The sequence below is a fragment of the Monodelphis domestica genome, chromosome 8, assembly GCF_027887165.1.
Source record: "Monodelphis domestica isolate mMonDom1 chromosome 8, mMonDom1.pri, whole genome shotgun sequence".
Taxonomy (NCBI): domain Eukaryota; kingdom Metazoa; phylum Chordata; class Mammalia; order Didelphimorphia; family Didelphidae; genus Monodelphis; species Monodelphis domestica.
Genome location: NC_077234.1, coordinates 122,144,164 through 122,216,252, shown reverse-complemented (window position 1 = coordinate 122,216,252; position 72,089 = coordinate 122,144,164). Strand labels below are relative to the sequence as shown.

At 36.1% G+C, this 72,089-nt stretch overlaps 1 long non-coding RNA gene across 1 annotated transcript; it reads right to left on the bottom strand.

The window, feature by feature from the left end:
* Positions 1 to 29,393: 29,393 nt before the first annotated feature.
* On the bottom strand, positions 29,394 to 50,328 carry LOC103098823 (uncharacterized). Its single transcript, XR_471474.3, has 3 exons — positions 50,243 to 50,328; positions 35,086 to 35,152; positions 29,394 to 29,658 (listed from the first exon to the last, which is right to left on the bottom strand). It is a non-coding gene; the product is annotated as an uncharacterized LOC103098823 (long non-coding RNA).
* Positions 50,329 to 72,089: the final 21,761 nt, after the last annotated feature.

Below are 72,089 nucleotides of genomic sequence, written 5' to 3'. Positions count from 1 at the left end.
AGGATAGATATCAGAAATTTGCTATCCTTTATAAACTTATATTTTAAAAAAACACATGAAAAGTTGAAAATCCAAGATGTCATTAAGAATTCAACATTTAAGCTGAGGCATTATCACAGACAAGACTTTTTCTCACAATCATCCTGATACAGCATTGATGCATAAAATTTAAGAATGGCATTTTTAATTGATTTTATTGCACTATTATTCATAATCTCCAAACTATATGGAGTGAAAAGCTGTCAATATTCAGAAACATTAAAGGAGTAATCAAAAGCATTTGGGAACAAGAAGAAATACATATTATTACTATTGTCTTGTATTCTACCATAGTCATCCTGTATCAATCAACAAATACTTATTAAGTACCCACCACATGACAGGCACTGTGCACAAAGAATGAAATGATTCTCACTCTGAAGAATTTTAATATATAGACAACAAAATATGCAAAATATATATAGCCTAAAAACATATGTATTTATTCATTAATTTTCTTTTTAGGCTATATATATTTTGCATATTTTTGTTGTCTGGAAAAGTGAAGGATTGGGGCATAGTAGTATCAGATCTTAAACTATTAAGCAGATGTCATCAAAACAATATGATATTGGTGAAGAAACAGAAAGGTGGATCAATGGAGTAGACTTGGGATAAATTACCTCAGTAAGCTAGTGTTCAATAAACCCAAAGACCCCAGCTTTTGGTACAAGTCACTATTTGACAGAAACTGCTTGGAAAATTGGAAAACTGGAGAAAATTACGTTTAGATCAATATCTTACACCCTATACCAAGATAAATTCAAAATGGGTAAATGACTTAAATATAAAGAATGAAATCATAAATAAATTAGGTGAACACAGAATAGTATACCTGTCAGATCTTTGGGAAAAGAAGGAATTTAAGTCTAATGAATTTTTAGAGAATATTGAAAAATGTAAAATGAATGACTTTAGAAGGAAAGCAACAAACTGGGACCAAAGTTTTATAACAAAACTCTCTGAAAAGAGGTTTAATTTTCAAATAGATAAGAAACTAAGTCAAAATTACAAAAAAACAAACAAACTACAACCTCCCGGCCCGCGAGAGGTTTCAAGGAGAGAAGATAGAAACAGGATAGAAGTTTTGGATTCCGCGAAGGGCGTGAACGAGGTGGTTTTAGAGATGTAAATAATTGAGTCAGTAATCAATTGTTGATTTTCAGGAGCCACAGCCTGCTCCGACCACTGGTGGTTACTAATTCAGGCTATTCCCATCCAATGATCTCAATTTAACACTGCACTGGTCAGAGGATAATGCTAGCTCAGAAGAAAAGGAGATCAGAAACTAAAGGCGGTAGATAATGCTAGATATTAGCATTAGAAAAGAGAGAGAAAAAGGGAGGCATGGTCGAAGGGCCAGGCCTCAGGGAGAAAGATAGAGAGGAGAGGGAAAGGGGAGAAGTTGCTCCATTGCAAACCTGTCGGTGTCCCCCTAGTGGGCGGGCGGGCTGTGTCACGTCCCATTTATTCTCTTTGATATACAAATGAGCTCAATACATATTGATCAGTTACATGATACCTCAATACATATGGATGAGTTACCTGGGGTATTGCCATTGGATAATGCAACTTATGACAAGGTGAAGGTGGGGTTATTATCCTCGGGAGAGTGAGACAAAGGGAAGCAAGGTTTCGCCCCTAAACTTCAGCCATGCTGGGAATAGAGCTCATTGCCATGCGCAGGGTGGCCATGTGCTCACTCACAATCCTTGTCTCTCCATAATACCTATGGGCTGGACTGCTACACAAACAAACAAACAAAAAGTTATTCCCCAATCAACAAGTGGTCAAGGGATATGAATAGGCAGTTTTCACATAATGAAATCAAAACTATCAATGAGCACATGAAAAAATGTTCTAAATCCCTCCTAATAGAGAAATACAAAATAAAACAACTCTGAGTTACCACCTTACACCTAGCAGACTAATCAATATCGCAGCAAAAGAGAGTGATAAATGTTGGAGGGGATGTGACAAAATTGGGACACTAATGCACTGCTGTGGAGTTGTGAATTGGCCTAACCATTCTGGAGGGCAATTTGGAGCAATGCCCAAAGGGCTTTAACACAGTCTTTAACTTACCCTTTAACACAGTCATACCACTGCTGGATTTTTACCCAAAGAGATAATAAGGAGAAAGACTTGTACAAAAATATTTATAGATGTGCACTTTGTGGTGGCAAAAAAAATTGGAAAATGAGGGGGGTGTTCATTAATTAGGGAATGGCTGAACACATTGTGGTATCTGATGGCAATGGAATAATATTGTGCTCAAAGGAATAATGAACTGGAGGAATTCCATGGGAAAAAGAAGGACTTCTAGGAATTGATGCAGAGTGAAAGGAGCAGAACCAGAAGAACATTTGTACAGAGATTTTATGGCACAATCTATTTTAATAGACTTTTCTACTAGCAGCAATGCAATCATCCAGGACAGCCCAGAGGAAGTTATGAGAAAGAACACTATCCATATCACTATCCAAATGCAGGAAAAAAAAATATGATAGATCACCTAATTCAATAGCGATATGAAAAGGTTTTGGTGTTAAGATCACTCTACTGCAAATATGAGTAACATGAGTAAATTTTCTATAATTCCAATTCCAAAACTTGTCACATTTTTCTATATCCCTTCTCACATTTATCATTGTCCTTTTCTGTCATCTTAGCTAATCTTGTATGTATGAGATGGTATCTCAAGTTGTTTTAATTTGTATGTCTGTAATTAGTAAGTGGTTTAGAAAAAAAAAGGTTTTGTGTTTTTTTTTTCCCCATGTGACTTGATATCTATGATTTCTTCTTTGGGAAACTACTTATTTATATCCTTTGACCATTCAACAACTGGGGTTTTCATTTTTGTACATTTGACTGTGTTTCCTATTTCCGTTCTCTTTGAGGGAAAAATAGCAAACAAAGACTTCTCACAGACAAATGATCATTCTGGAAGAGACTCTAGGAAAAAATAAGTAAACTGTAAATGCTGATAGAAAAAAAGCTAAAGGAAGAAATGAAGTATTGACTACAGGAAACATCTAGGAACTGAGGTAGGAAAAACTATATAATGGAGTTTGACTATTTGTTTGACCTCATCATATGAGTGAGCAGGGACTTGATTTCCTCAACAGCAAAATGAATGGAATGGATTAAACAACCTCTAAGATCATTCCCAACTCTAAATCTTTGATTCTAGAACTCCTTCCCCCGAAATTTTTTACTTTAATTGGGAGAGGAGAAATAAGACTTCTACTAGTCTGGCACATAATCAAAATTGATAAAGATGATCAAGATCTAATAAAGGAATTAAAGGAGAAAGTGATAACAGTTGGAGTGACTAGGGAAGAGCTTTTTACTGAAAGTGACAGTTGGCTTGGGCCTTGATAGAAGAAAAGGATTTTAGTAGACTGAGACTTAGAGAGAACACAAATATAAGGGATTACTTTAACAGAGAATCATAAAAGATAGTGAAGACAAGAAAAGATGGAAAAAGTTTATTTTGGCTGGAATATAGAATTCATGAAAGGAAGCAGAATGAACTATGATTGGAAGCATAAATAGAATCAGATTTAAAATGTTTTGAGATAGCCAAAAGAGTTTCTCTACTTTTATTTCGCATAAGTTACACAATTCATTATGGAAGCAACAAGGTACAAGGCAACTCACAAGCCTGGCAGTAAATTCACTTTACCTGGAAAACATTCAAAATACCAAGTTTCGGGGGGCATCTGGGTAGCTAAGTGGATTGAGAGCCAGGCCTAGAGATGGGAGGTCCTAGATTCAAATCTGGCCTCAGACACTTCCCAGCTGTGTGACCCTGGGCAAGTCACTTGACCCCCATTGCCTAGCCCTTACCACTCTTCTGCCTTGGAGCCAATACATAGTATTGACTCCAAGACGGAAGGTAAGGGTTTAAAAAAAAAATACCAAATTTTGGAAAGATTTCATAAAAACAAACAAAGCATTACAATTCAATATTTATTTTCCACATGAAGTGAGGAGATTTAAGTCATTCATCAATATCCCTAAAGAGAAATAAAAAATCAGGAAAACATGTGGAATTAGGGGACATAGGCTTGAATTCTGGAACCACTACTCACCATTTATGAGATGTTCGATAAATCTCTGCACTTCTTTGTGTTATGGGCAGGAAGGATCCCTTTGGGGTTTGGGAAGGATGACTTTTGCAAGCATGCAATGACTCCAAAACTTAGCTTAAAAACAAAAAGAGAAATTTATTAATTTAGAAAGTAATGTTGAGAATGGCCAGGAGGATAGCAAGGTGGAACAGCAAGATGGGGAGCAGTTCAGGGGAGAACAGCATGAATGGAAAGGCTGTTCTTCCATGGGGACAGCATGGATGGAAAGGCTGTCCCCCAGACAACATCAGTTCTGGGGTTTATATACTCTTTAGATGCTATGTCTTGGTGTGGATGCGACCTAGAATATTAGTCCCTCAGGCATTTGGTGGGGTGAGGTGGTCATCTGACTGGGGTCTGCCTGGAGACATAAAGATCTATCTCTTTGTCCATCTTAAATCTAGAGAACAAAAGGGTCTCCGGACCCTAGGTGGGGTCATTGGGTGTTTCTAGGTTAAGAGCAGGAGGAGGCAAAACAAGGGAGTTTCCCTGAAAATAGTTCACCTGGGTTTCTGGGGTACAGTGCCCATGTCATCTCCCCCCTCTCCTAATATGTAAGGGAAAAGGGGCCAACAGTCTCAAGTATCCTGTAACTTCTTCACAGCTGAGAATAGGCATAGAGATGTCCCTGCCTATCTGTTAGGAGAGAGAGATATTGACTGTAGGCCATGTCCAGAGCATCAGGCTGGGATGTTTGCCGAGGCTATGGTGGCATCTGGCATCTGGGTGACTCCCATGAGTGCTTTTAACCTAGAAACAACTAGAGATGACAAGATTACAAATACAAGGTCCACATATCCCATGAGGGAGTAGCCAAAACTGGAGCAGTTGCTGATCTCCTTAAAGCCTCAGGTCTTGAATATACCTCAGAGGCACTGAGACATTGGGCTACAGGCCTGGGGTTCTCTCCACTTTGAGGGTGCTTCATACAGACCCAACAGTTAGAGGGACCCACTTTGGCTAATGCTTCCCCAAGCTTAATTAGAGAATTATATGTCCAGGTGGCTGGGTATGCATGATTTAAAACATACCAGACCCAAAATTTAAGGAAAAAAATAATTATGGTCAGGTAGTTAAGAGCTAAAGTAAAAGGGGTTCAGATAGGAGGGAAGGAAAGGCTGTGGGCACAGGGTCTAAGGGGCATGTCCTCAGTGAATGCCTGGGCCCTAGGTAGCTGGGAATCTGCTTGGAGATGTGAAGGATGTCCAGCAACTGCTTCCCCTGATGGGCAGACAGGTCACAAGGGGAGAGTCAGCCCCTAAGATAGAAATTTAGAACCCAGGACTAGGGTAAAAACTAGAACACCAGATAGAAACAGAATAATACAATACAGTACAATAGCAATTGGCGTTACACATTTGCATTTGGGTATCTTAGCCAACAGACTGCTTTAGAAATAATCTGACAGGAATAGATGCCTTTAGGAAATTGGATTCCTGAGCTGTTTGCAGAGTTAGTATGTGATATTTCTGTTGAATAATATCCTTTTGCAAAGTACACATTAACTATAACATCTATAAACACTTGAGTAACAATATTTTACAGATGAATTTCTTTACTCCAGATTCTGGGGAAAATTCAGGAGAGCTTTGAGCTATTCTAAGCTCAAGAACCAAACTTCAACTAAGGCTGCAAATACAAGCCATCAATTAATAAACTTCACCTACTTCTCAAAGTATGTTCCCTAACAGTTTGAGAATGCTCAATTATTAACCTAATAGGTTGTTTGGGGAAATGGAAATTTTAATTTTCCAATTTGTATTACGTACTGATTATGGGAATGTCACAAAGGAAGAAGGCCCAGAAAGGGAAAATATCTCCTCATGTCACAAAGGACACAATGAGTGGCTTCGTGTACCAAGCAAAGCTGTCAGTGCCATTATTATTTCACTCAAGGATTAGCAGCCTAGATGGCCAGGAAAATTCAGTCCAAAGTGAGCCTTGGGCTGCCTTCTCTATAACCATCCTAGGACTTTCTCTCTCCTTAGAGCACTTTGTCGCTTCTGGATCCCAGAAGCCTTCTTTTTTCCTTAAAGGACAAGTATCATCCATTACAGCTCAGAGAAGTTCTGCTTATCAGCAAACCAGAAACAAATTTCCATACCCTCAAACAAGCTTTTCTGACCATTTGCCCTCTCTAAGGATTCCTTAAAGCCTATGAGTCTACATTATAGCAATTATTCTTACATATTTTGGCAATAATTAATTTATCAAATTTAGTCATAAGACCTGAACAGGAATGTTGACTTCATAAGCTCTACAGTAAATACAAATCTGGGTTAGATCATATCCTGACTTTAGGCCATCTGGAGGAACTAAGACAAGACCAGTCAGGAATCTCTCTAAGGAATTTTCAGAGAAATTCCAGAATTATTTGTGATTTTCCAAAACTACCTACATCAATTCTAGATATTATCCCTAAGTTAAAAATCCAATTATGAGAGCAGAACATCTATCTGTTCTCTTTCACCTTTTCTCTCTCTCTCTCTCTTTTCCTTCAAAACCCTCTGCTTAAAAAGTAGAATACAACTTCCATTCTTCCCTCACAAACCTGCATACTCAAGCTTTATGGACTTTAGATCAAAGTCCCTCTTTTTTTCCTGAATTCAAACCCAATATGCCTTCTCTACTTTCTGACTTGCTTTTACCATCATAAGTCAAACAACCATTCCCTTGGTTTCACTTCAATTGCTAAATGTAACCCAAAAGAATTCTGATTTAAAGGATTACATCATTTAAATACTGTATCTTTAGCATAGTACTCATCAGTTATAAATTTGAGTTTATAGAACAAATTGGTAAACTGAGATAACCACTGAGTATTGAACAAAATCTATGATAGAGTAGGTTTACAATGAGCTTGTTTACATCCAAATAATACTTAAAATACATATTTCAATAGCAACTCACATAATACTTAAAAAATTTTCATAAAGCATTTAGTATTACAGGACCTATTTTAAATTTAGAGATTTGAAACCTTTTAAGTACCGTAAACCTTAAAGCAAGCCTTTAGACAAGCCGGCTGATTATCTATTTTCGAGACCAAGAAGTTAAATGTAATAATAAAGTTAGTCCAACTTTAATACACTGGAATGAAAACCATTAAGAAGAAAACCGTTTGATAATTTTAAACAAAAACCCATTTTTGGTAAGTTTAAACACTGATAAAACCTATTTTACAAAACCGATCTGTGGATTTTCTATACAAGCTGAAATTTCACTGTCTGACAAAATTAAAATTAGGATGTTATTTTTTAAACCCATATAAATACATGATCACACATTTGAAATAAAATACCAATAAATACTAGCAGACAGTGCCCATGTCATTTGGACTTTGATTTCCTCAACTTACTAATGGTTTCGTAGTAGATCACCTTGAAAGTCCCTCTCAGCTCAAAAATCACCAATCCTGTGGGGTTCATAAAAAGCATCTGACAAGATATATTGGGGTATACCAGCAGGAGCACAACTTTGGAAACCAGGAGGATCTGATGCCCCACTTCTAGCAGATAGTGACTGTGTAACCTTAGAAAAGTTTCTCAAATACTCAATGTTCTCTACAATTATAGGTTGTAGAAAATGTCAGACCTTCACTGAAAGAAGGGCATTATTCACCTTGTAGTTCTTTAAAGCAATGGAACCACAGGTCAAGTACCTATTACTCTATGTCAAGCACTGTGCAGTGTTTTCAGAATGTAAATACAAAAGTAAAGACTATCCTACAGTCTCAAAGAGCTCTCATCATAAGAGAGGGAGACAAAACACATATAGAGGAGTTGGACAATTTTGTCCTAAAAAACTATGTCTATTCTTTGTGGTTAATTAGCCATAGTGATAAAATTGAATAAAGTCAAAGTTACACAGATTTAATGGGACACTTAAGGCACTCACCAATCACAACAGTTTTGAGCCCTGTTTACATACCTGCCTCCCAGGTTTTTGAACTGCATATGTAATATGTCACCACAGATGAGGATGTTCCCCTAAGAAGTCCAACTTAATCATATTAAAAAGACTGGCAAAAGGCGCAGTTTAAACTTTAGGAAATCATTCAGGTATCCATCAAGTTATTATTATTGTAGGAAATTTCACACTTAGAATGGTAACAAGAAAAAAATCTGTTCCTGTATAGTTTGATAAGTTCCATTGAGTATCACAATTAAAATTCTTGAGAAGCAGTATTTCTTAATTTTAAATTAATGGATTATCTCAACACAATCTAAAATGGCCACTAGACTCTCTCCACAATGGAAGCAGGCACCAATGGGAGTGAGCAGGACAAGAGAGCAGCAACCTCCTATGCCCCTTGTGACCTTACTTATCACTCAGTTCCTGACTGAATATCTAAAGGCATCTCTAACTGGTAAATAGCCACTGACTAGGTAGACTTATAGATCCCAATTCCTCCTTCATTACTTTATCACTGTGAGAAGTGAGTCTGAGGATGATAACAACACATTCCTTCCTCCCCACAACATGAATGCATTCCAAAATGGCAGCTACAACTTGCAGATGTTATTACCTAAAAGAGTTCTTGTTTACACACAAATAAGGGGAAAATCTTCACTCTGTTCTCCAACAAAAAGCCGGGCTAGGGAGTTACCTGGGAATAAATTCACTTTACTTTGGAAACGGGCTAACATTCAAAATCCCAAGTTTCTAAAAGATTTCATAAAAACAAACAAAGCATTACAATTCAATATTTATTTTCCACAAGAAGTGAGATGATTTCAGCCATTCATTAATATCCCTAAAGAGAAGTCAAAATCAGGAAAATATGTGGCATGGGCATTGTACCCCCAAAACTATAGAAGTGTTTCAGGCAAACTATAAGCAGGGAAATTCCTCTACTCTCTTCTATCCTTGTGTCTCCTAATTCCTATAAGACCCTGAGAGGATTATCCTTCTTGGATTGTCCTTTAAATGGACAGAGAGATGAACCTCCAGGCTATGTCTTTGTCAATGTGGAATCTAGAAGCCCCCAAACTCTTAGTCTAGAAAGATTTAATGACTCCCAATTTACTTAGCTTAAAGCTAAAAGCCCCAGGTTTGACATTGTGAAGTGAGAGTTTCTCCCTGAGGGAAAGTCCAACTTCACTAGTCTCAGACTAACAATAGAGTTTAAAGAAGTTTAAGTGAGGATATCTAATCCCATCAGGTGTTGAGAATCTCTTTTGTCCCAATTGGTTTCTCCCCTTAGGCCAAAGTCTTTTACCTAGGTAGCCCAGCCCTTGGCTGGATCTTTCCCTTTTGGGTCCTTTGTAAAGCATCAGCCCCTCACTGTTATTCCTGTCTGGGATTCCTCATTTTCCTTTGTTACATTGGAAAGTCAATCAACTACCCCTCTCATCCTCATGTTCCCCAAGAAAGGTATTTAAGCTTCCCAACTTTAATGGTTCTTTGGAGTTGTCAATCTAGCATGGTTGACTCTCCCAGGGATGGGGGACCAAATCAAACAGAGTTTCAATCCTCAGAACTGTGTGGGTGTTAGAGGGCACCTCTGTGTGGAGACCTAATTTTGCACTGAACCCCTTTCCTTAATTAAAGATTAGTTTTTCTGACTATTTAAAAGTTCTATGTTTTTTTCCCCCCAAATCAATACCTTGATACCATTAGGTTGCATTTAAGACATCTACCTGTCATGTTGACATGGGCACTGTACCCCCAGAAACCCAGGAACTGTTATCAGGGAAACTCCCTTGCCCTTGCATCCTTGTGACTCTTAACCTAGAAACACCCAATGACCCCACCGAGGGTCCGGAGATGTTTACCCTCTTTTGTCCTCTAGATTTAAGGTAGACAAAGAAATGAATCTTTATGCCTCCAGGCAGACCCCAGTCAGATGACCACCCCACTCCACCAAATGCCTGAGGGACTAACACTCTCCAAGTCAAGCCTACACCAGTTCATAGCATCTAAAGAGTATAAAATCCCCAGAACTGATGTCATCTGGGGGACAGCCTCTCCATCTATGCTGTCCCCATGGGGGGAACAGCCTTTCCTTTCATGCTGTCCTCCCAAGGAACTGCTCCCCATCTTGCTGTTCCACCTTGCTATCCTCCTGGCCACTCTCAACATTACTTTCTAAATTAATAAATCTCTTTTTTTGTTTTTAAGCTAAGTTTTGGAGTCTTGCATTGTTGCAAAAGGTATCCTTCCCAAACCCCCAAAAGGTATCCTTCCATACCCATGACAACGTCCCTAAACTATGAGGGTCACCCCTTATGTCTTCAGGCAGACCCTGGTCAGATGATCACCCCTCCATCCCCCCACCCTCCACCTTGCCCCAGTGCACACCACTCTAGAATCACATCTTCACCTTGGCACTGTTAATATGGAATAATGGAAATAATATGGAATAATGGAAATAATAAATAATATGAAATAATGGAAATAAAACAGAACTATTAAATAGTCAGAAAAACCAATCTTTAATCAGGATAGGGATAAGTCCAATTTGGCCCTTTACTCAGAGTTGGCGCCACAACCTTTTCAAGGTGCAAACCCTGGACTCTGGGGATGTTATCCCTAGGGAGCGCCATGATGCTAGATGACAACACCAAGGAACAAAAGAACTTGGGGAACCTATATACCATTCTAGATGACCTAGGGGGTTTAGGATTAGAGGGACAGTTGATTGACTTTACAATGGTAAAATAGGAAAATGAGGAGTTCTAGACAGGAATAACAGTGAGGGGCTGATGCCCTACAGTGGACATAAAAGGGAAAGACTCAGCCTAGGTCTGGGCTACCTTGGTAGTGGACTTTAGCCTAGGGGGAGAAACCATTGGGACAAAAAGGATGCTTAATATTGGATGGGATTAGCTGTTCCCAACCAAACTACCAGGAAGTCCATTGTCTGGTGAAGAGGGACTTTCCCTCAGGAGGAAACCTCTCCTGTGACAAGGTCAAAACCTGGGGTTTCCACACTCAAACTAAATAAACTGGGGATCTCTATATTTCCATGTTGACAGCACAAGTCATGTCTTCACTGTGGTAAAGAGTATAAAGACCCCAGAAATCATGTCATCTGGGAGAACAGCTTTCCATCTATGCTCTTCCCCCTAGAAAGCAGTCTTCCTGGCCATATTTAGCATTGTCTTGTACATTAATAAATCTCTCTTTTATTTTTTTAAGAAAAGTTTCAGAGACTTGCATCCTTGCAAATGGTATTCTTCCCAAACCCTGGGGGTTCACCTCAAGCCCCCCACAACACATGTATCCAAGAGTGAGTCATTTTGCCAAAACTGAAGTGCTCAGCAATTCAGTTGAAGCAAGAGTCTGGTAGCTTATCTCTTTGTGTATCCCACACAATGCATGCAAAAAGAATTCAAATCTTCAAAATATGGTATTTTGGGATTTTTACTGAATTATCAATCAGAGAGTCAATAACTACTAATGATTCTTATTTCTCTATTGCTCAGAATTAGGGTTAACCTAACCTGTGGTATAAACAGTATATATGCTCTTATCACCATTTTTTTCCTAAGCAATTTGTATTTTAAAAAGAAACCATGAACATTCATTAGCCCTGTATTTTATAAAACAAAAGAGAATTTTGATGCTTTATCCAAGTTTATCTGGCTAGAGCTGGAAATCCAACCTAAGTCTTCTGGATTTTCAAATATAGCATGCCACTTTTTTCAGTGGAGATTTATTCTTCCTTATTTGCTGAGCTCTGTATTAGATATAGTCAGAGAATACAAATAAAAATTAACAATAATCCCTACTAGTCAAGAAACTTGCTGGAAATGTATAATTTACACACTAAGAAAACCTGTTTCAATTTTAACTATTTTTTAGGTAAAATATATACCACTCACTACATTTTACATTATGCTAACCCTTAACAAAACTGATTTACTATTTGTCTGGGGTGACTTACTACCATTATACATTATAAAAATTGCTCTGTGACAGTGACATACATGTTAATAGGACATTGGATATTTCAAATTTGATTCAAAATTAGAAGTGGATACTCAATGTAAAAAAATTCAGTGAGTCTCATATACAATGCTACATTTGAAATACTTGACTTAATAGCTAATAAAGTGAAAAAACTAATCAATACTGCAATAGGTAAAAGGCATAAAAAAAAGAAATGAAATCAATCTACCTAGAGCATCATGAAATTACAAAGGAGTGTTTTGTTTCTCGGTAGGGTGGTGGTTGAGCTATCTGAAGGAAAGAGATTTTCAGTGTTTGCATTTCTATTCAATATAAATTCAAGTTTACTACCAAGGTAGTAGTGCTCTATCTTTGCTGCGCCATCAACTGTATCTAGAAAGTTTACTTTAAAATAGGGTTAATGAGTTTTTATTTTAAGAACAGACAATTTAGTCCATTAATAAAAGCTATTTAAACTGTTAAAGAAGCAGAGAGGGAAAGAGAAGGACAAAGAGACAGAAAGAGACAGACAGAGATCCTATGGCAAGGACCACAAACTCCTGAAGAAAACTTAAGGACCCCAGAGGGATCCTTCTGACAACAAAAAGGACAAAAGTAATCTTTGGGAGTTGGGAAGAGAAGCACAAACATCTTACCGCAAGTGATATTACTGAATTGAAGAGATTATTTTTAAACAATCTGCTCACATTTGAAAAAAGATATTTAGGTATTTGGAAAACATTCATATTTTTTATTTTTTAATTTTATTTTAATTCAGTGTTTTAGTACTGTGTGGACACTCAAAATCTCAAATATATCTGATATCATTGATAAATATTCCGTGTAGATTTCAATTAATCCATGCCTATCTATGCTGTGTTTTTATAAGATCAGTCTCTACTAGTGGTTCCCCTTACTCAGATTTAGCTTTGGCTGTCTCTCTCTAAAAGCAAGGAATCTGTCTGCAGTACTTGATGAGCCTAGGGGAGGCTAAAACGAAATCTGCCAAGCTGTTGAAACAGCTTTCTGATGGTTCTAGATTTGGTTGTTTTGACTTCTTTGTCACCTAAAGCATGGAAGAACTACCTCCATCAAATCAGGGCTCCTCAGACACAACAAACACCCTGAGCCTTCCATTGCCTGACAGTTCACCCTCCTTCCTTGCTGAATTGACAAATCTCATCACAAAGACAAAGGAGCCTGTGTTTACCTGAGCTACCTGCTCTATTCCTGTTGAATATACTTTCAGTGCTATATTTAAGTAAACCGCCTTTTAACTGTTGAATGCCTTTAGTGTCTGTTCTGTTCCACAGCTAGGTCTCAGCCAGGTTCCAATGCTAATACTACATAACATAGACATGCTTTAAAAACGAGTTTTGCAGTTTGTCTTACATTATTTTTTTTAATTCCTTTTAATGACACGTTCTTTTAATAGTTCTTTTCATAAATAATTTTATTGCTCTTTTATCTTCATGCCATCTAGATTTCCATACTATAGAGTGCCATCTCTTATGACCCATAATTAAAAAAAAAAAGAGAAAAACCAACCCAAAAGCATTGCTTTAAGGATATAATGAAATAACGTATGTAAGCAATTTACTCTGTAAAATCATGTATCTATGTTTTACAGAAAGGACTCTAAGGTCCCATTAACCTATGAGATTCTGTGATTCTGGAAATATAATTTTTTGAGAAGGAAAAGGCATAGTATCAAATTGTGTTAGAACTATCTGGGGCAGGTTTCCTGGCTCACAGAGGGAAGCGTATCACTCATGCTTTTTTCTCATTTCTAACTTTGGATTCTATTTGAATAAGATTTCCATTCTTTATCTTTCCTAATTCCAATGTTCTGCTTTTAAAATTTCTTTTGTGATAGTGAAACCTGAGGTCAATTCATAGCAATTTTGTAGAAGAGCCTGATTTGAATTTCTAAGCCAAAGCTCCTATCTTTCAATGTTGGCCATCTGTGATCAGTGTAAGAAAATTCAAAAGGAATGAGACTTTTTTTGTTAAGCCTACTATCTATTTCCAAACTCTTAGGGAATTTGTTTTATGTTTGGAAAATAGGTAGATATCAGTGAGACTATTGCCTTTATTTGGAAAGCTTTCATTTTTCTAGACTGTCTTAAAAATATACAAGGATCTTAGGTCTATTCTATTTACGTTTCTAAGCATCATAAATATGCATAAATAATAATAATAATAATAATAATAATAATAATAATAATAATAATAACTAGCCTTTGTAGAGTACTTTAAGGCTTGCAAACATTTTGTATGTCAACTCATTTACATTTGAGGAAACTGAGGCAGATAGTGGTAAAGTGACCTGTTCAGATTAAGTTAACTAATAAGTGTCTAGGGCCATATTTGAATTCATGTCTTCCTGACCCCAAGTCCAGAACTCCTACCCACTGCACGACTCTGCTACATCTTCTCAAGGCTTTATAAGTGGAGCTCTGCATGGGCCAATGTTAACTTAAAATATCATACAAATATTAATACATTCCTAGTCTGTTCAACAAATAATTACCAAAACTCATAGTTGAAAGAGGCTATTGAGTTTAACCTACTCTTGAATTAGAAAGCCTTCTACAATATGCTGTTCTTATCCAACCTTCACTTAAAACTTTCCCATTAAAGGAAAACTCACTACTTCCCCATACAGTCCATTCCATTTTTTCCTAGAAAATTTCCCCTTAAACTGGCCTGAAATCTACCTCTGTACCTCTTCCCATTCACTAAGTTCCAGACTCTGGTGTCCAGTACTACAAGCCAAATACCTTTTTAATACAATAATTAGTCAATAATTAAAGATATGCATCAGCCTCCGCAACCCTGCCATTCTTTTTACTAGGATAAATATACCAAGTTTCTGCCATATATATCTTTTTCACCTCTTGCTCATGCTTCTCTTTTCTCTTTCCTTTATCAATATCATTCCCAGAATGCGAAAGCCAGAACTAATCACAGTATAGCTGAAATATTCATTAATTACTAATGGATACCATGTTTCTCCATGTAGCCCAAGGTGGCATTAACTTAATTTTTGCTGTTATGTCATAATATTGAATTGTACTGGCCTCAAAGCACACCCAAACTTCTAGATCTATTTGAGATGAACTATAATTTCCTCAATCTTGATCTTGTAAACCCATAACAGGACTTTATATTCATCCCTAATGAATTTCTTCATGTTTGATTTTGCCTAACATTGTAGCTTTTAGTAATATTTTAGAACATGGCTTGGTCATCAAAAAGGACAATATTATGGAGTATAAAGGGAAGAATAATCAAGAGACAGATTGTGTGACTCAGCACAATCTGTCTCCTCATTATCGTCCCTTTTTTTACTTCACATAATTTGTCCTTTTGTGTGACTATATCATGAACACATTACTTTTTAAACCTTTCTGTTGCTGATGATAGAAAGATCAAGCAAGTTTCTACTTTTAATACATCTAGAGGCTAAGAAAAGGGCAAAGATATTACTCTTAACAACTGATGGTGGAATGAAATCTGGAGTTAACATTATGAAATGAGACATTACATAAAGAATAGTTGATATTTTCTATATTACTGAACTTTGATTCTATAACAAATGGAAAAATTTAATTTTTTTTATCAAGGAGTTATACAAAATATCTTCACATGATAGTGGGCTTTATAAGGTTTCTGATATGAATTAAAATCTAATTCATTGATTCTAAATTTTCTTACAGAAGAATTGAAAGGTAACAAGCATCTTAGTTGCCTATAATTATTAAAATAATAAATTAATGAATATTTGTAACTTAAATTGAATTGTTGACCTATATAATACAAATATTGAGATAATAAGTTAACTTTTCTTCATCCTTCTTATTTTATCATAATAATAAAAAGTTTATTGGACAAAGCATCATAAAGCCTCACTTTAAGTTCCAAATATATTGATAGTTTTGTCATCTCAGACAAGTCAGTTTATCTTTTTGGTATCATTTCCTCATTTGTGAAACAATGGTTTGACCTACATCATCTATAATGTCTCTTTAATATATATGGATATGAATATGGATAGATACAGTCTATATGAGTGATGAATGTAATTTTTCAATTATTGTAGTTTTTATACGTCTTGTTTTCTTTTTGTCTTTGAATCCTAGAACAGTAGCTAGCATAAAAAAGGAATTTATTGATTGATTTCACATCTAAATGTTAGATAAACATATTTTATCTATATCTTATTGCCATTAGGCATATTTGGGACTAATGCCAGACCCCCCAACAAAAAGAAACAATCAACTTTTTAACAACTATAAGCTGAATGAGACAATAGGTTGCCTATCACTGAAGGACTTCCTTCCTTCCTAGTTATCCACTTATCATCAATATTGTAAAAACCATTCCTATAAAGGTAGAGATTGAATTAAATGATGCTTTAACACTTTCTCTAAAAGTCTGAGGATTGGCGTAATGGAGGAATCATCTGTTGCATGCGATATTATTGGAATGTCTTAAGTTTTATTCTATCTAAAAACCAAATAATGGGAAAGTCACCTTGCATCTCTGAATCTAAACTCCATTGCTATAAATTGCATTAAATTGGCTTATAAAGTTTCCAACATAACTTAATCTGTCAACCTATGATCATTGTCCTGTTAGAATCAAATATGGTGGTATGGAATGGTGACTGCATTTAGAATAAATTATTTATTTCAAATTATGGCTCTTTTACTTATTAACTGTATGCCTTTGACCAAGGCACCTGTCCTCTTCCTCATTTATCAAGTAAAGGAGTGGACCATTCTCAAGAAAGTCCTTTAGATCTTGATTTTTTAAATGTGAAGCATCTTTTTTTTTTCCCAGCTCTGATTATTTCATAGCAGTTCACGACTTATAACAGATTTTTGAATTGTGTTTGTAAGTGGTGTGCTCTATTTACCATTGTCCCAATTTAGCCTGCTATTCAGGCAATCCTTACTCAGGCTCACTTTTAGTTCTAACCATATCCTACTTAAATGTCCTACTACATACAAAAGAGTTATATTTCAATAGGAATCACTTAATGGCAGTCATTCTGGTTTGAAATTGAATAATATAATTTCTTACAGGTGATATAGATGAAGCTGTTCTAAATAATTGTAATTTTGTAAGTAAACTTTAGTCCAGAGTTGGATACGAATATTCTTTTTAAAATTTTATATGTGCCTGCACTATGATGAAATCTTTGATTAATATTCTCTTAATAAGCTTAATAATAATTAATCTCATAGTAAGACATGTTTGTATTCTTAAATTGATATCTGCATTTCCAGTAAGAATTGGCCTATTTGTATACTATCCAGATATAGAAATTATGAACACTATTACAAGTATGCCTTTAAGAAGAAGAAAAACTGAAGAAACGAAAATTGCTAATGACAAGAACTGGTAATGTGTAAGGGATTCACTGTTCCCATCCACGTGCCTTGCAATCTAAGTTCTTCCCTTTATGTTTCTTAAGGTACCTTGGATACAAACCTCTTAAAGAATTCTTACTGAGACTTTCATCAAAAAGTCATGATACCTGTTCTTAAATCCATTTTTTGTTTCTAGCCTCATTCTAATAGAACTTATGTAGCTCATGTACACATTTAAACACTATATATAAATAGTGTTTATTATGTTATATAATGTATGCATAATTTTACATATATATCTATATAATATTGACTATAACTAAATATTTCCTCTAGTCTTGGGCCACATGATTATTTATAAGTTAGTTTTTTTTCATAGCATGAGTAATAAACTCCTTATAGTAAATGACAACAAGAAAAGTAAATAATATTCCTTTTAATTATTTTTTTAAAATATGTGTAATAGTGTGTGAAAACAATAATTTTTTAAAGCTCAAATCTGTTGGAATTGAAACATAATCTAAAAAATAATTTAATTGGTAGAAAAAAACCACTGGAACTAAAGAGTAAATATTAGTCACAGAGTTATTAAAACTAATCCTTAAGTCAGCATGTTGGAAACAGAGACTCTATAGTCTCTATTAACTCTCTTAAAAATAGTATCTTAATGACATGGAATTTTCTTTTAGAGAAAAAAGCAAAAAAGCATTATTGTCAAGAAGTTTTTAAAATCACCATTTCATTTTGATGTTGAGTGGAGAGAGCAGATAGAGAACAATTTAATGTCTTAGAAGTGAGAAGAGAGATGCTGTGTTAAAAGGCTTAGCCAGAGGGTGGGAAAAACTCTATTCTGAAAAAATTTGTTCTGGGCATTTGCCAGAATGAGAAAATGTAACTCTACTGTAGTTGTTTCTTATTAGAAAAATTCATCTATAGTTTCTATTCTCTCCCTCTCCCTCTTCCTCTGTTTTCCTCTCCCCCTCCCTCTTTTATTCCCTCCCTCCCTCCCTTCTTCCCTCCCTCCCTTCCTCCTTCCCTCCCTCCTTTTCTCTTTCCCTCTCTTTCTCTCACCCCTCTCCCTCTCTCTCTGTTTCCCTCCCTCCCTCTCTCTCTGTTTAGAAATCAGCTAAGCCATATGAAAACATTTATTTTTATGTGTCTCTCTGAGGGAAAACCACATTTTTTAAAATTCAGGTATTGTTAACTCTCAGGTATAAACACAAATAGAGTAAATGATCAGGAAATATAATTTCAAAATCATTTATGGGATTTAAATGGTAGCAAAACATTGGAACTGAGAAGTTCATCATTCACTGTCTGGTAAGAGTTTTTGATCAAGTCATAATGCAAACTAGGGTCCTGATGAAATGAAAGCATCAGGGCTACCTAATATATATGTGAAATGATTTTGTCTGCCTTAGGAAGGTTCCCTAGATACAAAAATACCTTTCCCATCTGCTCACTGACGCTTTAAATCTCTTTAATAAAGGGGGGGAAATCATTGCACAATAAAAGATGGTTCACATTGCAAATTCCCCTGAGAAGGGAAACACAGTGACAAATTCTCACTCACATAAAAATTACTGACATTATCTGAAAGTAGATTTGGATCCAATCTATCCAATCCAATAAAATATATATTAACCTGTTTCCATAGGAAGGACACCATAAGTATTCAAAACACAAATAAAAATATGAGCATATTTGTAGCAGTCCAGCCCATAGGTATTATGGAGAGACAAGGATTGTGAGTGAGCACATGGCCACCCTGCGCATGGCAATGAGCTCTATTCCCAGCGTGGCTGAAGTTTAGGTGGGAAACCTTGCTTCCTCCTGTGTCACTCACCTGAGGATAATAACCCCACCTTCACCTTGTCATAAGTTGCAATTATCCAATGGCAATACACTAGGTAACTCATCCATATGTATTGAGACATCATGTAACTGATCAATATGTATTGAGCTCATTTGTATATCAAAGAGAATAAAGGGGACGTGACACAGCCAGCTCGGCCCACTTGGAGGATATCAACAGGTTTGCAATGGAGCAACTTCTCCCCTTTCTCTCTCCTCTCTATCTTTCTCCCTGAGGCCTGGCCTTTAGGTCAGGCCTTCCTCTCTCTCTCTCTCTTCTAATGCTAATACCTAGCATTATCTACCTCCTTTAGTTTCTGATCTCCTTTCCTTCTGAGCTAGCATTATCCTCTGACCAGTGCAGTGTTAAATTGAGATCATTGGATGGGAATAGCCTGAATAGTAACATCCAGTGGTCGGAGCAGGCTGTGGCTCCCGAAAATTAATAATTGATTGCTGACTCAATTATTTACATCTCTAAAGCTGGCTCGTTCATGCCCTTCGTGGGATCCAAAACTTCTATCCTGTTTCTATCTTCTCTCCTTGAAACCTCTCGCGGGCCGGGAGGTTTTAATATTATATAAAAACCAATGTTGTTGTTCAGTCAAGTTTGACTCTTCATGATCCCATTTAGAGTTTCCTTGTCAGAGATTTTGGAATACCTGGCTATTTCCTTCTCAGGTTCATTTTATAGATGAGAAACTGAGGCAAATTAGGTTAAATGACTTGCCTAAAATCTCTTAACTAGTAAATTTCTGAAGCCATATTTAAACTTAGGTTTTTCTGCCTCTACCACTGGGCCACCTAGCTGCCTAAAAACTAGTAAGTACATTACAATTTTATTTATGTGAACTAAACATATGCAAATTCAAGTATACATAGTAGTAGTAGTAGTAGTCTCTCGGTAACCAAGGATGACGATTGTCTTTGTGCACTTTCATCTGTGATGTAGATGAGTGTGCACAAAGACACTTGTGCGTGAAGGAGACTTAAGTGGAAAAGTCGATGCACAGAGACAGTCCCACTCTCTCAGCCTTGGAAGCCTGGGTCCAGTGGCACGAAGAGTCGTTACACCTGGAGACTTCCTCAGATGCATTGGATGGCTGTGTTGTCCTTTGTGCTCCAACACACCCTAAGCACTCCGCAGTGCTTTGCTGTGTTGCCCTCTCAGCCTTTGAACCTTCTTACTGGTTTCTTCCGTCTGTTCTGCCGAAGCAGTCTTCACATGCTGGGTGAGCAAAGCCCTAGTTCCCCAGGGGTTCACGAGGACCCAATGGCTACCCTCACAAGGTTTAACTGGCCTGTCAAAGCCATTGCCCGGGGTGTGGCCGTTGCCTCATGCTAGCAGCTACTGGGAGCCACAAGTGATAATTGATAATAAAAAATAAGAGCAGAAAAATATGCAAAATAAAAAATTTTAATCACTCGCTAAATTCACTCCCATTTTCTTGAACAGCACAAAATCTCATAACAATTTTCCAAATCCTGTTCATTCTTTTTAAAAATTTAATTTAATTTTCCCCAATTATATGTAATGTTTCCAACACCTTTCAAATAATTGTCTCAAATTCTCTAACTCTTTCCTCCCCACATTCAAACCCACCTTACTCCCCCTCAGAGTTGGTAAACAGTCTCATAGAGTTTTTCATATGCAATAATTAATAATCTATATTTATCCTTTTGTGGAAGAAAATTCAAACAAAATAAATTAATTAATTACTTTGAGAACTGCCTGTTCATAACTTTTGATCATTTATCAATTGGGGCATGACCTGTATCCTTCTGTATTGGAGAAATGAGGCTTTTATTAGAGACTTGTAATTCTTTTTATGTTTTTATGATTATTGAGTATTACCCTCCATACCCCCTGTTTAGTTTCTGATCATAACCTCCCCCAATTTACCGTCTTTCCTATTAGCCACAATTTACTTCTCTTATTCCTATCTCCTCCTACTTTCTTGTTGGGTGAAATAGGTTTCTATACTTAATTGATCATGTATGTTCTTCCTTAACTGAGCCGATTCTGAGCAAAGTATGATTCATGTGCTCAATTCTCCACCTCCTTCATATCTCACCCTCCTCCAATTATAAAAGTTCTTTTATGCCTCTTTCTTCAGCATAATTTCCCTCATTCTATTTTTCCCTTAGCCTTGCTCACAATGTATTCCTCTTAATCAAATTTGTTTTTTTAGATATCATCCCATCATATTCAATTCACATCCTCACCCTCTATGTATACTTCTTCTGACAGCCCTAATAATGATAAAGTTCTTAGGAGTTCCAAGGATTATCCTCCCATGGATGTATGTAAACAATTTAACCCTATTGATTATCTTTTGATTTCTCTTTCCTATTTCTCTTTTTATGCTTCTCTTGAGTCTTATATTTGAGAGTCAAATTTTCCATTCAACCCTGGTCTTTTCACCAGGAATATTTGCAAGTCCTCTATTTCACTGAATGCTAATTTTGCCTCGTGAAGGATTATTCTCATGTATGTGATTCTTGGTTAAGTCCTAGCTCCTTTATCTTCTGGAATATCATATCCTAGGCACTCATATCCTTTAATGTAGAAACAGCTAAATCTTGTGTAATACTGCCTGTTGCTTCAAAATATTTAAATTGTTTTTTTTTGAGTGCTTGTAATATTTTCTCTTTAAAAAGGGGGTTATCCTTTTAGGAACTCTTTCAGGAGATGTTTGGTGGATTCTTACAATTTTTATTTTGCCCTTTGGTTCTAGAATGTCACATCAAGATAATTTCCTTGATAATTTCTTAAAAGATGATGTCTAAGCTCTTTCTTGAATAATGACTTAAAGATAGTGCAATAATTCTTAGATTATCTTTTCTGGATTTATTTTCCAGGTCAGTTGTTTTTCAAATGAGATATTTCACATTTTCTCTTAATTTTTTCATTCTTTTGAAATTGTTTGAATTTTTCTTGATGTCTCATAAGGTAATTACTTTCGACTTGCCAGATTCTAATTTTTAAGGCATGATTTTCTTTAGTGAACCTTTCTTTCTTTAGTGAACCTTGTACCTTTTTTTCCATTTCACCAATTCTACTTTTTAAGAGGCTCTTTTATTCAGGGAATTTGTATACTTTTTTCCATGTGGACAATTCTGCTTTTTTAAAAGTTCTTCTCTTCATTGGATTTTTGTTCCTATTTTATCAATTGACCTATTCTTTTTTTTTTTTAAGATATTAATTTCTTTGGTATTTTTTGTGCCTCCCTTCTTAAGTTGTTGACTTTTTTCATGATTTTTATGTATCACTCTCATTTATTTTCCCAATTTTCCTCCTTCCTCTCATTTGATTTTTAAAATAATTTTTGAGCTCCTCCTTTAATTTTTTTGATCTTCAATGAGATACTTCATATTTTATTTTGTTATTTCATTTTGTTTTATTGCTTCTTGATGTCTCTTGAAATTATGAGTTTCTAGCTGCTCAATTCTGATTTTTAAAGCCTGATTTTCCTCTGTCAGCTTTTGGGTCTCTATTTTCATTTGGCCCATTTCTTCTTGCATTGCTTTTATTTCTCTTCCCCACTTTTCCTCTGTTTCTTTTAATTGGTATTTGAATTCTTTTTTGAGCTCTTAAAGAATCTGAGTCCAATATATGTTCTTCTTTTGGACTTTTGGACTTTGTACTATGTGTTTGCTTTGCTTTCACTGTCCTCTTCTGTGTCTGTAGCTTGCTCTTTGTCTCCATAAAGATCTTTTAAAAATTAGGTGCTTTTTTTGTTTGCTCATTTTTCCTACTTTTTTTTAATAGGTAGGCTCTGTTCTCTGGGGGTTTAGGATATCCTCTTAAACTTCAGTTCTTTCTTGATGCTGCCATTAGCTTTATTTCTGGATCTCTCCCAGTTTCAGTTCTTCCAAGATGGTATGAGGGACTGAGGGCTGGGAGTTCTGAGGGCCTTCTCCCACTGCTGACTCAATTAACCCAGATATGCTTATAGTTTAAATACTTGCCTCAGACTTGGGTATAAGATTTTGGTCTCACTGTGGCCTTGATCTTATCAAGCACACAGATGATTTCCCTTTCCTGGGGCTCTACTGTGAGCTTTTGGCAAAAAAAAAAAATCAAGACCCCCTTTGGGTCTACCAAGTACCCCAAACTTGGATCTCTGTCTTCTTCAGAGATCCAGACTTCAACTCCTGGCTTTGCTCTGGGCTCACACAGATCAGCTCACTTCAACACAGATTACCCTGGGCTAGGACTTCTGAATTTACCACAGGTTTACAATTTTAAGGGGTATGGTTTAGTTGAACCTTTATTTTGCCCAGGCAGGGTCACAGGATCTATATGTTGCCTTGAGCTTAGATTCTGAACCTGGAACAGCAGATGTGGGATGGGTGTATGTGGGTGGCTCTTGGCTTGCTATCCACTCCTTGCTGCAGCCTCCTGCTGACTGTGCTCCCCTCTCACCCCATGCCCCGGATGTTCTCTGCCTCCATTTTTGGTTTTTCTTTTTTTAAAAGTAGTTTAGCTCTATCTCCTTGTTGGTTATTTTTCAACCCGGTATTTGTATATCCTATATTATTTTAATATTGCTTGGAGAGGATTTTCAATGTGACTTTGACCTTTTCTGCTTTACACCACCATCTTGGCTCTGCCCCACTCTCTTTTTGATCTTGAGAGCATTTCTGTTATTTCTTGGTGATTTTAGATGCAGCAGTATTGACTCTGTTGTGTTATTTTGAGTTTGTGTTTTGGTCATCCCCATGGGCAAAATGACTTTGTTTGTTGAATTTCTTATTTTGTTGTTTGCTCATTTTCCAGCCTTTTTCTTTTCTTGAAGCTAAAAAAAAGTCTTTTAAATGATAATCTGCAACTTTGGTGAAGGGAACACAGTTTAAAGCTTTGGGTTATTTAAGCAGTTGCCTTCAGAACTGGTTCTGGGGATATATCTGCTTTAAGTTCAACCAGGGTGGTATGATGTAAAGAGTGGTATGTGAGTAACTTCAAGCATTCTTTTTCCCCTTGGGACTTTGACCAGGATCCCTTGCTCCTCTATGGTTGTGTGTTTGCTAGTACTCCTCTTCACTCTGACACTGTACCCTGGAATTCTACTTGGATCTGCTTATGGGCAATGAGATACTTTTACACCCAGAGTGACCAAAGGAATGCCTGTAATCTCCTTCTGAACAGTATCTGGCCCTCCTTATGATCTATGGCGGAGAACTCCAGAAGCCTTTGCTGATGATTCATCTGTCCCCAACACCTGTTGCCTTGGTGAGGTGGGCTCTGGGGAGGATAGGAGAAAGTGCTAACAATTTGGGGGGATAAAGAAATCTTTTCCAAGGAACATGAGACCTACCTTGAAGGAAATGAAATATTAAATTAAACAGATGTGAAGGGGAAATATATTTTAGCTATGAGAGATAGCCTATGCAAAGAAACAGAGTCAGGACCTGTACCATGAAATTCAGTGAAAAGCAAGTAGGGAAGTTTATTTGGAAGAGAGATTATGTGAGGCATGTATTATATGGTAAACAGTGAAAAGGAGTCAGGAGCCATATAAGGGAGGATTCTCATGGTTGAAATAACCTGTTTGTATTTTATTCCAAAGGCAATAGAGAGTCACTGAAGATTCTTGAGAAAGGAAAAACATGGCCAGGCTTGTGTTTCAGGAAAACCAAAATATTTTGGTTTTCCTTTGTGGCAGATGAATATTAAATGAGAGAAGCTGGAAATGAGGTTTCTAATTTTTAGGCTATTTTAGGCAATAAGAAGAAGTAATCTCTTTCATTTAAAAATTTAAAAAAATATTTTAAAAAATCCTACCTCAGATTTTTACAGATAGGAAGTTGTGAACCTCATTCCATTTATTTTTAAATGCCATATTATTTGGGGTCTGCCTCTCCTTTTCCCCAAGCCAATTTAGATGTGTTTCCCCTTATCAATTTTCCACATTTAGAAGTCATGCCTTTTGATGTAACCTTTAAAGAAAAGTTATTTTGCTTTGTTATATTGTTCTTCTCCTGTGATATTAGAGAAATTGTAATTTCATCATGGCTCCTTCAGTTATTCTAATCATAGAGGTATACTGTGAAGTGATACATGTTTTCAATTTTCCTGACTATATTGATGGTGATTATATACATGGAAGAAAGAGGGGAACTAAGCAATGTTGTGAAAGTAAAATCGGAAAGACTTTGCAACTGATTGTATAGAGTGAGAGTTCATGAAAAGATAATTCTCATATTGTAAACTTCAACAAATAGAAAAATCATAGATATAATAACAATAATAATAATAACAAATAACATTGATATATAGTGCTTACTATGTGCTATGAGCCTACACTGTGCTAAGAGCTTTACAATTATTATCTCATTATTGTCTTCTTAACAATCATGTGAGATAGGTGCACTTACTATCCTAATTTTACAGATGAGGAAACTAAGGAAAAATTAAGAGCTGGCAAAGGTCTTAGATAGGGATGTGCTAGAGCCAGCTTATACCAGCTTGTGAGAATAAGTATTTCAGTATGAGCATGTACTCTTCAGAAATTAGTAAATACTTAAAAGCAGCACTCATTACATATTTACAAGAATAACTGAATAACCCCCACCCTGAAATTTAAATAACAAAATGTCCCAGAGATCAACTGACTAGAAAGACAAAACTCTCTTACCTCCCAAATGTCTCTATGGGCTGAGTAACTAGATGTACTGCAGACTAATTGAAATTCCCTTTATATCAGAAGGGAGAAGTAACAAGAGTCAAAGAATTCTTTAAAGATCACATCAAAAGATAGAATACTTTAAATGCAGAAAATTGACAGGAAGAGAAAACTGACCAGTTTCTTTGTTTGAGGAGGGTTAGGCAGAAGCATATTTCATAATATCTTGGACAAGATTCACAGCTTTATTTATGGCTATGAGAATCAGTGGCTCCTATTTATTCATTCAAAAAGCCTCTTGCTTTTGCATGTATTCTAGCTACACTGTTGATCAGGCAGAGAATATGGGAAGCCTCTTCTGGCTGTAAGGGTACCACCAAAGCAGAAAATGATTGGCATATTGTGATGGAATCCACAAATTATTGTTTCCTTAGCCTATACTGGATAAGAGAGGTGTCTTGGGGTCCTGAAAAGTATAATGACCCTGGAATCAAGAGACCTGGGTTCAAATTTCAACTCTGAGACTACTCTTAAATAAGTCTCAACCTCTCTGGACTGTCAATTGTCTCCTTTGGGTGAAGGATAGAATCAGCTGTGCAGTACTTACCCCTGTTCTGAAGAAAGTAATTTGTAAACATTTAAGTGTGATAGAAAGGTGTACTATTATAATATATTAAGTATAGTAGTAGTCTCTCAGTAACTGAGGATGATGATTGTCTTTGTGTGCTTTCATCTGTGATGTAGATGAGTGTGCACAAAGACACTTGTGCGTGAAGGAGATATAAGTGGAAAAGTCGATGCACAGAGACAGTCCCACTCTCTCGGAGTTGGAAGCCTGGGTCCAGTGGCACAAAAAGTCGTTACACCTGGAGACTTCCTCAGCTGCATTGGATGGCCCTGTTGTCTTTTGTGCTCCAACACCCCTTAAGCACTCCACAGTGCTTTGCTGTGTCATCTTCTCAGTCGTTGAACCTTCTTATTGGTTTCTTCCATCTGTTTGGCTGAAGTAGTCTATATATTAAGTATATTGAGATATATATTATATGATTACATATGAGTTAATATCATGATTATTATAAGCATTCAAGGATGTTAAAAATGAAGGTTATTAATCCAAACTAAGGTTAGAATCAAGTACATTTTAGGAATTGATACCTATTTTTTCCTCAGTGGGTTTAGTAAAAAAGATCTAAAAAATCCACTATTTCTTTTTATTTATTTATGTAAATTAGAATATTTTTCTATGGTTACATGTTTCATTTCTTTCCCTCTCCTCCTCTCACCCTCCCCCTTAAGCCAATGAGCAATTCTACTGGGTTTTACATGTGTCATTGATCAAGACCTATTTCCATATTCTTAATATTTGCAATAGAGTAATCATTGAGAGTCTACATCCCCATAGACCCATGTGATCAAGCAATTGTTTTTCTTCTGCGTTTCTACTCCCACAGGTCTTTCTCTGGATGTGGGTAGCATTCTTTCTCATAAGTCCTGCAGAATTCTTCTGGATCATTTCATTGCGGGTAGTAGAGAAATCCATTACATTTAATTGTTCCACCTTGTATCAGTCTCAGTGTATAATGTTCTCTTGGTTCTGCTCTTCTCACTCTGCATCAATTCCTGGAGGTCAGTCCAGTACACATGGAATTCCTCCAGTTCTTTATTTCTTTGAGCACAATAGTATTCCATCACCAACAGATACCACAACTTGTTTAGCCATTCCCCAATCAAAGGGCAATCCTTCATTTTCCAATTTTTTGCCACCCCAAATATTGCAGCTATGAACATTTTTGTACAACTAAATTCACAAGGCAGGATAAGTCTATGTAGTTGGTTTAAATACTACCCCAGGGTGTTTGGGAGTTATTGTGCAGAAATTCCATCTATAATCTACCCACAGAGAAATGAAAAATTTTCTGGCTGTTAAGGCACAGAACTATCACAAAATTCATCTGTAAATTATACTGTATAGAAAGAGTACATCCACTCTGATGCCTCAGCTTACAGATTTGGTAAAGCAAAATGTACCTCTAATAGACTTTTCCAATATGAATCCCACTCATAAGTTAAAATCATTCAATATATATACATATATATGTATATATATATATATATATATATATATATATTTATTTATTTATTTATTTACCTATTCTCAGCAACACAATGATCCAAGACAATTCCGAAGGACTCATGATGAAAAATGCTATCTACAACCAGAGAAAGAACTGATGGGGTTTGAATGCAAATTGAAGCATACTATTTTTTTTTTGCTCTGTGTGTGTGTCTATGTTTTCTTTCGCATCATTACTAATATGGGAATATGTTTTACACAACTGTACATGTATAACCTATATTAAATTGCTTGCTTTACTAAGAAAGGAGAGAAGGAAGAAAGAAAATTTGGAAATCAACATTTTCTAAAACAAATGTTTAAATTATTTTATATGTAATTTGGAAAAAATGAAATATTGCTAAATAAAAAAAATAGGTCAAGGATCTGTGGATGAATCCTTTAATCTTTGTGAACCTCAATTTGTCACTCTATAATAAGAGAGTTGAACTATATAACTTCTGAGGTCCCTTCCTCCTCTCTGTCTATAATCCTATTATCTGCAATTTAAACCACCTGGTCCTCCTTCTATTTACAAATAACACTTAGATTATATATATATATATATATATATATATATATGTATATGTATAAAACTTAGATTATAATGAGTAGTTATAGCTAAATATACACATATACAAACATTTCCCCAGCCTTTGGTCAGAACTGGTTGAAGACTGTCTCTGAACCTTGGCAAGCTATAGGAGAATAAACACACAGTGAATCACTGGGAATATTTGATAGACTCAGTTTACTAGTGACCAGAAGTTTAATAAAATTTGATTTATTAATTTATTAAAATTTGATTAATTTTAATTTAAAATCATTTCTTTAAGAAAATATTATATATATATTTTTAAACTGAGCACTTAAAGAGAATGTTTTTAGTTATATGGAAAACATATCTTATCTGGAATATTTCATTCCATGTTGATCCAGATAAATATGGTATACCTTTATATACTTGTCCCTGAAACTGGGAATGGGCAACAATGTAATTCATATATGGAATCAGTCCAACTTGATAGCACTAAGACTTACAAATTTCTTCACCTCAGGAGCAGAATGTCATAGGTTGGTGGTAGTATTAAACTGAGATTTAGGTTAAGTCATTTTTCCCATGGACATATATTTAGTAAGTTTTTGAGCCTGGGCTTGAAGAAAATTAATTGGAAGTTTAACATACTTTTCAGTATATCCCACATCTGTTCACTTTGTGGAATTATTTTAAAATTGATAGAAATATTTTCCTTCTTTTCTTTTTTCTTTTTAAAAAATATACAATAGGCTATTTTGTTTTAGAAAAGAGCCTACACATATAAAGAACTTTAAAATAAGGCATCTCTGTGAGTTGAGGAGACTGAGAAATTCCTGAGATTATTGCACATGGAAGGAGTGCCCTCTATTGACTCTATTTATATATATGCTTTCCTCTAAACTCGTAGGTTTGTGATCATCCTTTCAGCATCCTCCGTGACACACAACAGTGGGACCTCAATGTCTTCGTCAGGGCTGTTCATCATGCATCTGAGAGTTGCACAGACACTATTACATCCTGCAATTGGTCAGGTTGCTTGCTTCAGGTCAAAGATCTTCCCCTAACAAACAGACTGGCAAACAAGGAAAGAACAAGTGAAATGATGTCTGCCTCTTCAGCACTGCACAGTTATATTATTTTCCTTCATGCAAATTAGAACTGATGAGGAAAATAGGATCAGATTAAGGCAAATATGTTCAATTTGGGGCATTTGGGGACATAAATAAGCTAGTGTGTAAACTGAGAAGAGCAGCTAGGAAGGGAAAAGAGGGGAAGTAAATAATTATTAAGCACCTACTATGTGCCAGACTAAGTACTTTAAAAATATTATTTCATTTGATCTCATAGCAACCTTGTGAAGTAGGTGCTAGCACCATTTTGCAAAGGAGGAAATAAGGCAGATAGAAGTTAGGTGACTTGCTTAGGGTCATACAACTAGGGATTTTCTAGAGCTAGATTTAAATTAGGGTCTTCCTGACTTCAGACCAAGAGACTATCTACCTAGTTGCCACCAAAGACCTTGAGTCCATGTTAAAAGAATATTTAAATAATTGGATGTGGATAGACTGGGGAAGGTTTGGTGGTGAAGTGTCATGGTAACAGGCAGCAAGGTTGATAGAGCACTTGCTTGAAATGAGAAAGACTCATCCTCATGAGTTCAAATTCAGCCTCAGATACTAGCTGTGTGATCCTAAGCAAGTCATCTGCTTTAATTTGCCTCAGTTTCTTCATCTGTAAAATGGCTTGGAGAAGGAAATTGCAAGCCACTCTAGTATCTTTGCCAAGACAACCTCAAATGCAATCAGAAAAGACTCAGACAGGATTGAAATGACTCAACTACAACAACCAGTGCTGTGAGATGAGATTGAATTTGTTCTGCTTGGACCCAGAAGCTAGAATTGGGAATAATGGGACAAATTTAAATGAATATCAGAATTTAAAAGCAAACCATCAACAAGGAGAATGGGCAGTAACCTAGGAAGGTGAAACTTTCCTTTTATTTTTGAGAGTAGTGGAAGTTGTATTATTGTTGAGTATGTTAAAGCAGAGGAAATCCTTAAAGTATCATTTGAAGTAATTAGTCACTGAGTTCAGCTTCAGAATCTGTTATTCTGTTTTGTGAATAAAATGAATAATAAGGCAAATACTACCATTTCTATGGCACTTTAAGATTTACAAAGCAGTTATCTTAACATAATTTTATGAAACATATAGTGAGCAAGTATCATTACCCTAGTCAGACAAATGAAGAAATTGAGGTTCAGAAACACAGCTAATAAATACTAAATAGCCTGGCCCTTAGTTTATTCCTCTTTTCAAAGTATCAACTTAATGGATATTCCTCCCTCCCTAATCTGCTTGATCCTAAATGAAATAATGAATTATTTTAAATAATATAGTATTATTTTTCAAACATTTTTTATAGTATTCAGTGTTTCTTTGGTGGGAATCCAATCTTGATCCACAAAGCTCAATCTTATGTGAAGAATTTACTAGTTCACTTAAGTTGTGGCTTATGAAATATATATATATATATATATATATATATATATACACATATATATTTAGGGAATTTATATATATATATTCACATATATATAGACTCTCCTTTATAAGTAATGTGTATGGAGTGATAGAATATGATCAAATTATATAAAGTTGTTTATTTTGTTCAATCATTTTAGTTGCAATTTGTCAGAGCTATAACCAGTCCTTCAAGGAGCTTTGAATGTTTAGGTGGAAGAAAAAAGTCCTGATTCTTCTCTTTGTTATTTAAAGCCTTTAACAGCCTGGCCCTTTTCTACCATTTAGTCTCCTTTACCTCTTATCAAATATTCTGAGATCTAACCACATTGGCTTATCTTTTATTCCTCAGATGAGACGCTCCTTTGCCCAAACTTGTGTTTTTGAACTGGCTGTCTTTTTTTCCTAGAAGGTCCCCTCCTCCTTACCTCTGACTCTGTTTCTCTGACTCCCCAAATCTCAGCTTAAATCTTCTCTCCTACCTCAGTCCTTTCCTTCTCTCTCCCCTACTAGTTTCTTCCCTCTGGAATTATTTTCTATTGTAAAACCACCAATATTTTTTATGCTCATAGTTATTTGCATGTTTGTTCCACTCATTCGAACATGGCTTCCTGATTTTGATTTTCTTTTGTATCTCCCACACTTAGCAAAGTGACTAGCACAGAGTACTGAAAAATACATTTGTATTGACTGACTTATTTGAGATAGGAAGGAATAATATATACCCATAAGAATTTGATGAGATGTCATTTGGGAAATTCATTTTTTTTCCTTGATCCTAGAATGTTGACCTAAATTAATGGGAGATATTTAAAGCAGCAAATTTAGTTTTCTAGTAAGGAAAAACTCTCTACTAATTATAATAACTGTCCAAAGTTAGAATTGACAGCTTATGAAATTAGGCCAGACACTTATTTCATTTGACCACAGAGGATTAAAAGAACAAACAAAGATTGAAAATGCTTCCTAGTAATGGGGGTTGTCTAAAGGAGGTAGAAAGGCAAACCTTAGTAGGTTGTGGGTTTGCTTTTCTCATAGGTGTTTGAACAAACATGTTGTTCAGATATAAGATGGGTTATTATATTCTGAAATCCTATTGTGAAGATTGGATTTAGCTCTTTTCTGATTGCAACAATGAAGGTACTTAGCTCTTCCTTTATTGTGAAGATTAAATTGTAATCCCCTGTCTATTTTTAGATTTTAATCCCCAAAGTGTAAACCCAGTACTTAAAGTAGATCTACCCATTTTAACCACTCACAGGTATGAACTAACTAGAAAAAGGTATGAACTAACCACAAAAGGTGTGAATACTCATTTCATATGTTGAGGGAGGTCATGTAAAAGAGTGGGAAGTTCTGGAGAGGAGTGTCTGCTGTGATTGTTAGACGTAAAAATTAGAGGAGGCAACACCAGAGGAAAAGGTCTTTAAATAGTGGAAACAGAGACATACAAAGATCAATCAGTCACTCAGGCTTGGAGTGAAGATCATTCAGTCACTCAGAGTTGGACTGGAGGAAAGTCACTCGGGTTTGGAGTAAAGAATAGTCACTCGGAGCTGAAGGGAAGACAGACACTTGAAGAGAGACTGGAAGCCAGACACTCAGACTTGGAGTGAAGCCACTGGCTGTGTAACTGAATCCCTGGAGGAGCTTGTGTAGGAGACCTCAGACTACTTTCCTTTTAGACAGTCACTGTGATGAGTGTAAAGGCTGACTTCTTTCCTTACCCTTTCTGGAGGTGTGAACCTCTGAAAAAGGCCCATCGTTGTGAGACTCCTTTTCCCCTCACTGGTGCCTTAGAATTTCTAACTAATTCAGAGAAAGCTGGAGCTTTCTCTCTCTCTCTCCCCTTTTCTCTCTTTTTTAATATCTTCCCTCTATTATAAAAATAAATCACTACTAAATTCCATTTACTTGAGTAATTCATTTTGGGATTTAGAAATTAAATCTCTGGCAATCATCCAATTAAATATTCAGTCAAACCAATAAAACTTAACACTATCTATCTAACTTCAATATTCTGTGATTTATAATTCTTCCCTATTAGAGAAATGCCCAATGCATAAAGAGTATAATTGTAAATGGTAGGATTTCTTGTTTATATCAATATCTTATAACTTAAAATCCCTAAAACCCTGGCCCCATCTCACCTCCTTTTCTTCACATGTAATCAGTTGCTGTAATTTTCCACTAAAGTGTTTTTTGTATGTTAATACATTCCATAAATCTACTTCATAAAACAGAAAACTAGTGGAAAGCTAAAAACCCCTAAAATAATAGTATGAAATTATTTCTATGTGTCTCCATGCCCTTAATTTGTAAAAGTCTGGTCATTATATCTCAGAAAACATTCAATAGCAGGAGTCAGTCTAGTAAAAAAGCAAGCAAACAAACAAACAAACAAAAGATTAGAGAAGATGCATTTCTGTGTTTTAGTTGGTGGATGAAGAAAGTGAGATGAATCCAAATAACAACAAAATAAAAAGCTTAGTTCTTTCCAGTCTGGAAAAATGAATACTGAAACAGAATATATTATAATCTATCAAATCTTGGAAGGCAAAAATGAGAATATAAAGACAGACTGAAAATAGAGGTCTCACTAGCAAATATACAGCATGACCCTACTGTAGAAAGTCAATTCATCAATCATTAAGCATTTATTAAATATCTGTTGTGTCAAGCACAAGATTAGATTCTGGGCACACAAATAAAAAGAAAAAATATTATTTTTTTCCCTCAAAGAGTTCTTATTCTACTGGGGAGAGCATATAAACAACTCTGTATTTAGAATACACACTCATGCTATATGCAAGATAATTTCAAGAGAAAGCACTAGCCCTAAGGATAGAGGTGAGGAAGAGGACTAGGAAGGGCTTCCTATAGAAAGCATGGTTTGAGGTGAATCTTGAAGGGAGCCAGAGAAGCCAGTAGGCTGAGGGAGAGCACCTTCTAGGTGTAGTGAATAACCTTTGAAGTAGCATAGAGTAGGAAGAACTGTCCTGGATGGGCAATAGCAAGATGGTGGGTATTATTGGATTGCAAAGGATATGGGTGGAATACAGTGCAAGAAGACTGGAAAGGGAGGGAAGAGTCAGATTATGAGGGATTTTAAATGATAAAGAAAAATGTTATGCTTGATCTTGTTGATAATATGGAACTACTGAAGTTTATTGAATATAGGGGGAAAGTGAATGGATATTTATAAAATACTACTATGTGCCAGGCACTGTGCTAAGTGTTTTACAAATATCTCATTTGATTCTAAAAACGACTTTTTAAGTAAGATTCTATTATTATCTCTACTTAACAGTTGAAGTTAACAGAAGTAAATGACAACTTCTTTATGGGTTGACATGTTCCACCTTTACTATAACAAATCACTTTGGCAGTTGAATGGGCTTGAAATGGGAAGACATTTGAGGCAAGAAGACTAATTGGAAAAAACTACTGAAATAATCTAGGTGTAAGGTCATGAAGGCAGCATCCAGCTCTGACAGAAGAAGATAGGGGTGATGAAGGGAAATGGGTCCCCAAGTAACTTAAAATTTAACAGGGTTAAATAATACACACATAAAAATGATGGACAAGGAAATGTGTTTTGGTCTGAGATACAGAAAATGATAAGGTATATGGTAAGAGAGATATAATAAATTGGACCAATAGATTGTCATAACCTTTTCAGAAATAACAGTACTAGTGATTTGATTATAGTTCTCAAAGCAAGAGTTAGGAAACTGATGTAGAAGGTGGTTTATATACATGGTGGCTGAGCAGAAAAAAAAAAAAAACTGGGGTAAAAATATATGGTTGAATTAACTAGAGAAAATGAGTTGTTGTCTGTAAAGAGAGGAGGGAATAGCAGTCATAGTAACAATGTTAAGGTAACATGGTGGAAAATGTGACGGTGAAGCATTGGGCATCTAAGATAATAGAGATATATAAGCAGATAACACTAGTGTAACACATCCACTCTTACCTAAAGGACATGGGAGATGGAGAGTCTTTTCCCTCTAATTGGTTGAAGAGGTATTTCAAGAGAGGACCTAAGGAGAATTGAGCCAGAAAGAGATGACATGAGAGCTCTTAAATAGTTGACCAGATCTGTCAAAGAGTAACGCATTTTTAGGAAACTAGTCTCATCATAATCCTTAAACTCTTGAATCTGCTGAGAGTGGACTCTGGTGAGACAGTTTTCTCTTAATTTAAGCCTAAATTTTATCTTGCTCCCAGTTTAAGAGCTTATTTATTATTTGACATGTCTAATCAGTAGAATTTCTCCAGTTTCTGTTTACTATTTTTCTTAGATAAATGAATTTAATCCCTTATTATCTTGCAGAATCATCATTTGTGGTAAAGGGGTTAAACTAGAAATTCTAAATTAAGGGCTACCTTTTCCCATGAGTAATCAGGGAAGGAGCTTTCTTTTTAGGTCCAAACTAGTAGTACCCTTACACTAGAGATAATTGAGTGGTATTACATAGATATAATTCTAATCCCACATCTTTGCTGGTGACTGAAGGAGAGATCATCTACCTTCAGCTATCCTCTACCTTGCCTGTTCCACCCCCAAATTTTTAGTGAAATTTATTTTACTTTCCTTGGATAATTCATGCCACCTAAGACCTTTATCTGTTTGTCTGTCGATAACATTAGGTCTGAAATCAAGGAACAACTGAGTTCAAATCCATCCTCAGCAATATACAAGCTGTGTGACCTGGTGCAAATCATTTAAGTTCCATTTCTGTTTCTTCAATTTTAAATTGAAGATAATATCACTTACCTCACAAGGTTATCAAATGAAATAATGTTTATGAAACATTTAGCACAGTGCCTGTTCCATTATAGACACTTAATAAGTGATTTCCCCCCTCCATTATCTATTTTCTGTCTATCACCTATCTGCCTTTCCATCAGGTTAAGTTTTTCTGTCTCTGTCTATTTATCTCTGTCTGTCTGTCTGCCTGTCTGTCTGTCTCTGTCTCTGCCTGTCTCTGAATCTTTCTCTCTAACTATTCTACAACAGTGTAAGTAGCTTCATTTTTAGATATTTGAATGATGAAATCAAACCAAAATCTTACTCTGTCTATTGGAAATGTAGTGATTGGATGATCACTATCAGAGCCTTTGAATTGATTCATAGGATTCATCAAACACAAAGCTATCAAACTGATGCATACCTCCACAAAGTTGCATTTGAAAGACAGGAAAGCTCCATGAGTTCATGAACTAAAGAGTTCCAAGAAGACGAGGAAGGTTAAAAAACATAAAATTTATTCCTAATTTTAACATAGGGCTGTCTACATTAAATTCTAAAATTGTGGATATTTGCTGACTTGGATTTGATGTTGAGTTGATTCCCAAAATAAAATTAAAGTGAAAAATAGGCATGCAAAAGGAAATGGCATTGCTTAAAGAAATAATTGTTTAACCAGTAACTTGTAAAATTTAAGTCATTAAGAAAGGAAATTATCAAATGTCTGAATGAATAGCAGTCTTACTACGGAAGGCAATTTTAACTGGATATTCCTTTAGGAAGCATTTGTATAGACAAAAGGTAATTTAACAGTTTTTAGGTTTTATAGATTTTGTTTTGTTATTTTAACTAGAATATTACATTTTCTATTAAATGACATGCTATAACATTTTCCCTTTAACTATTGCTAGCCATGCTTGTGTATGAAAATATTTGCAAGCCTATACTGACATCTGGTGGATATTTTGCATTTTATCCTAAACATTCCATCAAGCAAGTAAATAGTACCAAAATGAGAGAACTTCATTTTAAATGTATAAAAGAAGTTCACAAACTATTTAAATGTCATGATCCTGGAAACAGAAACATTAGGCTACATTCTGACTAATTACACCTTAGGACAACTAAATTATTAAGCTGATGATGTAGAGAGGTATTTTTAATAATCGAATGTAACTGTTTGGAGAAGCAGAATGAGGATATGATCAGAATCTAAAATTTTGAGGATCAAGGAGAAAGTACATTTGTTCATCAAATCTTAAAATTCTAAAACTGCAACACACCCCTAACCTAAAATGGGACTTGAAAAAGATAAGGGGAGGAGATACAAAAGAAAATCTTAACTCCTTTAAATAATGTTGTAGCAAAAAAAACACTCCACTGAAATTTAGAATATAATCCAGTCAAGGGCTTTATTCTGTACATTATTTCATGATTAAGAAGCCAAAACATAAGTTGACACATAGATGAATATATCTATGGGATAATGAACTTGTGGATTTGAGACATATCCCATGAATACATATAACATATCAAAGTTACATTAGAATCAGTCACTAGCTTTGGAAATAATTTATTATTTTGTTTCAGGCAAAGGAAGCCAGACATTGTTCAATTTGTTAGTCTATAGATAATAGTATAGTAATAGATAATAATAAGGGACTCTATTTGATGGGTAATTGATAACTAACAGATCAGGTAATTATCTTCTTTTGACTACCCTCCCTTCCTCCTGTTTCCTCCCTCTTCTTCAGCCTCTTCAGCTTCCCTCCCCCCTTCTTCTTTTTTCTAAATCACTCAGGGTGAGTTTGTGGTGTCTCAGATGAAAATATTTTTCCTCTTCTTTATCTTAAGTAAGGGGTTTATTTGGGGGAAGACAGGAAAAGATAGAGAATGGAGGTAAGAGGGTTGGGGATTTCCCTAACTTTGCAGTAAACCTTAGACTGAAGAATATTGGGATAGAGTTCAAATTGAGAGGGATGATTGATAGGTCTGGCAGTTCAGCCATTATCATAAATAGAGCAAGTCAAAGAGATATCTCTAGGCTATTGTCCTTCCTTCTTCAATCTCCTGACTTGAGTTTTCATTAAGGAATTACATAGCTGAATTCCTTGGCGACCTTAAATTAATATATATCAGTCTTTTAAAGTGATTTCCTTGTCACAATGATCAAGAGAGTCACCTCTCCTTTCTGTCTTTCAAGGTTAAAAGATATAATCCTTCAGTTGGTCAGTTCCTTCCTTCAACTGTTTCTCCAGGTAACCTTCCCAATGGAACCTTCATTTGATTGACAGGTCATCAGTCTCCACTTCTGCCTTTTGCATGCTTCCCAATTCCTCTCTTCCACACTGCATAGTGCTAATAGAGTACAAGGTCAAAGAGACCAACCAATTCCGATGGGATTGATGAAAATTTTGAGCCAAGACAAGAGAACTTAAACTTGTTTGGGGTTTGAGATTGAGACTGTTTAACATGTGTTAAAGGCAGGTCTTCCTTGTCCCACATTCTACCAAGTCTCTCAAATTTGGCTCCTACCTGATTCCTATAATCTAGTCCCTTTTTGGTCTTTCACGGTGTGGCGAACATTCTATAGTCCTGGCTACTGACTGGGTAAATGCATAATTGCTTAAATCATTTTAATTGGGTTCTGATTCAAGGACCTATTATAGGTTTATTTTCTTTTACTTAAAATTTTTACACAAAAGACTTTGATAGTCTATATTTCATCCAGAAATTATTTTTATTGGATTTTTAAATATGTTTTATTCATCTTGCTTATTGATTCATATACCTCATAACTCAGCCATGCATCCCTAAGTGATATCTGTTTTTTCAATCACCCTCTTCAGAGGGGTATGTATAATTATTATAATTTTAAATTGCAAAGTTTAAATTCCTTTTGAGAGTAATTTTAGGTTAAGAAACATGCTCCCTCTCTGAATCCAGAAAGTGAACTGTTTGGAGAAGACACCATTAAGATGCTTGCAATGACAACACCCTGCACCAGAAGATCCAGAGTAAACTCTGGGATGTGGTGATTTGAACTGTGTGTGATATAAATGCATTTGTTTTATATGTATACTCTTATGCTGAAGGGGACTTCCCCCTAACTGGATTTTTGTCAATGTGTCTAGCAATCATTGTGTTAAATTTATTTGTGGTTGGACTCTGAATATTCATATATGTTGTCATCAGGGATTTAATTTCTAAATCCCAAAATGAATTACTAAAGTAAATGAAATTTATGGTAATTTGTTTATAATAGAGGGAAGATATTAAGGAATGAGAAAGAGAGAGAGAGAAAACTCCATCTTCCTCTGAGTCAGGTAGAAATACTAAGGCCCTAAACAAGGAAAAGAGTCTCAAGATGATAGGCCTTTCTTAGACCTCTGAGAAAGGCAGGGTCACTAAGCCAGCCTTTCATTCACCAACGGTGACCTTCTAACTGGAAAAGCAGTTTGAGGTATCCTGCACAAGTTCCTCTAGGGGTCCAGTTCCTCCAGTCCAGCCCTGAGTCAGAGAATCCTGCATCCAAATCAAATCTCAAATTGAATATCTTCTTCTGGCCTCTAATTATCTTTTTAAAGATCTTTTTCTCTTGTGTCACCTCCCCTAAATTTCACATCCACCAATCACAGCAGACACTTTTCTCTAGGACTGTCCACTCTTTTGTTCACACCTTCTTTCGTTTAGATTATATCTTTTTGGGTTACTTAACACCTTTTTTAGTTAGTTCACCTTTTGTAGTTACTTTACACCTTTTTGCAGTTAAAATGGATTAGGTATACTCCAAATACTGTTACCACCTTTTTGGGAATAAAAATCTAAAACTAAGCTGTGGATTACAATTCAATCTTCACAATAAAGGAAGAGTGAAGTATTTTCATTGTTACAATCAGGAGAAAGCTAAATCCAGTCTTCACAATCCCCCGATGATCATTGGGAGACTAGTCTCCCCATTGATCATTTAACATAATCATCTTGTACTCCTAAAAGACTTCTAACTAAAGATGTATACAATACTTCACTTTCTAAGAGGAAATTACAATAGTTAGAGAGAAATAGAAAAGAGAGAAAGCAAAACCAATGTTTTGCTAGGTGCATTGAAAAAAAGTCAAATTAGGGGGAAGTCCCCTTTGTCATAAAAGGGTACATTTATAATAAATGTTCAATCCCCTTTTGTTCAATCCATTGCACCCAAAAGTTCATTCTCGATCTTCTTGATGCAGTATAGGTTTCTGCAAGCATCATTCTTCAATGAGTTCATTCTATGAGTTCAAGGAGTTAGCAAACTTCTTTTCCTAAAATTCATCTCAAGCAAAATTTTAAATATTGGATTTTATTGAAAATAAAAATACAATACAATCCCTCCCTGAAGAGGGTGTTTATCAACACCTGGATCAACTGAAAATGGTTGAGTTATGGGTGTATGTGTCAATTATCCAAAGAAAAAGTCAAAAACAAACAATGAATAAATAAATAAAAGAAAAATTATACTTTGAGAGAAAAAATTCAAAATTCAGAATCAAAATATTAAAAACTATGTATATAAAATTTCTGAATAAAAGGATAAATTCATAATAGGCTCTTGTATTAGGGTCCAGTTAAAGAAATTTTTATCCCACAAGTCTGTAGAGGAAAATTGCAGTGATATTGTATTCACCCATTATAAGTCAAGATTATAGGAAGTTGCCATAATATAAGAGAGAAAAAACAAGGACTATATTTTTGTGTAAAAAGGGAAGTGCCATTCCTTGATCTGATATTTCATCATTTTTCAGGGATAGGGAAGCCAGACTAGCCAATTGTTAAGTACTTTCATAGAAAGTATTTTATAAGGAGTGGAGTTCAAGGAGTCCTGCGTCTTAACATATGTTAAGCACTGCAACCTTGAATCTCACACTAGGTTAAAGTCATTTAATAGTGGCATAGAAGTTGATCAGTCACACATGGATTGGTTTCTTTTTTGACTTATGTGCCCTTTTGTCACTTTTCAGGTTAAATCTGTGCTCTGATGGGACTATATAGATAAAGTCTGTGCTCCTTATTTGATCTCATAGAATCAGACACAATCATAAATAATAGTCCTATAATATTTATAAATAAATGGCAGGTTTCCATAGTCCAAAGCTTTTTGTGTATGTATTTTTATGCTAAGCAAATGGATATCTTAGCTTATTGCAAAAATCAAAAATAGTTAAAAGAAAATCTTTTCAATGTGCTTCAAATGCAAAAATGAGATTAAGAACAGGAATAAAATCCTACATAGCATGGATAAAGTACAACAAAATAGTACAAGTGCATCAATAGAGAAGTCTTATCATAATCAATAGTTAAATATAATCAATATAGACAATTATTTATTATCAACAGAGGGTACTTGTTTACATGGCTTCAGTGAATCCATGAGTCCCTTTCCCCAATTTTAATAGCTGTCACTGTAGTTAATATGATTTGGAATGGTCCATCATAAGCAGGTTCAGTCGACCTAGTACATTTGAAATTCTTTATATATACGTTATTACTGTGGTTTAAATCATGAAGTGAGAAGTGTATGGGGGCTGCTTGAACAGCAGCTCCGGAATCATGAGGGTGGATGGGTGAAGCAGTGTGTATGGGAGGGGATGATTTTTGAACTAGATTAATTTCACTGTTTTTTATAAAAACCATGATCTTCCCCAAACTTTCCTCTATAAATTCAAGTTGAGCTTTTTCTTCCACATTTTGTTGAGTAGTAAAAGTAACAGTTGGTCAGTTTGACCAGAAAATGGGTTTTTCAAGAGGAGACTGACAATTCTCCTATCTGATTCTCTAGCTTATATATGGTATTTTCCAGTTTTCTCTTATAGGAAAATAGATACAATATTATAGCTCCAATAATTAAAATCCCAACTGGGATCAGCGTGGGGTATAGCCATTTCCATATATTCTCTGGGATTATTGAATAGACAAAGAACAATGTCCAATTTTGGTCATTTTGCTGAAAAGCCAGTTGTTAATTAAGTTCTGTGCTGGCTGTAACCACATTTTTATAGGTGTTTGGGTGTGGTCCTTTTTTAAGGTTCAATCCAATTAACTTCTAGGTGAAAGGTCAGAATGATTCAAGGCTAAAACTTAATACAAACACTCTCTCTAGCAGGGCTCCTTTCTCCAAGTTTTTCTCACAGCTACTTAAGAACATTCCAGTCAGTTAGTATTGTCAGTGAGGATTCGCTAATTGGATTTTTTGTTCCCTAAGGCAAGGGAGATTTAGAAACAGCTCTCCCAGCTGGGACCTTAGGGCCCTGTTGCTAAGATTAAAACAGTTGTGTTCTATCTAATTTAAGGAGAGAGGAAAAAAACACATTTGAACTTACCTCTATAACTCTTCAAAATAAGCTATTAAAAGGTGACTGAAGGATAGTCACAGTAAAGAAAAGTTTAGGAAATTTAAGAAGATTGAGGGTATTTTGTCACAACTGATGTGGTCAGCCAAATAATTTTAAAAATTTTTTGTGGTTGGACTCTGAATATTTATATATGTTGTCGCCAGGGATTTAATTTCTAAATCCCAAAATGAATTACTAAAGTAAATGGAATTTATGGTAGTTTATTTACAATAGAGGGAAGATATTAAGGAATGAGAGAGAGAGAGAGAGAGAGAGAGAACTCATGCTTCCTTTGAGCCAGGTAGAAATACTAAGGCCTTACTCAGGAAAAAGAGTCTCAAGATGATGGACCTTTCTTGGAGGATTACACCTCTGAGAAAGGTAGGGTCACTAAGTCAGCCTTTCGCTCACCAAAGGTGACCATCTAAATGAAATAGCAGTCTGAGGTCTCCTGCACAAATTCTTCCTGTTCAACTGTGAACTTTAAAAATTATCCTACCCTACTCAGACAGTACTTCAGGGGAATATAAAGTTGTAATCTCTTGTTTGAACAATGAAGATACTTAGTTCTCACCTTATAGTGAAGCTAGAATGTTAAGCTAAGTCTATTTTTAGGTCTTAATAAAAAAAAGGAGTTAAGTAACTATAAAGGTTAAATTAATCACAAAAAGGTCAAGTAACTAACGAAAGGTGAACTTAACAAAGAAGTGGTAATTAACTCAAAAATATAATCAAAGAAGATGAGAACTAAAGAATGGTCAGTCCTGGAGAAAAGTGTATGCTCTGATTGGTAGACATGAAAATTTAGGGGAGGTGACACAAGAGAAAATATCTTTTAAAAAGAGGTGGTAAAGGCCAGAAGGGGAGATTTGGACATATGGGCATTTAGAGATCCAGGAACTCAGCCTAGAGGAGCTCCCTCAGACAGCTTCCTTGAGACAGTCTCATGGTGACTTGGGTAAGACTGATTTCCTTTCCATTGGACTCAGGGATGCCACTCTGGCCAAGGCCTTTAATTCCTGCCTGGCTCAGCCTGAGCCAGAGCAGTTTAAATTAACTATTTCCTCTCTCTCTCTCTTCTCCTTAATTCCTTCTCTCTATATTGATTACAATCACCATAATTTCCAGCTGACATGGGTATTTTATTATTTGGGATTTTCCCCGGTGACCAATTAATTTAGAATTGTAAGTCATATTGCTAAAATTATCCTTTACACAACTCTGAGTCAGAGAATCCTCCATCCAACTTGAATCTCAAATCAAATATCTTCTTCTGGCCTCTGATCCTCTTTTTAAAGATCTTTTTCTATTGTGTCACCTCTCCTAAATTTCACATCTACCAGTCACAGCAGACACTTTTCTCCAGGACTGCTCACTCTTTAGTTCACACCTTCTTTGGTTAGATTATATCTTTTGGGGTTACTTAACACCTTTTTTAGTTAGTTCACCTTTTGTAGTTACTTAACTTTTTTGTAGTTAAAATGGATAGATATACTTCAAATACTGAGTCATCACATTTTGGGGATTAAAACCTAAAAATAGGTTGTGGATTATAATTCAATCTTCCCAATAAAGGAAAAGGTAAATACCTTCATTGTTACAACCAGGGGATTACAATTTAATCTTCACAATAAAGGAAGAGCTAAGTATCTTCATTGTTACAATCAGGAGATAGCTAAATCCAGTCTTCACAATTGGTTTTGTTCTCTTTTCCTCTTATCCTCAAAGTATTATAATTTCAAAGTTGGTATGTTTACAAGACCTACTGGAAAGACTAATCTTCCATGAGTCTGAGGGGGGAATGTATAAGTGGAGATTTGAACCTTTGACTTCATTCCACAGAAGTCTTTAGTAAATCCCCAAATTCCCTATAATCTCTCCTGCATCTTCAAGTTGGCGGGATCACATTATTGGTATTTAACTGGCGGTAACTCCACCCACATCCTCTTTCTTTGGAATGATGTAGCAAGTATGGTAGTAAACTAAGTGCAGGAATTTTAAATGGTCTAATCAGCCATGGGTATGTGGTTTTTATTTGTAACCTCTTTATTCCTTGATTTCTAAGGATCATTTAATAATCCTAATAAAATATAATTTTATTATTAGAGATATAATTTTAGATTTTACACACCTAAGTCTACTTTTCTGGCTTCAATCAATTCTCCTATAGAATGTATAATAGCCATTTTGGTCACATCTTTGTGGATATGCTTCAACATTTCAATGTCCATCCCAAAAATGACCATGTAGGAAGAAAGGGCAGTTAATCATTAAATGGGTTTTTGGCTATTGCCTTAAAATAATACTGTATAAGTGGTCCAACCTTGGAAGTATACAGACTGTCATTTTACTTATTCTGGACTGTTCATTCATTTCCATGACATATAGTTCACCTGAACCAATTTTTTCCCCCAGCCAATACAAAAAAGCCAGTTCCTGATCACCATTGATAATGGAAATTATGAAAAAACCCCAAAGAATCAATCTTATATAGTCTTAATAACAAATATCAATGTCTAAATGATGAATAACATATTTTTCAAATATAATATTTCATTGATTTAATGAATATTTTTAAAAGCTTATCAAAGATGAATGCTTCCTTGATTTTAAACAGGTGTTTTCCTTATTCACAGAATGGCCTTTCTTGAGCCATGAGCAAAAAGATAAGAAAAAGCAAAGGGATAGTAATTTTAATTTGCTTACTTGTAAGAAAACCTAACTCATATGGAACTTTAAACAGTTTTTTCTCCACAAGGCTTTCATACCAATGGTTGGTCAGATATCCTCTATCTTTATGAAATGATAATTTTTCTGTGTGAATTTTTTTCCATTTTTCCTTCAGCGCATACCACTGGTATGTGGTCAATTGTTTTTATTTATTCCTTTCTGCCCAGGGCATGCCAAAGCATAAAGAATTAGTTAGAGAAGTTTTGTAGGGATTATCACCAAAGAAAAGGGCCCAATTTTATCCCAGATGAGACCCCACATATAAAATGGTTGATCTAGCACCACTCTTTCAGGGCCAGGTTTTTAAGTTTTCTATTATTCTAGGTTAAACTCTTATTTAATGAGATGGTTTTGAAATTAGCCCAAATTCATAATAATCCTCCACTTGGAAGGATAGGTTTTAAATGACTCCTGAAGTTCCTTTTAGTTAGGGAGCAAGCTTTCCTAGCAATGGCTTGGAAATTCAGATTCTAGGACTGTATAGGAAAGACCACTCTCCTGTGTGTCTTCCTCTGACTCAGACAAAGGGACACCAGGTAATGGATGAACCACAGGTGTTTATTATAATTAATATCAAACCCAGTGGATATATTCCTTAACAATGGCTAAAAGCATATATAAAATTAAGTGAAAATAAGGCAGGGACAGGGTAAACCATTCATTCTTTTTCTCAGTTGTTTTGGTTTATTTTTTTATTCCTCAACATTCGAGGTACTATAGTGAGTACCATCAATAAAAATAGAGTCACACTCCTCTCCTTTTGTCTATTTAGACATCATCTCTTATGGTCTTGAAGAAGGAAATTAAAGATAGTGAAGGGCACAATCACGCTGCCATCTCTCCCTCTTTATTCTCCTTTGAGAGTACTTCAAAATCTATATTAAATGCGAAAGACGTTTGCCCTCCAGTTCTGATCTCATGTTAGCTTCTCTTTTCTCAAATTGGGAATAAGTATACATCTCACAACCTTCATGGCCCACTAAATCCTTGTCAAAGACACTTTCAGCATTCTAATTACAGATCTAGGAATCTCATTGGCTTGGGGTCATGGTTCACAAGTAAGCAAGCAAACAAAAAGAAACAGAAACATTCCCATCTTAGTTATCCCGTTAGAAATAATAAATATATATACAGGGTAGTCTAGGATGTTCCACAGGACTATTTATTCTTACAGGTCCTGAGATCCCTAAGAAGAGTGACCTTACAGCAAAATAAAATAAAGAAACTGAATAGAATGAATTTCACAAATAATTCCAAGGACCTGGGTCAGACATTCCTATTTCCTAGAAGAAGAAATCTCTGGAGAGATTTTAGCTACAACTCCAAATACCTGGTCTTCCCTGCCTAGAAGCAGAGCTTTCTGTTTAAGTGAAAGAAGACTACAGATAGGGAACTGGACTATATTACTTTTGAGGAGCAATGAACATGTGGTACCAAGACTGGACTAGAAAAATGAATACTTGTTTGTTTTTTTTAACTGGTAAAATAGGAGATGGAGGAATTAATGTGTCTTATAAGCTCTTGTCATTGTCATTCAGTTGTGTCTGACTCTTCATGACCCCAAGGACTATAGATATCTAGGAAGTTTTCTTGGAAAAGATATCAGAGTTGTTTGTTATTTCCTTTTCCAGAAAATCCAATGAATCCTTTTGTTAGGCAATCAGAGTTTAAGTGACTTGCCTAGGGTCACACAGCTAGAAGTGTCTGAGGCTAGATTTGATCCTGAGTCTTCCTGACTCCAGTCCCAATTCTCTGAGTCACAGTTACCTCTATAAGTGGCTATAAGTGGCTATAATTCTCAGAATTTAGAGGAAAAATGATCAAACTTCTGACTTAAATCCTGTAATAGGTTAGGACAAGTAGCATCTATTCCAAAAGTTTTAGAGTAGTTTTAAACTGATTGAGGAGAGGAAAATATAAGAGGCCTGGTTGAGCAAATGTAGGATCATTTTACATATAGCATCTCATCTGGGATAAATTGGGCCTTTCCCATTTGTGAGGCTTCTTGGAGAAATTCTCTAGCTAAGACTTCAAGCTGTTACCTGTGGCTCCAGGCTATAGCATGGGCAGCAGCCACATTCTGGCAAAATAGACTTGGCAGATAGGTTAATGAGGTTGAGGGTAACTAACATTCTTTTAACCCATCAGTGAGTTAGGGGTGATGTCTACCCCAAGCAAGTGAAAACTTCAGCTGAGGAAAGAGCTAGATGTTAACAATTTGTTCCAATGAGTTAGGAAGTCAGTAGAAATAGGCTCTACAGAGAGTTTAGAGTTTGGTTAGATATTAAAGATGCCAATGTTACACACTGCATCCTGGACCACACATTGTCTTCAATGTTGTCTTACCACTGGACCCTGATGAATCTAGAAGAGAGAGTGAGGCTGAGGACTTCACTTGATCCTGCCTCACTTAAATCTAGTTTACATGAGAGGCAAAACACATTCCCTGTACCATTTACAATTTTACATTTTACTAATTTACTCTTATTATTCATTCATTTATTATCATCATCATCATCATCATTATTATTATTTGGCTCCTACCTTGAAGTTCTGTAGTGGTGATTAGGTGATAACAAAGCAGGTAAGGATACCTGGGAGTTGTAGTCTGAATAAAAATGGCCAAGGATATTGGGCCATCTCATTGGACCCAAGCAAAAGTGGGATTCCTCAGGCTACTGGGATTCTGAGCAGCATTTTTTAAGGACTCTCCTGATCACTTCAATGGTTGAAGAAGGGGCTGGAAAATTTGTCATAAAAATTGTAAGCTTCATCTAATATAACCTGTTTACCAGAGAAGATGGGGATTCTACCCTGAAGTCAAAACATGCACAAACACAAAAATCTCAAAAACTTTTCTGAAGATGATTCCAGTCACATGAAATGTGCATGCACTTATGGACAACATGAAATCCAGTAAACTTGAAAAGCAAGCAACTTTTGTTATGAGAGAACTCAGCAGCTATTATATCCAGATGGTAGTCCTGAATGAAAAATGGTTAGCAAATAAAGGATTTGTCCATCTCTAAAAATTAAAAGGAAACAGGTTGTCCTGTGACAATCACAGAGAATGACTAAAAATTAGTCATTACTGGCAAGATTAAATTAAAAAAAATTAATTTCCCCTAAATTGTGTGATAGAGGTCTAATCTAGGGACTTGAATGACAATCTGAAAAGCTGCAGAGGCTTCTCATATACAACAAGATTAGAATCTTCAGGGAGGAAGCAATTCTAAGAGTGGACACAGTTGGTCTCTCTCTCTCTCTCTCTCTCTCTCTCTCTCTCTCTCTCTCTCTCTCTCTCTCTCTCTCTCTCTCTCTCTCTTGACAGCAAAGGGGAAAGTCTTGTCTGAGACTGGATCCTGAGCACTAGATTAAATCCCTCCTTGAACTTGACCACCCCCCCCCCCCAAAGATCCCAAGAAGTGTGGCAGAAATGTGAGAAGAGGAACACGATATCTCACAGCTCCTTGACACCTTGGGTCTGGACATTGCTCTGCTGGTTCACCAAACCAGAAACTCTCAGAGTCCAGGCTGATAAGTCTGGGTCTCTCAACTTTGGAGGGAGGGAAGGAAGATTTAGACAGATGGACTCCCTTTCTCCTCTTTCCTCTAGACCTTAACTCTTCAGACATCTTCATGTTTTACCCCTGACAATAATTGTTAGAATAAAGATTGTCATTTATCCTCAAATTACTTCATTGTGAGTGAAGGAAATAGTCTCAGTGGAAGAGGGAGAGAGCTGATTTCTCTCTCTCTCCCCAAGGGAAGAAGTTCATCTATAAGACCTGTTAATAGAGTGAGAGTAAAAGGCAGGTTTAGTAAGAAGACATATTTGGAGAGGACTGAAGGGGGGATTAACCCATCTCACCCTCTTTCTACCTTCTGGGTATAAATCACCAACTCTTTCTATCCCTTGTCCTAAACTTGAAAGGGGAAGACTCCATTCTTTCTCCCTTCATCCATAACACCCAAACCAACCTTCTAATATAGTTACATATAAAAAATGTTTAACATTCATTTTTTTTAAATTGTGTTCCAAATTCTCTCCCTCCTTTCTTTTTTCCTTCACTCACTCATTCCCATCCTTGCCCCATCCCTACCCTCTTCCTAAAACAGTAAACAGTCTTAGGTTACATGTGAAATGTAAATACAAAACATTTTTCCATATTAGTCATTTTGTAGAATAGATCTCAAACAACAAAAAAGATAAAGAAAGTGAAATATAATATATTCCTGTCTACATTCATATTCAAACAGTTCTTTCTCAGGTCCAGATGGTACTTTTCTTCATGAATCTTTGAAATTATCTTGGATTACTGCATTGCTTAATATACACAGTTATCCATCAAAAAATGTTTTGTCACTACATACAATGTTCTTCCGGTTCTATTCACTTCACTTTGTATCAGTTCATGTAAGTCTTTCTAGCTTTCTCATTTTTCCAAAATTATCCTGTTCATCATTTCTCATTGCTCAATAATTTTCCATCAGAATCACATACCAGAAATTGTTCTGCCAATCCCCAATTGATGAATAACATCTCAATTTCCAATTCTTTCCTACTACAAAAGGAGCTTCCTGGCAAGATTCTTGCCAGTGACCTCTATAATAGGCTGATCCTTCACTAGGAAGATGGTCATCTATTTGAGAACCAGTGGGACTTCAGAATGAGCCAAGGAATAGTCTCTATGGCGTTTGCTGCCAAATAGCATGAGTAAGATGTACATAAGCTTTCTAGATTTGACCAAGGCCTTTGATACTGTCCCTTGTGAGGTCTTGTGGAAGAGCATGACAAAATTTGCTTGCCCAGAGAAGTTTATCAGTATCATATGCCAAGTTATGGATAATGGATAATGCTCTCCAGCTTTTCTAATCACTAAAAGAGCAAGGCTGGGTTGTGTGCTTGCTTCCATGTTTTTTTTTGCTTGATGTTTCTGGCTATGTTGTCAAGATGCTTTTAACAAGGACTAAAACACCATGAAGGTCAGGTACAGACTGACTAAGTTATTTAACCTGAAAAGGTGACAAGCCAAGTCTAAAGTAGAGGGAGAGTTGGTGCATGACTTTTTGTTCCCAATTGATTTTACACTCAATGCAATCTCTGAGGCTGAAATGCCGAAGTATGGATCAATTCTCTGCTGTTTGTGCTAATTTGGATCTGATAATTAACATCAGGAAAATAGAAGTTCTCCACCAACCAGTACTGCATCATTCATATGTGAAACCATTTGGCGACTACAAATAGAGAAATTTAGAATATAATAAATAAGTTCACTTACCTTGGAAGATTACTTTCTAGGAATATATGCAGATGATTAGTTTGGTGCATACATTACCAAAACTGGCACAATGTTTCAGAGGTTCTGAAGGAAAATATGGAAGAGAAGAAATATTAGACTGCCTATCAAACTGAAGGTTGACAGAGTTGTCTTGCTGAACTCATTCTGAATGCTTGTGAAACCTGGAGAGTATTCTAGTACCATGCCACATATTTTTATTGTCATAGGTAGATTTTGAAGATCAGCTGTCAAGGTTAAGTATATCGAGGTCCTTTCTGGAGCTCAACTGTCAAACATTCAAACTGTACTTCAGTGTAGATGAACTGGCCACATTGTTTGGATGCAAAACATGCATTTACCTAAAAGACTATTTTATAGAGAACTCACACAAGCCAAGCCCTCATATGGAAGACAGAAGAAATCTTAGAAAGATACCTTCAAGGTCTCTCTGAAGAATTTTGCTATCTATTGGGAGACATGGGAGACACTGGCACAGGACCATCCTACATGGTGTGTCTACATCAAAAAAGTTGATGTGTTCTATGAGCAAAGCAGAATTTTAGTGGCTCAAAAGAAATGCGAGATGCACACATTTAGAGATACCTCCATTCCAAATGTTCTTATGGGTAATTTGTGTCCCACTTGTGGTAGAGCATTCTGAACCCCTACTAAGCTGACTAGCCTTGGTACATTGAGCCCAACATGATGATGTGATATTGGTCTTCAAAACAAAGGAGAAAAACCAACCAACAAATTGCAATATCTAAATTAGAAAATAAGCAGTTTTGATGTGCAAATTTAATTTAAATTGACTTGGGCATGCATAAAGTAATATGAATGTAAGTTTAAATAAATGAGTCCCCAAATTTGGCAATTCTTGTGAATAGTAAACTGAGAATTTGGAAGTTTGATTTTGTATTAGCCTCTCTATCCTATTTTAGATAAGCTGAGAGAAGTTTCTAAGTAATAAAGGTGAAATTCAGACAAATGTTATTTAAGAATTTCAGGCTATATCATATTTGCTTTAGTTTTGAACCTCTCCTTAATTGTGGGTCCTTCAGCATTTACCTAATATTTGGCTAATGACCAAATGTCAGAGAACAAAGAGAAGTCCAATTTAGCTGGGACATAAGGTTCATGAAGGGATATAATTCAAAGTCAGACTGGAAAGATTGAGAAAGACTTCAAAAGACAGGTAAGGAATATGTATTTTATTCCAGAAACAATAAAGAGCTGCTGAAGATTTTTGTGGGAGATAAGGAAGGGTTCTTACATTTTCCCTCTAGAATGTTTGTTTCATTCTTTGAGGTATCTACAGTATCTAGCACAATATCTGTCACATAGTAGGTCCTAAAAATAAATATTTGCTGATTAGTTTATTGATTATAAAACTCATGTCTTAGGGAATTTATTTGAAGAATGGATTAGAGAGAAAAAAGACAAGGCAGGAAAGCCATTTAAGAGCCTATTAGACTAGACCTCATTGTCAAGGACATGCATGGCACAGGTGTAGAGTCTATACTAGAGAGCTGTTCTGTTCCCCCCTCTTCCCAGGGTTGGAGGTGCATATTGCACCCTTCTGTCCAGACACCCAAAACAAGCACTTTCTTCCTCAACTCTCTCCAGCAATGTGAAGGTTCACAGACAGCTTGAATTTGCCCTCTGCACATTTTAACTAATTAAAGGTTCCCTAGTGTTGGGCCAGTGAAATGATGAGAAATTGAATTATGATGGTAGTAACATGAGTGGGGAATGGGGATAGGATGTGAAATGATAGCAGAACAAAGACTTGGCAATTGAATAAATTTGGAGAGAAAACATGTCAAAAATAACTCTGAAGCCAGAAGTAACATCAGTAGCAATAGCTAAATAAGGGCCAAGGGAAGTTTAGTGGGGAAATGATAAATTTACACTTGGGCACACTGCTTTTCAAGTGTTGATGTGGCATACAGGTGGAGATTCCAATAGGAATTTGAGGGTTCAGGGCTAGAACTCATGGATCTATATACAGCTTTGGAAATCATCTAAAGAGAAGTGATAACTGAACCCACTGGAAAGTACACAAACACAAAGGGTAGTGGTGGGAGAAAAGGGAAAAAGGAAAAAAGGGAAATGAAGATAATCTAGTTTAGAACTATGAGATATACTCATACTTGATACCCAGAAAGAGCATGAGCAATCAGTGAGATTGAAGAGGAGCAGTCAGATGGACCAGAGAAAATGAGAAAGATGTTGTCCTGGAAATCAGAGGAATTGAGGATTCTTGGGAAAAGGGAATAATAACAAAAATCAAGTGTTACTTGAAGGTCAAGAGGGATTAGGACTGAGGAAACATAATAAAATTAATCAATTAAGATGTCACAAGTGACCTTGTGAGAACAATCTCACTAGAATTGTGGGGTCAAACCCAGAGTGTGAGGAAATGAAGAGTGAATAGACAGTAAAAAAGTAAAATGTATTGCTTTTTTTTTTCTCCCTAAGATTATGGCAGTGAAAAATAGGAGAGATTTTACTTCTTCTCCAGCATAACTCTCAGAAACTCATGGAAATAATTTCAGAGATGTTTTTTCTAATTCAACTCATAAGATCAAGAATTACTTTTATAGGGGGCAGCTATGTGGCTAAGTGGATAGTCAGGCCAGGAGATGGGAGATCTTGGGTTCAAACCTGGCCCAAGACACTTCCTAGCTTTTGTAAAAATTAAATTAGTCTCTAGTAATAGAAATATTATATTTTATGAGGTTTATTAAGGATTATTAGAAAAATCAAGGAATAAAGAAAATACACCATGTGCCCATGGCTGATTAGCCAATTCAGCATGCCTGTGCTTAGCTTACTTACTACACCATTGCAATGGCTCTTTTGTTCCATTCTCTTGGAATCAGACACACTCATTTAACAAAGTACCATGACATTTATCAATAAATGGCAGGTTTCCATAGTCTAAAGCCTTTGGGTATTCAGTTACTAGGGATAATAGATATTGTAAACTCATACTGTAAGCTTTATCTTACAAGACAAACAACATTAATACTGATTTCATGTACTTTAAGTATCACCAAGAATAGGAAAAAAGAAAGAAAAAATCAAATATCCTATTATAAACATAAAGAGAAAAATAATTAAAAAATCATAATTTCACATTTCAAGTTCATCCCCTCCCCCTCCTGAGTACCTTGACCCATCCATCAACATTCCAGATATAACACAGTTGCACCAGGTTTTGTGTCCATGAATGTGCTATACTTCAATAAAAAGTGAGGGGGAGGGGACTTCCGGTTAAGATGGCGGCTTAGAGAAAGCTAAAGCTCAGATCTCCGGAAAACCCTTCCCGACCAATCTCAAACGATAAGCTCCTAAGGCGCCGAAATTCAAAACGATCAACAGCACAGACCCTGGGAACCCTCCTCCTGGACCTGGACCCGGTTCAAAAGGTACGGCTCCCCTTAAAAGCCAGAACCCGAGATCACTCGGACCTCAGGGGTAGGAGCGCAGAGTCCAAGGCTCCCGGAAGCCGCAGCCCGGCCGGCTCAGAGAGCAGGGTCCTCGGAAACAACAACCCTCAGGGCCTTCTACAGTCCCGGTGAAAGTTACTGCCTGGGGCCTCCGCTGCAGAGAGCTGGTCAAAACAACAGCAACCCTCAGGGCGGGCAAGACAGCCTCACGGGCTGGATCCTGCTATCCAAGTCTCAGTGAAAGTCTGTGCTCTCGGAGCTTGGGGAAGCGGCAGCCCATCCCCCCGCAAGCCTGCGAAACAGCCTCACGGCCAGCGATTCTGAAGGCAACTTCCGGAAAGCGAGCCGGGGGGGGGGGGGGGGGGGGGGGGGGGGGGGGGGGGGGGGGGGGAGTGTGGCCTCGTGGTCCGACCCTTCCATTCCAGTTCCAGTGAGGCATATTCAGTTTAACCCAGGGAAAGCCCATAGAACTATCTGCCCAGGACTGCCTCTGAACACCAGAAAGAGACAAGAAAAACTAATCCTCCACATTCAGAGATGACAAACTCCACAGAACCACAGAAGCCCCAAAATACCAAGAAAAATAAGAAGAAAGGGGCGACTTTGGACACATTCTATGGAGCCAAAATACAAAATACAGAGCAGACAGAAGATAATATAAAAGAAAATGCTCCAAAACCTTCCAAAGGAAATGGAAACTCTCCACAAACCTATGAAGAATTTGAATCAGAAATGACCAAAAAGATGGAAGCCTTCTGGGAGGAAAAGTTGGAAATAATGCAAAAGAAATTCACGCATCTACAAAACCAGTTTGACCAAACTGTAAAAGAAAACCAGGCTTTAAAGGCCAGAATCAGGCAGCTGGAAGACAACGATCGTGTAAAAGAGCAAGAATCAATAAAGCAAAGCCAAAATACCAAGAAATTAGAAGAGAACATAAAATATCTCACCGACAAGGTGATAGATCTGGAAAATAGGGGGAGAAGGGATAATTTAAGAATAATTGGACTCCCAGATAAGCCAGAAATAAACACCAAACTGGACATGGTGATACAAGATATAATCAAAGAAAATTGCCCAGAGATTCTAGAACAAGGGGGCAATACAGCCACTGACAGAGCTCACAGAACACCTTCTTCTACACTAAACCCCCAAAAGACAACTCCCAGGAATGTAATTGCCAAATTCCAAAGCTATCAAACAAAAGAAAAAATCCTACAGGAAGCCAGAAAAAGACAATTTAGATATAAAGGAATGCCAATCAGGGTCACCCAAGACCTTGCAAGTTCTACTCTGAATGATCGTAAGGCATGGAACATGATCTTCAGAAAGGCAAGAGAGCTGGGTCTCCAACCAAGAATCAGCTACCCAGCAAAACTGACTATATACTTCCAAGGGAAAGTATGGGCATTCAACAAAATAGAAGACTTCCAACTTTTTGCAAAGAAAAGACCAGAGCTCTGTGGAAAGTTTGATACCGAAAATCAAAGAGCAAGGAATACCTGAAAAGGTAAATATTAAGGAAAGGGGAAAATGTTATCTTCTTCTTTTACTCAAACTCTCTTCTATAAGGACTACATTTATATCAACCTATGTATACTAACATGTGGGGAAAATGTAATGTATAAATAGGGGGTAAAGAAAGACCAAATAGAATAATCATTCTCACACAAAGATTCACATGGGAAGGGGAGGGGAAGAAAACTCCTATAAGAAGGAGAGGAAGAGAGGGGGGGGGGGTTACTTAAACCTCAATCTCAGGGAAATCAGCTCTGAGAGGAAAAACCTCCAGATCCATTGGGATCTTGAATTCTATCTTACCCAACAAGGGTAAGGAGAAGGGAAAACCAAGGGGGGGAGGGGGAGAGGGAGAACAAAAAGGGAGGGTAAGAGAGGGGGGAGGGGGAGGGAACAAAAAGGGAGGGACTAAAAAGGGAAACATCAAGGGAGGGGACAAGGGGGACTGTTTCAAAGTAAATCACTGGACTAAAAGGTAGAGCCGAAGAAGAAAAGGTTAGAATTAGGGAAGGCAATCAAAATGCCAGGGAGTCCACAAATGACAATCATAACTTTGAACGTGAATGGGATGAACTCACCCATAAAACGTAGACGAATAGCAGAATGGATTAGAATCCAAAACCCTACCATATGTTGTCTTCAAGAAACACACATGAGGCGGGTTGACACCCACAAGGTCAGAATTAAAGGATGGAGTAAGACCTTCTGGGCTTCAACTGATAGAAAGAAGGCAGGAGTGGTAATCATGATATCTGATAAAGCCAATGCAAAAATAGACCTGATCAAAAGGGATAGGGAAGGTAATTATATTTTGTTAAAAGGGACTATAGACAATGAGGAAATATCATTAATCAATATGTATGCACCAAATAATATAGCACCCAAATTTCTAATGGAGAAACTAGGAGAATTGAAGGAAGAAATAGACAATAAAACCATACTAGTGGGAGACTTAAACCAACCATTATCAAATTTAGATAAATCAAATCAAAAAATAAATAAGAAAGAGGTAAAAGAAGTGAATGAAATCTTAGAAAAATTAGAATTAATAGACATATGGAGAAAAATAAATAGGGATAAAAAGGAATACACCTTCTTCTCAGCACCACATGGCACATTCACAAAAATTGACCATACATTAGGTCACAGAAACATAGCACACAAATGCAGAAAAGCAGAAATAATGAATGCAGCCTTCTCAGATCACAAGGCAATAAAAATAATGATTAGTAATGGTACATGGAAAACCAAATCTAAAACCAATTGGAAATTAAACAATATGATACTCCAAAACCGTTTAGTTAAAGAAGAAATCATAGAAACAATTAATAATTTCATCGAGGAAAATGACAATGGCGAAACATCCTTTCAAACCTTTTGGGATGCAGCCAAAGCGGTAATCAGAGGTAAATTCATATCCCTGAATGCTTATATTAACAAACAAGGGAGAGCAGAGATCAATCAATTGGAAATGCAAATGAAAAAACTGGAAAGCGATCAAATTAAAAACCCCCAGCAGAAAACCAAATTAGAAATCCTAAAAATTAAGGGAGAAATTAATAAAATCGAAAGTGATAGAACTATTGATTTAATAAATGAGACAAGAAGCTGGTACTTTGAAAAAACAAACAAAATAGACAAGGTACTGGTCAATCTAGTTAAAAAAAGGAAGGAAGAAAAGCAAATTCACAGCATTAAAGATGAAAAGGGGGACAGCACCTCCAATGAGGAGGAAATTAAGGCAATCATTAGAAATTACTTTGCCCAATTATATGGCAATAAATACACCAATTTAGGAGAAATGGATGATATATACAAAAATACAAACTGCCTAGACTAACAGAAGAGGAAATAGAATTCCTAAATAATCCCATATCAGAAATTGAAATCCAACAAGCCATCAAAGAACTTCCTAAGAAAAAGTCCCCAGGGCCTGATGGATTCACCTGTGAATTCTATCAAACATTCAGAGAACAGTTAATCCCAATACTATACAAACTATTTGACATAATAAGCAAAGAGGGAGTTCTACCAAACTCCTTTTACGACACAAACATGGTACTGATTCCAAAACCAGGCAGGTCAAAAACAGAGAAAGAAAACTATAGGCCAATCTCCCTAATGAATATAGATGCAAAAATCTTAAATAGGATACTAGCAAAAAGACTCCAGCAAGTGATCAGAAGGATCATTCACCATGATCAAGTAGGATTCATACCAGGGATGCAGGGCTGGTTCAACATTAGGAAAACCATCCACATAATTGACCACATCAACAAGCAAACTAGCAAGAATCACATGATTATTTCAATAGATGCAGAAAAAGCCTTTGATAAAATACAACACCCATTCCTATTAAAAACACTAGAAAGCATAGGAATAGAAGGGTCATTCCTAAAAATAATAAACAGTATATATCTAAAACCAACAGCTAATATCATCTGCAATGGGGATAAACTAGATGCATTCCCAATAAGATCAGGAGTGAAACAAGGATGCCCATTATCACCTCTACTATTTGACATTGTACTAGAAACACTAGCAGTAGCAATTAGAGAAGATAAAGGAATTGAAGGCATCAAAATAGGCAAGGAGGAGACCAAGTTATCACTCTTTGCGGATGACATGATGGTCTACTTAAAGAATCCTAGAGATTCAACCAAAAAGCTAATTGAAATAATCAACAACTTTAGCAAAGTTGCAGGATACAAAATAAACCCACATAAATCATCAGCTTTTCTATATATCTCCAACACAGCTCAGCAGCAAGAACTAGAAAGAGAAATCCCATTCAAAATCACCTTAGACAAAATAAAATACCTAGGAATCTACCTCCCAAGACAAACACAGGAACTATATGAACACAACTACAAAACACTCGCCACACAACTAAAACTAGACTTGAACAAATGGAAAAACATTAACTGCTCATGGATAGGACGAGCCAATATAATAAAAATGACCATCCTACCCAAACTTATTTATCTATTTAGTGCCATACCCATTGAACTACCAAAATACTTCTTCACTGATTTAGAAAAAACCATAACAAAGTTCATTTGGAAGAACAAAAGATCAAGGATATCCAGGGAAATAATGAAAAAAAACACATATGATGGGGGCCTTGCAGTCCCTGACCTAAAACTATATTACAAAGCAGCAGTCATCAAAACAATTTGGTACTGGCTAAGAAATAGAAAGGAAGATCAGTGGAATAGACTGGGGGAAAGCGACCTCAGCAAGACAGTATACGATAAACCCAAAGATCCCAGCTTTTGGGACAAAAATCCACTATTTCATAAAAACTGCTGGGAAAATTGGAAGACAGTGTGGGAGAGACTAGGAATAGATCAACACCTCACACCCTACACCAAGATAAATTCAAAATGGGTGAGTGACTTAAACATAAAGAAGGAAACCATAAGTAAATTGGGTAAACACAGAATAGTATACATGTCAGACCTTTGGGAGGGGAAAGGCTTTAAAACCAAGCAAGATATAGAAAGAATCACAAAATGTAAAATAAATAATTTTGACTACATCAAACTAAAAAGCTTTTGTACAAACAAAACCAATATAACTAAAATCAGAAGGGAAACAACAAATTGGGAAAAAATCTTCATAGAAACCTCTGACAAAGGTTTAATTACTCATATTTATAATGAGCTAAATCAATTGTACAAAAAATCAAGCCATTCTCCAATTGATAAATGGGCAAGGGAAATGGATAGGCAGTTCTCAGATAAAGAAATCAAAACTATTAACAAGCACATGAAGAAGTGTTCTACATCTCTTATAATCAGAGAGATGCAAATCAAAACAACTCTGAGGTATCACCTCACACCTAGCAGATTGGCTAACATAACAGCAAAGGAAAGTAATGAATGCTGGAGGGGATGTGGCAAAGTAGGGACATTAATTCATTGCTGGTGGAGCTGTGAACTGATCCAACCATTCTGGAGGGCAATTTGGAACTATGCCCAAAGGGCGACAAAAGAATATCTACCCTTTGACCCAGCCATAGCACTGCTGGGTCTGTACCCCAAAGAGATAATGGACACAAAGACTTGTACAAAAATATTCATAGCTGCGCTCTTTGTGGTGGCCCAAAACTGGAAAATGAGGGGATGCCCATCAATTGGGGAATGGCTGAACAAACTGTGGTATATGTTGGTGATGGAGTACTATTGTGCTAAAAGGAATAATAAAGTGGAGAAGTTCCATGGAGACTGGAACAACCTCCAGGAAGTGATGCAGAGCGAGAGGAGCAGAACCAGGAGAACATTGTACACAGAGACAAACACACTGTGGTATCATCGAACGTAATGGACTTCTCCATTAGTGGTGGTGTAATGTCCCTGAACAACTTGCAGGGACCCAGGAGAAAAAAACACCATTCATAAGCAAAGGATAAACTATGGGAGTGGAAACACCGAGAAAAAGCAACTGCCTGAATACAAAGATTGAGGGGACATGACAGAGGATAGACTCTAAATGAACACTCTAATGCAAATACTATCAACAAAGCAATGGGTTCAAATCAAGAAAACATCTAATGCCCAGTGGACTTACGCGTCGGCTATGGGGGGTTGAGGGGGGGAGGAAAAGAAAATGATCTATGTCTTTAACGAATAATGCTTGGAAATGACCAAATAAAATATATTTAAAAAAAAAAAAGTGAGGGGGAGAGCTTTACTGAGGCTTCTTGCTTGGAACTAACTTGGGAGCAGAGCAAGCAGGTGAAAGGAAAAGAGGAAGGGACTGGCAGGCCAGGCAACACATGGTCAGGTTACTTAGAGGAATGATTGTCTACCCTTTCTAAAGAACTTTATACAAATATGTATCTGGGTAGAAATATTATTTCAATTCTTACCATTACACAAGTAGGTCCCCTGTTCCTTCTCTCTAAAGACTGCTCCTCTCCACCTTATATATGTAACGTGGCAAGGGGCAATTGGGGTGCCAGGTAGTACCTGTTTCTATAACCAGTGCTAATACAGGGATCTCATGGGATCTCTCTTTGCTCAGTTGTTTGGTCCCTTTACCATATCTGAGGACTGGTCTCCTGCCTGTTGCTGATGCTTCTACCTTGTGACATGCAGCTGCTACTCCTGTGTTGTCCTAATCAATCCCTACCTACCTACCCCATTGTCCATAGACCTGGATGATTATTTTTCTGTTACCCTGCTTTGGGGAAATGACTTACTGGGACTTTTTCTTGTTTTTTTTCCAATCAGAATCTGGTGCTGATTATATTTCTATATTAGCCTGGACTGGGAAAATGACTCACTGCAACTTTAGCTTTCCCAATCAGAATTTGGTGCCGATTATAGTTTCTATGTGACCCTGGGCTGGGGAAATGATGCATATTTTTTGTCTGGCAGATTTTCTAGATTGTTGTGGAAGAGATATGCTAGGGGAGCTAGGCAAAAATTCCAATTCAATTTGCCATCTTTCCATACAAATATTCTATGTGGTATCATAAGTAATTATACACATGCATCAGCCTATCTATTAGTCCATTGTGACCAGGGACTATTTTCTTTGTTTTTTTTCAGACTCTTTATCCCATGCAAACTGTCTTGCACACAAAAATTGCTTAATAAATATTTTAATTGATTAATTAGTACAGATTTGGCTGCTGACTTAGTTGTTTTAAGATGCAATCATTGACTACTTTTGGAACTCTTAAGTGCCACCATTCACTTGAGCTGAAACTCCAGGTTCAGGACAGGTTATCCTCTGCAAGAATGAAAGATTCCAAAACTTAGCTCAAAAATTAAAAAAAAGATAAATTCATTAATTTTAAAGTCATGTTAAAAGACTGGGAGACAGTGTATAAGTAGAACAGTGCCTCCTCAAGGAGATGGACTATGGGGATTTTATTCCCCTTTCACACCAGTGGTTGAGATGGATGAGAAAAAGGGTGATGGGATGAATCAGGAATGAGATAATTCATTGAGGCTGGGGGTATAAGGGATGATCTGTGGAATTCAAAGGATGATTAGATTAGGTACCACTTGATGTTCATCAGAGTGGAATGTGGAGGTGCATATCTCTTATTTGAAGATATAGGGGAAAATCCAAAGGGGAGAGGGGGTAGATGCTCCTAGAAAGGAATTTCTTATGTCCCCCTTGACCTAGTACACTTCTTGAGTTTGGGGTGTCCAGAGGGAAACTTGTAGCCTCATATCACTGTCACATAGGAAGACTAGATTATGAACTCCTAGACATGCATAAGGATGTGCCCCTTTCACACTTGAGCAAAATTTCCAGCAAATAATAAAAAGAATGAGATCTACCCACCTTTGAGGTGAGTAGATCATTTTATCCCTTGGAAAGGAGATAAACTTTTGAGTAGAATCATTTGTACCATGTAGAAGAAGTGAAGATTTGAGTAATTCATTTGTATATGCCAGTGCCAGGAAAGCAGCCGAGCAGACAATTGAGACAATTAACTCACTCTAAAGGCATAGATTGTATCTCTGTATCTTTCCCCAGACAATCACTTGTATAGATCGATCTGTTCTCAAACTTTTTGTACTCTGAACCATTTTACATTTGTAAGCTGGGCATTTAAGCATGCCTAATTTACCTTGGTTGGAGCCTGCTGTGTCCACTCCCAAGTGAGTGGGGGTAGCCTTCTTCCATGATTGGCCACCTGCATTCTTAAAACCACCAAGATTGAGCCATTCATTCTTTTTTTTTTAATAGGATCTTTTTTGGCTACTGTTTTCTCCCATCATTTTCCAGTTGCAGTCTTTTTGGGGACTTCTATGTACTGTGCCCAGACTGAGTATCATACCATGAACTGAACTGGTGAGAAGGGAGGGATGATACTTCCCTCCTTTTGCTTTTCTTATTTCAAAGAAATGAACCCAGGTTCAGTTTGTGTTTGGTAATAGTTGTTTCTCTCCAGTTTCAGGTTCCAGTCCCCTTGGTAATTTTGGACCCTGGAATGCTGCAGACAGACTACTGCAGTAAAGAGCCTAACATGGAAACTTGGAGAAGCCACAGTGCCTGGGATTTGGGCTATGGACTTCCAACTGTGACTGTGCTCTACATGAGTCTAGCTAAACTAGGAATCTAATCCCTTCCTTTTCCCCCAAGGATGAGGTATAAGAGAAGGGAGGAGTATTGTATCATGCACTGGGGAGAGTAAATTTGTATATTTATAATTATACTTTTGGAAGCAAATATTCTTTTGCAAAAGCCCCTTTGTTGCATCTAAAGCCTCGTCTGGGATAAAACAGGGCCCTTCAATTTGTGGGAATGATTAGTAATATTCTTTACTCATGAATTTTGATTTTCAAGATAACTCAAACGGAGACTTTCTGGAAGAATTTGGCAAATTTCTTTTAAAATGTAAACATACATAGTTATCCCTTCCATATCATGACTTTCCCCATTCCTGGTTTCAATACAGCATGAATCTTTATAAGAAATTAAATGGGAATTTATTTTTTTAAATTTTATTTAGATGATTTAGAATATTTTTCCAAGACTTGTTCTTTACTTTCCCTCCTCCCACCCCCTTCCCATATGTGATGCACAATTTCACTGGGTTTAACATGTGTCATTGATCAAGACTCATTTCCATAATATTAATAATAAATGGGAATTTAGAGGGAGTTTGCAGAACCTACAGATAATATAGCAAAACCAGAACAACACAGGAAAAGTTTAAAAACTCAGAAATCCATACTTACTCCAAAATTTAAGAGACAATATTGTAAATGCCCTGACAGAGAAAAAGACAAATTTCAGACATCATCTAGGCAGATTTTCCAGATTGCAGGGGTGATGAGACCCTAATACAGGTAATGTGAAAAGGATAATTGTTCTTTTTGCCCTTGCAGAATGTTCCTTCAAAAGTCAGTTCCATTGACTTAATTTTGCAAACTTTTCATCTGTCGATTGATTGACTATTTAAGTACTGCTACTTTTCATATTATTGAATTCTGTATATGGGTTGACATGCTGATTTGTTCTATAATATTGAGCCCTATGTAAGTACTGGTATTAAGCTTGATGTGAGAAATTTGGAATCCCAGATTGCTTCTGTCAAGTAGAAATGTTCATATTACTTTTTTCTCATTTAAGTATACCTGCACTACTTGCCTTTTATGAAAGAAAAAAATATCTAGAAATTCTTGGGGTGAGTGTGGTTGATACTCTTTGCTATTTCTCTGAGTTTGTCTTTGTCCTGATGGGTGTTCGTAATTCATTTTGGCTTGTTCTAGCAATTTTAAGGAACCAAGGCAGATTCAGGGTGTTCTTTGGGATGAGATCCAGAGGAAACTTCCTGGAAATCTGTGGAAATTCCCTACGTTAAAGGGATCTTTACAAAATTTAGTGTGTCCTATGTAGTAAAAGACACTTTTTTTTATTATCGTATTACCTGGACTTTACCGATCACCTATCAAGGAACCTATTGTGTACTTTACCATATGGATGGAGGTAGCATCCTTTATTGACTTCCTGTGTCTTTAAAACTTGGTGAGACTGAACAAGTTGTATTATATGACTATAATATAATCCTTTTCTACCATAAGAAAAGATGAACAGAGTATTCACAACAAAACCCAAAAAACACAACTCTTAGAAAGACTTATATGAAGTGATGCAAAATGAAGTGACCAGAAGCAGAACAAGTACAAAGATCAACTGTAAATGACTTCACTGCAAAAATCCAAGACACTTCCAAGGGACTCATGATGAAAAAGGCTATGCACTGTCACAGAAGACACTGATGGAATCTGAATGCATGTTGAAGCATACTATTCTTCACTTGTAATATATTTAACAAAATGATGAAGATGAAATTATATATGCATGATAACACTTGTACAACCTACAAGAGAGGAAGGAAAAGTGGGAAATAGGGAGATGATCATGGATGATAAAATGTCAGAAAATTATTATTGAAATTGTATCTACATGTAATCTGGAAAAATATGTAATTAAAAATAACTTGTAAGCTGGAATAATTTGATCTTTGTTATTATCTGGACTGTGTTCCTTTCAGTGCCTCCTGTCTTCTCTACTCAACATGGGTACCATGAATTGAACTGGTGAAAAGAGGAAGGAATGTGTTTGCCCTGCTCCCTCTCTAACTCTGAGAAATGGACATACGGAGATGTTTATTTTTTGTTCTGTGTTGTTTGTCTTCAGTTTCAGGTACCAGATGAGATTCCATTGAATTGTGAGTTTGAGCTATGGAGACCACGGACCACATTTGGTGTAGCACAGCAAATTTTTTTTTCTTTAAAATATATCTTTATTTCTCAATAAACTCAAAGCTTTTTTTTTTAATAAAGTTTTAACACATTTTGCATTGACAAAAGAAAGTGATTTCATCCACATTGACTGAGAAGGCTATTGACCATTAATAAAGACGTAATCCTACACATCTTGAAATCTACACATCATGGAAATTCTGGGAAATCTGATACTTGATACTGGAGCCCAAGACAAGTGTTGGCTTTAGACATGGAAACAAGCTAAGCTATGGAGATAATCTCTATCAACTCCCCAGAGCTTGAGGTGGTACCTCCCATGTGTGTTGGGGCAGGGGAGGAGGAGATAGGAGTTTGTATATTTATTATTATATCTTCTTAACTCAATATCTCAGGAGTCTACATTATACTCTCAAAAATTACTTAAGACCACAAAGAGATTTTCTCTAAGAGGAATATATCTATCAATATTTACTATGTTGGAAATGGAAATTAATTATAAAAGTAATACTTATTTCTTAAAATAAAAAAATGCCTAAAATCATAATAACATTTTATGAAAATAACTATATTTTCCAAAATGAAAAAATAGGGAGTGGAATTGGTTTATCTATTTTTGCAAATCTTTTAAAAATTTCTAGTTTAGTAGGAAACATCTGGGTTTCATGTCTACTTCTGCATTCAAATTGTTGTGATTCTTTTTAGTTGAGGCATATTCAGAAAATTGGGCCTCATAGATAGTTGGAAAGGAAAGGAATATTTTAGGAAACAGAAAATATGATGAAAATATTTTTGACACCATGGACTTCTGGAAAGGTCTTAGAAACTTATGGTGAAATGAAACCCATTGTCATATAGCATTAGGAAAAACTTAATGTAAAAAAAAAACAAACTACTAAAGAGCTTTAAGCCCCAGAACTAGTGAGTGATCATTGGGCATTTGGTCCATGACTCAATATCATCTAGCTTGTAGAAATGAAAATATGGGAAATGTATTAGATGATCATCATAAGGTAGGATGAAGTTTCTCATAAAGAGATCATAGCTGTGATCCAGGAATATATGTTAAGAAGATATTAAAACTAGATGTCCTCAGGCTACCCTTATTTTGAAGATGGCAAGGCCCAAGGAAAATAACTTTGGAGATGCTTCTGATAGCTCCAGGCCACTGCGTCCCAGTCTTTCTGAAAGAGTGTGAATTACCCTAATTGAGATTTTTAGCTGAATCTGAAAATGCAGGTAGTGAAAACTACAAATGACCTCTGAAAGACAAAGCTTGGGATTTCAATAGCTTTCCTGTCTGGCTGAGATGTAGTGCCTGCTAAGGTATAAATCCAGCCAACTAACTCCTCTAGGACAGACACTATCTGCTCTGAGCCCAGAACTTGATGAGTGCTCTTCCATAAGAGAAAGAACAGCAAGTCCCTGCACAATGAATTTTGAGTTGCTTTGGCAACTTGTGTTCCCAGTATATGTGCTCACTAAGCATGTACTTTAAATTTGTGCTTATTCTTCCAAGACATGCCTATTTGGGGGAGAGTGCGTCCCTTGTTTTTAGGAGAAATGTTTTGCAACTCATTCTTGCAATGTGATTAAATTAAATGTCTAACAGTTTATAGTTTAAATTAATTATTATTTTTTTGAACCTTTGCCTTCTGTCTTGGAATTGATATAAGCATTGGTTCCAAGACAAAAGAGTGACAAGGGCCAGGCAGTGGGGGTTAAGTGACTTGTCAGGGTCACACAGATATGAAGTGTCTGAAGTCAAATTTGAACCCAGGTTCTCCCATCTGGCTCTCAATTTATCAAGACACCTAGATGAACCCCCCCCCACCCACTAATATTCTAATATTATCATTTTTTAGAAAGTAGTTTTATTTATTAAATTAGTCATGATATGAAGAATGTAAGCCACATTAGAGGCAGGAATGAAATGGAAAGGTATATGAAATAGTATAAAATCAATAACACAAAACCTGAAGTTAAGATAATGGGATATCTTCTTTTGCCACTAACATTATTATATCATTGAAATTAAATGATCAAACTCACGTTATGTTTTGGCCATTTAATTGATTGTCATAATTATCTTTTATGTTAGAATAAATAACTATTATATTAATCTTTTTTTAAATCAAGAGCATTATTAAGATGCTTTGGCTTTGAAATATTGTTTTTAAAAAACTACTACCTTCTAAAAATTGATACAAGTATTTGTTCCAAGGCAGAAGAGCTGTAAGAACTGGGCAATTGGGGTTCAGTGATTTGTCCAAGGTCACACATCTAGGAAGTATCTAAGACTAGATTTGAACTATGAGTATGAAGCCCCCTACCTCATTTTATGATTATAATATTAGCCTTTATGATTATTTTCATAACACAATCATTAGTTTTTAGCTAATAGTCAAATAATATAGTTTGCTTTATAAAAATTATAAAGATTAGCTAAGAAAATTATAGTTTAAGGTGGTATCAAATCTTGTTTACAGACATTTTGACCTTAAGCCTATAACCTCAGAGTTATATATTTATATATAATTCTATAGTTATAGTTACATATATCCCACCACACTCCTCTTTTTTTTGCATAACAAGATAGTGGGGACAAAGGGTGCAGGACTACTCTTTTTTGTATAACAAAATAGGCAGACAGGCACCCAGCTGCTGACTCCTAGTACTTCATAATAATTTTTAGTAGGAAAACAACTAGTCCCCAACCCCTTATTGTGGAAACCTTGGAAAGGTCAGCTATAATAATAGACATAAGTTACCACCCATTGTGATTTTTTTACACTTCCTAACTTTTTCAGCACTTGTGTCATTAATTAAGGACTGCCCATGTGAAAGATTTTGCATCCATTCTATTTTAATTGAGGTTGCATTTTCTGTTACTGTATCATCAGATTTCTTGGCATAAAAAAAAAAAAAGCTATCTCCTGTGTCTCCAGATCTCTGGTTCTGATCTTGACCAGGGTCTGGCTTTATTGGGAGTTGGGCTTCCTCTCAATAAACCTTTTTAGGTTGGAGTTTTTGTATTGGTGTGATAAATTTTCACCACAGAACCCAGGTCCTCTCCAATTTGAACCTGGCACTCCATCCTCTTAGCCACGTAGCTCTACCTGTCTAAATTAATTATTAATGAGAAACATACCTATGAGGGCTTGTGTGAAGGGTGAGCTCATAAGATAAATTAATTGAACATTGAGAGCAATTCCCTGATCTGGGGACAAAATACATGAATGTAAATGGGAGGAATACTTCAAAGAAAGTGCTACACATACACTGAGGTTTTGACTAACTACACTCAATTTAAGTAGTAAATGAAAGAGTTAAAGAAGCAAGGAATATGGAAGTCTTTCTGTAGATGCTTGTTCTCATATATAGGTAGTCTTCCTGCTGATACTAAAACTGTTTTAGTTTAAATTTTTTATACATAAATAATTTTTTAAAAATTGTATATAGAATATTCTCACATTAAATACCAGGTCATCTGCCATAGGCACACAAAAAAAGGTCAATACTATTTTAGGTTGCAATTTTGCAGCATGTCAGGAAAAGTGGGATATGATATTCTTTCCTTATTTGAAAAAGGTGAGACTACACCTGCATGAATAGATTCAATTTGGTGCACCTCAGGGTTAAATATATATGTTAATGGTCCACATGTTTTAAAAAATATATTAGTTGGCTTGAATTCACAAGACAGAATCAGTTCCTATAGAGAGGCAGCTTAGTGGAGTAATAATGGTGATATTATAGTCAGAAAATTGAGGCTTGTGCTTCTTACTAGCTATGTGATCACTGGGAAATTTGACTTTACCTTTTCGAGTCTCAGTGTTCTTATCTGTAAAATTAGGATAATAATATCTCTAATAGCTACATGATAGGGTTGTTGTGAAGAAAGGTGAGTTAATGTCATAGTTTTTTTGCAATGAAATGAAAACGGTTTCCAGCTAGTTAAATGCACTTTTTGTAGAGAATTTGTGGAAAGACACAATAAGTCACATTGGTTAAAATTGCATGGATTGTTTGTAATCTATATCATTTTAGAAACAGTCTCCATCAATGAGTAACTGCTTCATGAGCTGGTTGCCCTGTGTTAGACATTTTCCAATTCATCAATGCCCTTCCTAAAATGTGTTTTTGTGCTCAAAACCAAATGGACTGCCTTCTGGGTTTCCTAACCCAGTACTGGTACTGAAGAAAAACATACTCTTCCCCTAGTATACTTCTCCTTTGTACTTAGGAAAATTTGAAGTCACCTACTTTTTGAAACAGGATACTATTTGAAGGCAAGTGATTAGGAACACCAGCAGAGGGGGCAACAAGTGAAATCTCTGAATTTTGAAAGGCAAGCTAGATGGGATGTAGATGGATATGGAATAGATGGGAATTGAGAGGGTTGCTGATTTAGCTACTTAAGGGGTTAGTGTTTTTCACCACGAACACATCGGCTCTTACCTTATTGAGATGATTGCTTTGCTATCCTGTAGAAACAGCTGTAATTTCTCTACTCCAAAGATTTAACTCCTTTCTTTTAAAAAAAAAATTAGTGAAGGCTAGAGAAAATGTTTAGTCATTCATCTAGCTAATCTGATGAACTATCCTTATCTTTGTTAACTATTGAAAGATCCATGAGCATTTCATTCAATTATATATCCTGAAGAGAGTACTGTCCTGAGCCAGCTCTGCCCATTAAAAGCTCTATAATTGGGTGGTCTTTTGTTTATGTAGTTTCTCTTAAGACAAGAAGTTTTAGTAATCCTCTACTTCTACTAAAATTCAGGGATAAAATCTCTTTGACAAAATAGTCAGGATAAGATTTTCCATTTATCCCTATTAAATTTCATCTTCTTAGATGCAGACTAATTATAGCCTAATAAAGACCCATTTTGTGCCTGAGTTTCATCCAATGTAATAACTACCCCACTCAGTTTTAAGTCATATGCAAATTTGATAATCATGACATGGTCAAATATCAGAAAATGCCAAGGTCAACCAATGCACTCTAGGTCATTGCCAGTCATCTTAATTTTTATTTTGCTATTGGACTTTGATGACTGTGGAAGAGAGACTGAGGTTGATTGATGTCTTTGTGCTACTTTGCCTCACTTAAATTCAAATCAAATGTGAGCACAAAAAACAATTTCAATACTGATGTAAAAATACAGACCAAAAAAAAGAAAAGAAAAAGGAATCAAGAAACAAGATATGAAAAGAATGTTTCAATCTGTATTCAGACTCCACCAATTCTTTCTCTGAACGTAGATAGCATTTTTCATCATGAGGCTTTTGAAATTGTTTTAGATTATTTTATTGCTAAGAGGAACTTAGTAATTAATTGTTGATCCTTGTGCAATATTTCCATTACTGTATACACAATTCTCCTGACTTTGCTCATTTCTTTTTGCATCAGTTCACATAAACATTCCTAGGTTTTTCTGAAAGCATCCAGCTTGTCATTTCTTATAGCATAAAAATATTCCATTACAATAATATATGACATTTCCAGCCATTCCCCAAAGATGGCCATCATCTCAGTGTCCAGTTCTCTGTCAGTGCAAAAAAGAGTTGTGTTAAATATTTTTGAAAATATAGATGCTTTCTACTGTTTTAGATCCCCTTGTAATACAGACCTACTAGTAATATAGCTTGGTCAAAGGGTATTCACAGTTTAAGAGCTCTTTGGGCATAGTTTCAAATTGCTCTTCAGAATGGCTAAATTACAACTCTACCAACAGTATATTAGTGTATAAATTTTCCGACATGCTCTCCAACATTTGTCATTTTTTTCTGGTCATATTAGTCAATCTGATAGATGTAAGCTGGTACTTCAGAGTTGATTGGATTTACATTTCTCTAATCACTAGTGATTTAAAGAATTTTTTCAGATGACTACAGATAGCTTGGATTTCTTCATCTAAAAACTGCCTACTCCCATCCATTGACAATTTATCAATTGGGAAAAATATTCTTCATTTATTCTCCATTCAGAATATATTATATTCTCATAAACTTGAATCTTATATAGTTGAGAGAAGAGTCCCTTTTCAGAGAAACTTGCTATAAATTTTTTTTCACCAGGTTTCTGTTTTCCTTCTAATCTTAGATGTATTGATTTTGTTTGTGCAAAATCTTTCTGATTTTTTGGTAATCAAGTTATCCATTTTATAACCTGTATTGCTTTCTATCTCTTGGTCAATCATAAATTCTTCCCCTGTTCATAGTTTTGATAGGTAAACTATTCCATGTTTCCCTATTTTGCTTATAATATCATCCTTTATATTTGAAACATGTACCCATTTTGACCTTACATTGGTACACAGTGTGAGATGTTTGTCTTTACCTAGTCTCTGCCAAACTACTTTCTAGTTTCCCCAGCATTTTTTGTCAAATAGTGATTTCTTGTCCCCAAATCTTAGATCTTTGGGATTGTCAGACACTAAGAACTATGATTATTTACTACTGTGAACCCAATCTATTCCACTAGTTGACCACCCTTTCTTATATAATGAAGTTTCAAAGAAAATAATGAAAAAAATTATTGAGGAGTGTAGCATTACCAAATATCATACTATAGTATACAATAGAAGCTATCAAAACTATTTGTTTTGGTTAAAAATAGATAAGTACATCAGCAAAATGAAATGGGTGATAATAAAGGCTCAGAAGCAATTAAACACAGCAGTCTAGTTTTTAATAAGTCAAAGATGGGTGGAGGAGACACAGAGCCAATATGGAACAGTAAAGACAAGTACTACCCTGAGTTCTGCCAAATTCACTCCCAAACAACTTTAAATTAGCACCTCAAGATAAATGATGGAACAGTAAGACCAACAAAAGGACAGTTATTTTTTTCCTTCACAAGACAATGTGGAATGTGTATAAGAAAGATCTTCACTGGTGGCTTCGGGAGTTCTCAGTCCATAAATTTAATATTTTGGCAAAGTTCTTTTCATACCAAGTTTTAGGCATCTTAATCTTCACTTGTGCATTGCCTTTCATCTTTTGAACATAGGCATTGAAATCTGAACTCCCTGAAGAATTCCTTGTGTGGCCACCAGGGTCTTCTTAGATGAATTTTTCTAGATTTTCTAATCAGAATCATGAGCAACTGTATCATTAAGAATGATGATGTAATAACAGACTGCCTGCTCTAAGGTGTGATATTCAATAATCTCTTTACTGAATTCAATTCGATTTGAAGAACATTTATTAAAATGCCTACTGTGCAAGGCACTGTGTTAGTCATAAATGAAGCAGTGCCTGCTTTCAAAAAGATTATATTCCACTCAGGGAATGTGTGCTATCTGACTCAGTTTATTAATCTATTAGGATATGATAAAAACTGATAAAACTTATGGCAAAGATGATAATATGATTATCTATGATATGAAGAGAGTTGATAGGATCATATACTTAGACCTTCAGGGAACATCAGCACAAACTGGTCTAACTTCATTTGAGGAGACAGAAGCACAGATAGAGTAAGAGATTTACAGTCATCATTTAGGTAGTAATTGTCAGTGCCGGAATCAGAAATCATTTTTTCTCGTGTGGAATCAATGCTTTATTAACCAAACCCCTTTACATTTTTGTATTGGCCTTCAAATAAGCATTTTAAACCACTGCTCT